At 43.0% G+C, this 52,366-nt stretch overlaps 1 long non-coding RNA gene across 1 annotated transcript; it reads right to left on the reverse strand.

Moving 5' to 3' along the window:
- Window positions 1-27,617: 27,617 nt before the first annotated feature.
- Window positions 27,618-42,543, reverse strand: LOC118947709 (uncharacterized). Its single transcript, XR_005041888.2, has 3 exons — window positions 42,398-42,543; window positions 35,840-36,076; window positions 27,618-30,208 (listed from the first exon to the last, which is right to left on the reverse strand). It is a non-coding gene; the product is annotated as an uncharacterized LOC118947709 (long non-coding RNA).
- Window positions 42,544-52,366: the final 9,823 nt, after the last annotated feature.

Below are 52,366 nucleotides of genomic sequence, written 5' to 3' on the forward strand. Positions count from 1 at the left end.
TGAATCTCCTTGATGCTGAAAACATCATTTCAGATGTTCATTCCAGTCTCACCACATCTGTCTGGCCATTTGCAACACAGAGAGCGTTCTGACTGACCCCCCCCCCCCCCCCATTCAGGACTTTTAAATGAAACCAATTCAGCTTTAATAAATCACTAGGGACAGGGCAGCGAACAGTTGACAGACCATACAGTGGTGTATACCACCAAGATCCTGGACTTTTATTCCTAAGGGCCACCCAGCATCAACCAGCTCTTCGTGGGTGATCTCTTTGGACTTTCTTTCTTTGTATCGTTCTCCCTCCATTTCTCTGTATTGCTCCTCGCTATCTCTGTGCCTCTCTATTTTCTTGTTCAATATGGTTTTATTTAGTCCAACCCGGTCAATCTATCTCTTTCTCTCCCAGTCTCTTATTCTGTCCATCTCACTCACTATCACTGTCTTCCTCCATCTTTCTCATTTTCTTTGTCCTTCTGCATATTTATCGCTCTCATGCTCACCCTCTCCTCCTCCCTCCCTCTACCCATCTTTCTCTCTTTCCCCCTCTCTCTGTCTTCCCTCTGGCCGTCCCTCTCTGCCACTTCCTCGGTGGGGCATTTGCAGCACCGTCTTTGAATCTCCGCTCCTGGCACCCAGTTCTAAGCAGCCGTCCCTGCATGTGAGGAGGAGACTGTGTGTGAGCAAACGGGTGCCCACTCCTGCCCCTTGCGCCACAATGGGGCCTTTATTCCCCCTCAATGGGCTCCATTAACGCTGGGCCCTTTGCCTCTGGAGGGGATGTCAGGCTTCCCGACATGGCACACAGAGACGGCCATTAGAGGCAGGAAGCCGGGGGCAGGGGCATGGGAGAGGTGCCAGGGCGAGGGGGCAAGCGGGGTAGAGGCAACGTTTGTGTAGAACACACACAGAAAAGGACACATTCACCCAGTCACACAAATACTTGCGCACACGCATGCACACACACAAACACACACACACACACATTCGCTCACAAAAATGTGGGAACACACACCAATCCGAAGAGGACTGGCAAGCCCAAGCCTTTGTGCCGCTCTCCTTTTTCCCATGCTTGCCACCAATGAACATTGCTGTGTCGATCCTCCATGGACAACCTCTCACTTTCTACTGTCTTTACGAAAGTTAAAACTCAAGACACCATAATCAAAAAAAGTTTAAGAGAAGTGTATATGTTATTTAACAAAGATATTCTAGAATGAACATCAGAGACCAAGATATGGATATGGGGTAGCAGTGGTACATTACTCTGAGGCAGATTACAACTGACACTGTTATGGTGGTGACGCCTGCCTGGGTGTGAAAGGAGTCAGGTCGGCTTCTCAAGACCTGAGAAGGCTCCACAGGACAGAAAGGGGAGGGTCTACACTACAGGGGTGTGTTGTGAGAGCAGGTGGGGTGGTGGTTTGTGAGGGTGTATGTGTTCGTATGTGTATGTAAGGGAGTGTGTGGAGGGGGTTCATGGGGATGGACAACATTCAGTGATCTAATGACGGCCCAACTTCTGAGCGTTGTCGAACAGAGCGGCTCCCTTTGCACAGGGCCAATTAACTCCCAGGGTGGGGACAGTTGATGGACAAGTCTATTATTAGCATCCGAGGAGCGCTGCCATGACTCAAAGAAATCAAAGAAGAAAAGTCCTGAAGGAAATGGCAAATGCAAAGTGAATGAGCGTGATATGGTTCATTGGCTCAATTGTGCCCACGTCGCTTTCTTCTCCTGTCCTCCTATGTGCAAAAATACACCACAACTCTGCAAATGATGTCATTTGTGGCTATGTGGAGCAGTAGCGTCCTCTGGCATATTCAATTATGTGTCTGTGGAAAAAAATGGTCTTCATTCAAATAAATAAATCAAAGCTGCTAGTCCTACCTATCTTTGTCTTCAAGACCAGATTGCTTACACATTGATTGGGCTCTACTTCAAACATATTTGCATATTTCAAAGAATCTAAAGCACATCATTATGGAAGCCAGGCATATGCTATCCAGTTGTGATGCTCCTGAATGCAACAATAAATTATCATTTTCATTTTTAGACAGTTGTGCATGTTTCAGGAAAGTCTCAAATTGGTTTATATATGTAAATGAAAACTGAGTTCAAATAACTTCAAGCATTTGAGAAGCTCTAGAGAAAGAAGCCTTTTAACAGGTGTACAATACAGACAGACATAAAGCAACGTTTCAAAAAGGATCAAACACTAACACAAAACTATCAAGACATGGTGGATTATGCAGTGACAGAGTAAATCTGACATGAACAATGGTCTTTACACCCAAGCCTATATCAGATGGTGTAATTCTGGAATCTAACGTTATGTTGTATTCATATTCACCAATAAATGGCTCAGCAACTTCTAAATAATAAATTCATTTCTTTGTTTTTAATCACAACTTATTCTTAATGTCAGCACAGTGGATGTCTGACATAAGGCATACATATGCATCGATTAAAATGTTTGACATGAAGTGTAAATTAGTAGCCTACTAACCAAATAGCCTACTGAATTATTCTGGTATTATATTTATACCATTACATTCAGTAAGATACTCCCAATAGTAAACATCAGAAACCTTCCAGACACAAATACTTCTTGAAACAATAGTCAATGTGTCAGTATTTTTTATAATAATGTTCCTATCATTGAAGTATTAATTATATGGAGTTATTTACCAAAATGCCCCGAAATACCCAATCCTAAAAAGTACAAACAGATCCTATAAGCATTGATATAGAACCCTGATATCTTTAGATTATGTATAATAGCCTAACCATTAACATGCACCTTCACCCCAATAATGACTAGGCCAACACTGCGGATACGTTGCGATTGACTAACGCTCATTAATGTGTTCAATCATTCCTTCACTTACTTATTCATACACAAAATGTCTTGTGCGCTTGAATCTTTGACTGCGAATGACTAAATTGATTTAAAACCCCAAGGTGATGTCTCCAATAAACTATTCTTTACATAACGAATAAAATCGAAAATAGTTTTGAAAAAGTAAATCGCCCGACCAACACTAGGGAAAATAAACACTGATTCAGGTTTTGAGTTCGAGTTAAACGAGGAATAGGCTAACGCATCCTACAAGCTAAATGGAAAGATTAGAGACCATCTTGGAAATATGACGGTAAGCCCTAACGTTACTTGCTAAGGAGAGAAGAGATGTATGGTTTTCCGTCATTTGCGGGAATGGAGGAGGCATAAAATAGGCTAATCTTTCAGCGTGTTGCAATTCAGGTCTCCAATCCACTTCCCCGCTCCTGAGCTGCCAGTTTGCTCTTACACTTATGCAGCTATTCATGAGAAAGGGATGTGAAACAACAAAATGCCAATGGCAGCTGTTTGTTTACGCTTTCCCACGACTCCATGCCAATTAGCCATCGTCATTCCGTCAGCCGCTTGTCTTCCCTCATTAGACACCCCTCAACAGACAAGTGAGGCCCTGGAAAGGCGGGCCCACGCAGGGATAGAAAGCATGCGGACGCCTTTACTCGTCCGTTTAACTCTCCTGAATCCACAGCCTCGATTTCTAGGTGCACTTGGTTCAAAGAACCAGACTGCATCGCCGATAATTCCAAATGTGCATGCGTAATGACGCAGGTTCGGTATTTCTGAATACCTTTCATGGTGAAGCACTTAGCCTATATCAGGTGTAGGCCTAGCTTATAAAGATCTTGAGATAAATAGGGTTTGAAATATTTTCTCCTTTTGTCACCCAAGGTGTTGGATTACAGGTTTCATAAATAACAGCAGAGCACCTCTAGGCCCACTAGTTAAATTCACAAGATGAATGAATACTACTGATTGGTGTTTGTCTGCCCCACTGGCATGCATTCACAACACTGTTCAGTGCCTGGGGGAAAAGGAAAGTTCCAAAAAGTTGATTATGATAAATGTTTTGCCCAATTAACTTTAGTCCTATGAACTCCCTGAAAGAAATGCATTATTCAAATGCATTTACATGATATTATTAGTATTATTATTGTTATTATTATTAGGACTATTCTGCGTTAGAGTTGCTGTTCAGAGGGAGTAGCCATCAATTACATTGGAAGTATACATCTGAGTGAATTTACATCTCAGTGACAAAGAGTAGCCTAATACAAGAACATATTGTAACAGCAATTACACAACAAAAATGTATAATTCATCCACATGGAGTTGGGATTCAAAATATGAAACTTGTGTTTGGAAATGATTTTGGTTTGGTTTAGAAGATTGTGTGGTGACTGTGGTCATAGCTTCTGCGGTTGGGTTTGCTCATTACTGAATGGACATGTTCCCTTTTACATGCATTGATTCCACTATAATCACGATGCCAGTCTAGGCCTGTGATAGGTGGGCATGAGCATGAGTTAGCCCGCCGGGCGCCACATGACAGTGTTCTTTTATGTGTCTCATTTTTAATTGAGTCCAAATGCGAAGAATTGAAAGGAGGGGACCCAGAATGCTCAGTCATAAAGAGACACTTCACTTTGTTGAGCAGAAATATGTGAGGGATGAATTACATCAATCAGCTCAGGACCTGGGGTGACGTCATGTATTTTTCAGTGTGCAGAAAATACCCAAGAAAGATGTGAATCAGAAGCCTGCGATAATGGGACCATAGTCAAGTGTCAGATAATAAAGTGTGGGAATCTGGATTCTGTTTGTTCTGTTTTTAAAAAAAAACTTGGATAGGCTACAGTACACATTTATTTATATATTTAAGTAGGCTACAACTTTTAAGTGGGAAACACATTTAAACAGATGTTTCCTTGAAGGGAACACTGAAAACCTATTATGCAAATGTTCTTCAGTCCAGTTCCAATTGGTATAATGCCTGTGTCAATAATTGACCGTGCATGATCCCTAAGGCATGACTGTCATTATGAGTTTTTGGTGAATTTATAATGGGGGCTAAAATAAGCCATACTTTAATGTGATTGTCGCAATGGTGTTGTAATAACACATTTATTACATGTATTAGATTAATAACATAAATGTATGTAATGTACAGTATAGGCCTATCTGGTACTGAGATTTTATGTTAGAGACTTTTATTCACATGCCTTGGGTGAGGGGGGATTCACATGATAGATGAGTGAGTGACAGTGAAAGAGATGGCGATGTAACCTGTTATGCTACTAAATGTTGTGCTGCTGCTACTTCGATTAGGATTCAACTATAGAAAGGAACTTTATTGTAACCTGACTCTTTATCATCAAATCCAGGCTTGATAGATAGATAGATACAAAATTAGAGATTAGGGATAACTATAAATTACAGATACATGAGTCTCCCTCCTCCTGAATAAGCAACACATAACGAACCATGCTGCCTGGCTGATGACTGAGAAAGGCTTATTGGTGCTTTCAAGACAACTCGGAAATGTGGAACCTCCGAGTAAAAATTAGTGTTGGGCTTCTATTGGTTGATTTTGATACTTTCCCAGTGGTAAACTCCGAGTTCATCTTTCCAAGGAGTTTCCAAGTCGTACATTTCTGAGTGTCCGAGTTCCGAGTTGTCTTAAACGCTGCGGATAAATTATTTTCGCTGTCTACTTTTGACATGTGCTAGCAACATAATGCACAAGCAAACAAAATCCTATACAGAAAAAAACTAAAGCTTTAAATGGTCACGCAAAATATTAGTAAGACTGATTTGTGATCAATTGTTGTAATAATTGCTCTCATGGGATGTCATTCATTGAGCACTAGCTGACAGTATCATTTAAATCAAGTGCTTTTGTGAAAATATAATTACAATTTCTCCATTGTTTACCTTTTGCTCTTGGCCTACTCTTGGATGGTATATATGGTCTTAGTTTTCGATGCATACATTTAAATTCAAATTCAATTCTCCAATGCAGTTTAGTCGCACCAAATTATCAAGACATCTAGGAAATTAAATGGAAATTGGTAATCACTTCAAAGAACAACCATGGTGCCATGAATTGTGACACACACACACACACACACACACACACACACACACACACACACACACACACACACACTTAACATACACTTAACATACACTCTCAGACCTCAGATTCCCTTAATGAGCATTCCAGTGGTGAGGCATTAGCTGTAACCTCCACACTGTCTGAAAAGGCCCTCCAGCCAGGCACATGCCCACAGAAGACATGCAGGCCTCAGTCAGGCCTCAGCCTGGCTAGACAATGCATCTCACCCAGCTCCTCATGTCTGTGTGTGGAGAGGACCTCTCACATGGGCCCCTTTTTGAGAGGGAGAATGTGGAGGTCCTGGAAGCTAACTCCCAGATGGGCCCCATGGCCTGCTCCCACACTCCCCTCCTGGGATGAGGCAGACACACTCACACACTGCACACAGGAGGGTGGTATGTGCGTGTGTGTGGGGGGGGGGGGGTAGAGCAAGAGAAAGAGAGAGCATGTGTGAGAGAGTGGTCGAGAAGGGGGGGGGGGGGCTGGGGGTTGGGTGACGTCTCTTTGAGATCCAGTCTAAGTTGGGGAGAAGGCAAGTTGGTTTTGGTAGGCAGCTCACACACACAGTCACAAAAGCAGCTGACTAGACTAGTAGAGATTTGCATGTGTCTGCTACTTGTTTGGTCTGACTCTAATCTACAGCAGCTAGCCAGGCCTGGGTCAGTAGGACCATTCTTAGAGAGTGTGGCTCCATTCAGGGTAGACTGGGGTTTGCATGAAGCTGAGTGTATGCAAAGGATAGAATTATGGGCTTGTCATGGATCAACTTATAGATGTGAGTTTTTAGCATCTTCCAGCTTTAGACTGAAAACCGATTTGTGTATCTTTCGTTACTGGAAGTTGCATTCAGAGGAAATCAGTGACTTGTTTCTCATTGCCAAAGGTGTTGGCGTTGAAACTGGCAGTGTGTCCACATGGCATCACCCACTGCACCAGCGACTTTCAGCAGGAGGTCCCTGATGGTGTCCTAACACACCAGGGACGAAGGGGGTTGTTGGTGATAGCATTAGCATAAGAAAGCAGCCCAAATTCAGTGCAGTTATTTGACCTTTGACCTCCCCTTTGTGAGTCCCAGACGGCAAATTGCTGCAGTGGTAATGGCTGCCGGTCCCATACAGGCCCCCCCTACCACTACCTCTCCATCCTGTCATGACTCTCCCACCCTCCTCTCGCCACGGGAGGGAGGGACTCTCAATCAAGTCGTTTAATACCAAAGTCAATTCCCATACACCCCCCTTGTATACACAGACGTCCACATACACACTCTCACATACATGCTCCCACACTCCTAACCAGACATGCTGGAGGACTCTCTCATCAGCTTTTTGTTCCTGTTCCCTCTGTCTACACCCCCTTTTCTTGTCTGTTTTATTCAAGTGGAGTCAGGGACCCCCTAAAAGTACTGTGGGTGGGGGACATCAGACTTGATGTGCATGTTTGTGCGTGTGCATGTCTGGGTTTTTAGGGTTAATCCTGTGGAATTGCCATGGGTTGGGAAACATATGCATCATATTATCAGTTACTAGTGTGCGTCTTATTCACCCAGCATCAACGGCATCTGTGTTTTACCACCAAAGTCTGGACATGACTGTGTTGGCTGTTGTTGCCATATGTTAATGAATGTGTCTGCTCCCAAGACTAAGGCACTAAAGACATTACTGATTGCAACAATGTTGTTTTCAGATTTGTAACGCTATAGATATGGCCTCTCAATGACTAATTTCAATGCAAGACCCTAATTACCATGCACGGAGGTTAGGCTTTTTCCTAGCTAAAGTAAGGTTGATTTCTGTGGCTTTTCAGGTTTAAACCAGAGATGACTCTGGTTCTTGCCTTTGTTGATGTTGAGGCTTTGAGTTCACAGCTTAGTACAATGAGTGTCATACTTAATCATGTAACATTTAATCCCATTTATAGTACATTTAGTGTATTTAGATTTTGTTGAAAATAATATACCCATGTCATAGTACGTGAAATTGTCCCGCTTTTACAAATATATCTCTCTGCCTATGCATTGACTGTTTAGATCTTCCAATTGACAAACAAATAGGTCTTTCATTTGAATTAATGCATGCATTTGACATATATATATATATATATATATATATATTTTAAATGTACACCATGACGTGTTGAAGACACTTTGTGCTTGGTGCCACTTATGACACTGTAAACCAATTGTACTGAGACGGTTATACCTCCTTTAATAAGTATTTTATTGTGAAAATGTTCTCTTCAACATGGAACAGAGACACAAGCCGATGGTACTTCGACTTCCCTGAAAGGCCTGTTTGTCTCCCTTCACGCACAAGTGTTGAGGATGTTCAGTTGAGTCCCAGAGATGCTGTGAGTGTCCTGTTAATGACCAACACTTCCTCTGATTACCCATTGTCCCTAGCAGGACTAGAGCTTGATGGAGGGGTCATTAAAACGGAGGTTAAAGGAGCTGCTGGTCTTTCCTCAGCTTCCCAGGGGACGAACACTCACACACGTAGAGGTCAAGTGACCTCTAGCCTCCACTCCCTATCTATCAGCAGGGTGTAACCCCCCCTCCCCATTAGCCACTCCATCTCAGACTGAGTGGCCATGTGGTGCTTGTTTTAGCCTTGACCTCTTGTGTCACCTCAGCAAAGTTTGGTGTGTTTAAGCAGTGGTTGGTTCCTCTCCTAGTCTTCACTCGTAACTCAGGTGGACTGTTTTCTTGTTGTTTTTTAGCAAAACAGTTCCCATGACTCTATTAAGAGACAAATACATTCCAGGAGTCTGAAGGTCTTGAAAGAATCCCGTCCTATTTTTTCTAAATAGTTAGAGTCTCTCATTGTATTTAGTGTAACCATGGTGCAGGAGTGATTTCACTGCTGCCATTTGATAGTGTGTTATGACAGTTAACCATTTTCAGAGTACTTATTTTATAAGCCTTCCTTTTGTTTTATAACAGTAGCTAGTGAAGAAATAGACAGGCTACCACGTTTGGTTAATTGGACTGTGAATATTCACACTAGAGGTGATGTCAATGCCTGAAGAGTGTCACATTGTGGCTGTCAATTCAAGACCTGAAGTGGCAAACATCTGCCATATAGCCAAATCCTCACGTACTTTCTCTGTCTTTTTTTCTCTTTCTGCCTCTCTTTTTGTCTCACTCTTTTTTACAAACACATACCCAACCTCTTGCTATTCATCGCCTTCTCTCCATCTTTGTCTTTGTCACTCACTGTCTGTCTGTCTCTCTTTCTCTCTCTCTCTGTCTTTCTGCGGTGGTTGGGTCTAGGCTGTGCTAGGAACAGGAGGCCTAGCAGGGACCTGAATGAGGGAGCGGGGCTATGTATATGTGTGTGGATTAAAGGGGATGACAAGTTACCTGAGGGGGATCAAATACACCCCTCCTCCCAGACTACTAGAGACACAAGGCCAAAGAATAACCACAGTGACTCCGTGAATTGTGGAACACACACACTAAATGTAGTGGGACACCAACAGTATTTGTAACACTAATGCTTCTAATTGTATTGTATCTCTACAAATCAATACAGTTCATAATATGTATGCATGGGCACACAGCCGTGGGAAGATGTTTAGGAGTGGGGGTGCTGCGATTTTTCTGCTGCGCTACATTTGCCCTCACTACAAATGGCTATATCGGTCTATCGGTCTGCTAATACAGGACTAGTAAAGGATAAAACAAAAAATGATATTATTGATATGATACTTTATTTGAATTTTTCAGGGGGTGCTGCGGCACCCTCAGCACCCCTACTTCTATGCATATGCACACGTTTTTGTGTGTAGCTGCATTTTACAGTGTTGCAACCTCTTTCCATGTCCTGCCTGACTCAGTGCCATCACACACACATGCACAGAGCCAGTTGCCAAGGCAACCAGGAGCTAGCATGAAAGCTGTAGGGAGCGGTGGAGCAAGGCACCATTCCAACAAGAAACTGCCACTGTGTGTGTGTGTGTGTGTGTGTGTGTGTGTGTGTGTGTGTGTGTGTGTGTGTGTGTGTGTGTGTGTGTGTGTGTGTGTGTGTGTGTGTGTGTGTGTGTGTGTGTGTGTGTTTTATTGTGCCTTTCTACTGTAGAGGAGAAGAAAATACTTGAAGTCACAGTTAATATAAATAACAAAGAATCCATGTCCATTAACACCACGCACCTTTCCATTAGAGCTTAGTGTGTTTATATTGAATAATTAAAGGCTGCTATATGCCATAGAAAATTATGCTCACCCTTTATGTACAGTGCCTTCATTTTATTGTGTTACTGCCTGAAGTTAACTTGGATTAAGTTGAGATTGTGTGTCACTGGCCTACACACAATACCACATAATGTCAAAGTGAAATTATGTTTTTAGAAATGTTTACAAATTAATACAAAATTAAAAGCTGAAATGTATGTCAGAGCTGAAATGTAGTCAATAAGTATTCAACACCTTTGTTATGACAAGCCTATTTATTTAATTGTACCTTTATTTAACTAGGCAAGTCAGTTAAGAACAAATTCTTATTTTCAATGACGGCCTAGGAACAGTGGGTTAACTGCCTGTTCAGGGGCAGAATGACAGATTAGTACCTTGTCAGCTCGGGGCTTTGAACTTGCAACCTTACTAGTCCACCGCTCTAACCACTAGGCTACCCTGCCGCCCAGGAGTAAAAATGTGCTTAACGAGTCACAAAGTAAGTTGCATGTACAATAATACTGTTTAACATGATTTTTGAATGACTCTGTACCCCACACATACATTTATCTGTAAGGTATCTCAGTCAAGCACTGAATTTCAAACACAGATATAACCACGAAGACCAGGGAGGTTCCAATGCCTCGCAAAGAAGGGCACCTACTGAATAACCATTTAAGCATGGTGAAGTTATTAATTACACTTTGGATGGTATATCAATACACCCAGTCACTACAAATATACAGGTGTCCTTCCTAACTCAGTTATTATCCCTGGATTTTACAAATGTTGCATCCTGAGAATAAATCACTTTTCTCCCGGATAACCCGGTATTTACCGCCAAACCTGGAAGTGTCATTCAAAAGTATTATAAAGCATATAAATATCGATTTGATTAGAGCTTTGATCAGCATGACAATTCAAACCTGATGCGACCTGAGCCTGATGAGTAATATATGAAATATATTTTATGAGCCCTACATTAATGACATTTAAAGAGCTCAAGCCCAAAAAAGCCCAAATTATTGTGTAGTTATCCAATACATATACAGTGGCTTGCAAAAGTATTCACCCCCCTTGGCATTTTTCCTATTTTATTGCCTTACAACCTAGAATTAAAATGGATTTTTGGGGTTTGTATCATGTAATTTACACAACATGCCTACCACTTTGAATATGCAAAATATATTTAATTGTGAAACAAACAAGAGAAAAGACAAAAAAACTGAAAACTTGAGTGTGCATAACTATTCACCCCCCGAAAGTCAATACTTTGAAGAGCCACCTTTTGCAGCAATTACAGCTACAAGTCTCTTGGAGTATGTATCTATAAGCTTGGCACATCTAGCCACTGGAATTTTTGCCCAATCTTGAAGGCAAAACTGCTCCAGCTCATTCAAGATGGATGGGTTCCGCAGGTGTACAGCAATCTTTAAGTCATACCAGAGATTCAAAATTGGATTGAGGTCTGGGCTTTGACTAGGAAATTCCATGACATTTAAATGTTTCTCCTTAAACCACTTGAGTGTTGCTTTAGCAGTATGCTTAGGGTCATTGTCCTGCTGGAAGGTGAACCTCTGTCCCAGTCTCAAATCTCTGGAAGACTGAAACAGGTTTCATTCAGGAATTTCCCTGTATTTAGCGCCATCCATCATTACTTATATTCTAACCAGTTTCCCAGTCCCTGCCGATGAAAAACATCCCCACAGCATGATGCTGCCACCACCATGCTTCACTGTGGATGGTGTTCTCGGGGTGATGAGAGGTGTTGGGTTTGTGCCAGACATAGTGTTTTCCTTGATGGCCAAATAGCTAATTTTTTGTCTCATTTGACCAGAATACCTTCTTCCATATGTTTGGGGAGTCTCCCACATGCCTTTTGGCGAACACCAAATGTGTTTGATTATTTTTTTCTTTAACCAAGGCCTTTTTTCTGGCCACTCTTCCTTAAAGCTCAGCTCTGTGGAGTGTACGGCTTAAAGTGGTCCTATGGACAGATACGCCAATCTCCGCTGTTGAGCTTTGCAGCTCCTTCAGCGTTGTCTTTGGTCTCTTTGTTGCCTCTCTGATTAATGCCCTCCTTGCCTGGTCCATGAGCTTTGGTGGGCAGCCCTCTCTTGGCAGGTGTGTTGTGGTACCATATTCTTTCCATTTTTTTAAATCATGGACTTAATGGTGCTCAGTGGAATGTTCAAAGTTTCAGATATTTTTCTATAACCCAACCCTGATCTGTACTTCTCCACAACTTTGTCCCTGACCTGTTTGGAGAGCTCCTTGGTCTTCATGGTATCGCTTGCTTGGTGGTGCCCCTTGCTTAGTGGTGTTGCAGACTCTGGGGCCTTTCAGAACAGGTGTATATATACTGAGATCATGTGACAGATCATGTGACACTTAGATTGCACACAGGTGGACTTTATTGAACTAATTATGTGACTTCTGAAGGTAATTGGTTGCACCAGATCTTATTTAGGGACTTCATAGCAAAGGGGGTGAATACATATACACGCACCACTTTTCATTTTTTTTTAAACAAGTTATTTTTTTCATTTCACTTCACCCATTTTCACTATTTTGTATATGTCCATTACATGAAATCCAAATCAAAATAAATGTAAATTACAGGTTGTAATGCATCAAAATAGGAAAAACGCCAAGGGGGGTGAATGCTTATGATATAGGCTACTGCACACTACACAAGACAGAAAGACATAAAATCCCATAGAGTAAGCTATGCTCTCTTGGGTAAATAAATGAAACTAGCTCTAATATTTTTGAGTGTGAATTGTATTACTGTACTGTATTATATGGACTGGAATTATGTAGGCCTACATCATTCAAACCAGATAAACCAGAACAGAACATGAGGTTGTGGCTTCCAATGTTGCAAGTATAGGCTAGCAAATTTGATTATAATTTTGAACTATAATAGGGCCTATTTGTATAATTAGTAGGCTGACACATACAGTGTCAAGAAAAAGTATGTGAACCCTTTGGAATTACCTGGATTTCTGCATAAAATGCCAATCTAAGTCACAACAATAGAAAAACACAGTGTGCTTAAACTAATAACATAACAAACAATTATAAGTTTTCATGTCTTTGTTGAACACACCATGTAAACATTCACAGTGCAGGGTGGGAAAAGTATGTGAACCCTTGGATTTAATAACTGGTTCCGGCGCCGACAGAGATGGCCGCCTCGCTTCGCGTTCCTAGGAAACTATGCAGTATTTTGTTTTTTTTTACGTGTTATTTCTTACATTGGTAATCTTAGGTTTCATTACATACCGTCAGGAACTACTGAATATAAGAGCTCACCATCATTACGACCAGGAATATGACTTTCCCGAAGTTGTGTTCTGCCTTCCACCCAGGACCATGCCATCCAAGCCGGCGACCCAAAACAACGACGTTGTAAAAGGGGCAAACGAAGCAGTCTTCTGGTCAGGCTCCGGAGACGGGCACATCGCACACCACTCCCTAGCATACTACTCCCTAGCATACTACCAGTCTCTTGACAACAAGGTTGATGAAATCCGACCAAGGGTAGCATTCCAGAGAGACATCAGAGACTGTAACTTTCTTTTTTTTATTTTCTTTTTTTTACCCCCCTTTTCATGGTACAATTGGATACCACAATTTCGTGGTATCCAATTGTCAGTAGCTACTATCTTGTCTCATCGCTACAACTCCTGTACGGGATTGGGAGAGACGAAGGTCGAAAGTCATGCGTCCTCCGATACACAACCCAACCAAGCCGTACTTCTTAACACAGCGCGCATCCAACCCGGAAGCCAGCCGCACGCATGTGTCGGAGGAAACACTCTGCACCAGGCAACCTTTTTTAGCACGCACTGCGCCCGGCCCGCCACGGGAGTCGCTGGTGCACGATGAGACAAGGAGCGCAGCGGTTAAGGGCGCTGTACTGCAGCGCCAGCTGTGCCACCAGAGACTCTGGGTTCGCACCTAGGCTCTGTCATAACCGGCCACGACCGTGGGGCGATGCACAATTGACCTAGCGTCGTCCGGGTTAGGGAGGGTTTGGCCGGAAGGATATCCCTTCCGGCCAAACCCTCCCTAACCCGGACGACGCTAGGTCAATTGTGCATCGCCCCACGGTCGTGGCCGGTTATGACAGAGCCTAGGTGCGAACCCAGAGTCTCTGGTGGCACAGCTGGCGCTGCAGTACAGCGCCCTTAACCGCTGCGCCACCCGGGAGGCCCCGACTGTAATGTTCTTTGCTTCACGGAAACATGGCTCACTCGAGAGACTCTCTCAGTAACAAGCATCTTTCTGGAAAGAAGAGGGGCGGGGGGGGGGGGGGTATCTCTTATGATTAACGAGACGTGGTGTGATCATAACAGCATACAGGAACTCAAGTCTTTCTGTTCACCTGACTTAGAATTCCTCACAATCAAATGTCGACCGCATTATCTACCAAGGGAATTATCTTTGATTATAATCACAGCCGTATATATTCCCCTCCCAACCAGACACATCGATGGCCATGAACAAGCTTTATTTGACTATGTAAACTGGAAAGCACATATCCTGAGGCTGCATTCATTGTAGCTGGGGATTTTAACAAGGCTAATCTGAAAAACAAGACTCTATCAGAAAATTATATCAGCATATCGATTGTGCAACCAGGGCTGGTAAAACCCTGGATCATTGTTATTCTAACATCCGCGACGCATATAAGGCCCTCCCCCGCCCTCCTTTTGGAAAAGCTGACCACGACTCCATTTGTTGCTTCCAGCCTACAGACAGAGACTAAAACAAGATGCTCCCGCGCTCAGGTCTGTTCAACTCTGATCCGACCAATCTGATTCCACTCTTCAAGACTGCTTCGATCACGTGGATTTGGATATGTTCCGCATTGCGTCCAACAACAACATTGACGAATACGCTGATTCGGTGAGCGAGTTCATTAGAAAGTGCATTGACGATGTTATACCCACAGCAACAATTAAAACATTCCCAAACCAGAAACCGTGGATTGATGGCAGCATTCGCGCGAAACTGAAAGCGCAAACCACTGCTTTTAACCAGGGCAAGGTGACCGGAAACATGACCAAATACAAACAGTGTAGCTATTCCCTCCGCAAGGCAATCAAACAAGCTAAGCGTCAGTATAGAGACAAAGTAGAGTCGCAATTCAACGGCTCAGACACAAGAGGTATGTGTAAGGGTCTACAGTCAATCACGGATTACAAAAAAAAAAACAGCCCCCTCGGGGACCAGGATGTCTTGCTCCCAGACAGACTAAATAACGTTTTTGCTTGCTTTGAGGACAATACAGTGCCACTGACACGGCCCGCTACCAAAACCTGCGCAAAACCTGAGCCCTGTGAAACTGGGTACTGGATTTCCTGACGGGCCGCCCCCAGGTGGTGAGGATAGGTAACAACATCTCCACCCAGCTGATCCTCAACACTGGGGCCCCACAAGGGTGCGTTCTGAGCCCTCTCCTGTACTCCCTGTTCACCCACGACTGCGTGATCATGCACGCCTCCAACTCAATCATCAAGTTTGAGGACGACACTACAGTAGTAGGCTTGATTACCAACAACGATGAGACGGCCTACAGGGAGGAGGTGAGGGCCCTCGGAGTGTGGTGTCAGGAAAAGAACCTCACACTCAACGTCAACAAAACAAAGGAGATGATTGTGGGTTTCAGGAAACAGCAGAGGGAGCACCTCCCTATCCACATCGACGGGACAGTAATGGAGAGGGTAGTAAGTTTTAAGTTCCTCGGTGTACACATCACGGACAAAGTGAATTGGTCCACCCACACAGACAGCGTTGTGAAGAAGGCACAGCAGCACATCTTCAACCTCAGGAGGCTGAAGAAATTCGGCTTGTCACCAAAAGCACTCACAAACTTCTACAGATGCACAATCGAGAGCATCCTATCGGGCTGTATCACCGCCTGGTACGGCAACTGCTCCGCCCACAACCGTAAGGCTCTCCAGGGCAAACTACCTGCCCTCCAGGACACCTACACCCCCCAATGTCACAGGAAGGCCATAAAGATCATCAAGGACAACAACCAATCGAGCCACTGCCTGTTCACCCCGCTATCATCCAGAAGACTAGGTCAGTATAGGTGCATCAAAGCAGGGACCGAGAGACTGAAAAACAGCTTCTATCTCAAGGCCATCAGACTGTTAAACAGCCACCACTAACATTGAGTGGCTGCTGCCAACATACTGACTCAACTCCAGCCACTTTAATAATGGAATTGATGTAAAAATCTATCACTAGCACTTTAAACAATGCCACTTAATATAATATAATGATTACATACCCTATATTACTCATCTCATATGTATATACTGTACTCTAAATCATCTACTGCATATTTATGTAATACATGTATCACTAGCCACTTTAAACTATGCCACTTTGTTTACATACCCTACATTGCTCATCTCAAATGTATATACTGTACTCGATACCATCCACTGCATCTTGCCTAGCCGTTCTGTACCATCACTCATTCATATATCTTTATATACATATTCTTTATCCCCGTACACTTGTGTGTATAAGGTAGTAGTTGTGGAATTGTTAGGTTAGATTACTCGTTGGTTATTACTGCATTGTCGGAACTAGAAGCACAAGCATTTCGCTACACTCACATTAACATCTGCTAACCATGTGTATGTGACAAATACAATTTGATTTGATTGACCCTCCTTTGGAAGCAATAACCTCAACCAAACATTTTCTGTAGTTACAGATCAGACCTACATAATGATCAGGAGGAATTTTGGACCATTTCTCTTCACAAAACTGTTTCAGTTCAGCAATATTCTTGTGAAGTCTGGTGTGAACCGCTCTCTTGAGGTCATGCCACTGCATCTCAATTGGGTTGAGGTCAGGACTCTGACTGGGCCACTCCAGAAGGCATATTTTCTTCTGTTGAAGCATTTCTGTTGTTGTTTTACTTCTGTGTTATGGGTCGTTGTCCTGTTGCATCACCCAACTTCTGTTGACATTCAATTGACAGACAGATAGCCTTACATTCTCCCGCAAAAAGTATTGATAAACTCTGGAATTCCTTTTTCCGTCGATGATAGCAAGCTGTCCAGGCCCTGAGGTAGCAATGCAGACCCAAACCATGATGCTCCCTCCACCATACTTTACAGTTGAGATTAGGTTTTCATGTTGGTGTGCTGTGCCTTTTTTTTCCACACATAGTGTTGTGTGTTCCTTCCAAACAACTCAACTTTAGTTGAATCTGTCCAGAGAATATTTTGCCAGTAGAGCTGTGGAACATCCAGGTGCTTCAGACGTGCAGCAATGGGTTTTTTTGGACAGCAGTGGCTTCTTCCGTGGTGTCCTTCCATGAACACATTCTTATTTAGTGTTTTACGTATCATAGACTAGTCAACAGAGATGTTAGCATGTTCCAGAGATTTCTGTAAGTCTTTAGCTGACACTCTAGGATTCTTCTTAACCTCATTGAGCATTCTGCGCTTTGCTCTTGCAGTCATCTTTGCAGGATGGCCAGCCCTAGGAAGAGTAGCCAGAGTGCTGAACTTTCTCAATTTGGCTTTTTTGAACATCAAGGCTTTTAGAGATAATTTTGTAACCCTTTCCAGCTTTATGGAAGTCAACAATTCTTAATCTTAGGTCTTCTGAGATCTCTTTTGTTCGAGGCATGGTTCACATCAGGCAATGCTTCTTGTGAATATGTCACGTTCTGACCTCTATTTCCTTTGTTTTGTATGTAGTTAGTATGGTCAGGGCGTGAGTTGGGTGGGCAGTCTATGTTTGTTTTTCTATGATTTGGGTATTTCTATGTTTCGGCCTAGTATGGTTCTCAATCAGAGGCAGGTGTCATTAGTTGTCTCTGATTGAGAATCATACTTAGGTAGCCTGGGTGTCACTGTGTGTTTGTGGGTGATTGTTCCTGTCACTGTGTTTGTTGTCACAGGATAGGCTGTATAGGTTTTCACGTTCCGTTTGTTGTTTTGTAGATTTGAGTTATTTCATGTATCGTTCAGTTTTCCATTAAAGAACATGAATAACCACCACGCTGCTTTTTGGTCCGCTTCTCCTCCTACAGACGAACGTCGTTACAGAATCACCCACCCCAACAGGACCAAGCGGCGTGGTAACGGGCAACGGCAAGAGGAGCAGCAGGAGAAGCAACAGAGGCAGCAGCAACAGGAGCAGCAGCAGTGGGAGAGGCTGCACTATTTGGAGAAATGGACATGGGAGGAAGATTTGGATGGTAAAGGACCCTGGGCTCAGCCAGGAGAATATCGCCGCCCCAAGGAAGAACGGGAGGCGGCGAAAGCGGAGAGGCGCCGGTATGAGGAGGCAGCGCGGCGTCGTGGATGGAAGCCTGAGAGTCAGCCCCAAAAATGTATTGGGGGGGGGCTAACAGGGAGTATGGCTACGCCAGGTAGGAGACCTGAGCCAACTTCCTGTGGTTACCGGGGGGCTAGAGAGACCGGGCAGCCACCGTGTTATGCTGTGGAGCGCACGGTGTCCCCAGTGCGGGTGCACAGCCCGGTGCGGTACATTCCAGCTCCGCGTATCGGCCGGGCTAGAGTGGGCATCGAGCCAAGTGCCATGAAGCCGGCTCTACGCATCTGGTCTCCAGGGCGTCTCCTTGGGCCGGCTTACCTGGCACCAGCCTTGCGCACGGTGTCCCCGGTTCGCCTGCATAGCCCAGTGCGGGCTATTCCACCTCGCCGCACTGGCAGGGCGACCGGGACCATTCAACCGGGTAAGGTTGGGCAGGCTTGGTGCTCAAGAGCTCCAGTGCGCCTGCACGGCCCGGTCTATCCGTCACCACCTCCACGCACCAGCCCTCCGGTGGCAGCCCCCCGTACCAGGCTGTCTCTCCGGCCCATCCTTACAGGGGCTCCCTCCTCTCCAGCGCTGCCGGAGTCTCCCGCCTCTCCGGCGCTACCAGAGCTTTCCTCTTGTCCAGCGCTGCCGGAGTCTCCCGCCTGTTCGGCGCTACAAGAGCTACTCAGTCCGGCGCTTCCAGAGCCTTCCTCCTCTCCAGCGCCGCCAGTGCCGCCCGTCTGCCCAGCGCCGCCAGTGCCGCCCGTCTGCCCAGCGCCGCCAGTGCCGCCCGTCTGCCAGGAGCCGCCAGTGCTGCCCGTCTGCCAGGAGCCGCCAGTGCCGCCCGTCTGCCAGGAGCCGCCAGTGCCGCCAGTCAGCCAGGGGCCGCCAGTGCCGCCAGTCAGCCAGGGGCCGCCAGTGCCGCCAGTCAGCCAGGGGCCGCCAGTAAGCCAGGGGCCGCCGGTCAGCCAGGGGCCGCCCGAGCAGCTGCCCCTCTGTCCCGAGCTGCTATCGCCCCTCTGTCCCGAGCTGCTGCCGCCCCTCTGTCCCGAGCAGCTGCCGCCCCTCTGTCCCGAGCAGCTGCCGCCCCTCTGTCCCGAGCAGCTGCCGCCCCTCTGTCCCGAGCAGCTGCCGCCCCTCTGTCCCGAGCAGCTGCCGCCCCTCTGTCCCGAGCTGCTATCGCCCCTCTGTCCCGAGCTGCTGCCGCCCCTCTGTCCCGAGCAGCTGCTCCTCTGTCCCAAGCAGCCCCTCTGTCCAGTGGGGTCATTGAGAAGGGTGGCCATGGTGAGAAGGCCACGGAGGCGGACAATAAGGCGGACTAAGACAATGGTGAAGTGGGGTCCGCGTCCCGCGCCAGAGCCGCCACCGCGGACAGACGCCCACCCAGACCCTCCCCTATAGGTCAAGGTTTTGCGGCCGGAGTCCGCACCTTTGGGGGGGGGGTACTGTCACGTTCTGACCTCTATTTCCTTTGTTTTGTATGTAGTTAGTATGGTCAGGGCGTGAGTTGGGTGGGCAGTCTATGTTTGTTTTTCTATGATTTGGGTATTTCTATGTTTCGGCCTAGTATGGTTCTCAATCAGAGGCAGGTGTCATTAGTTGTCTCTGATTGAGAATCATACTTAGGTAGCCTGGGTGTCACTGTGTGTTTGTGGGTGATTGTTCCTGTCACTGTGTTTGTTGTCACAGGATAGGCTGTATAGGTTTTCACGTTCCGTTTGTTGTTTTGTAGATTTGAGTTATTTCATGTATCGTTCAGTTTTCCATTAAAGAACATGAATAACCACCACGCTGCTTTTTGGTCCGCTTCTCCTCCTACAGACGAACGTCGTTACAGAATATTAAACTCAAGTTTTGTGTGTGTTTTGTATAGGGCATGGCAGCTCTAACCAACATCTCCAATCTCATCTCATTGATTGGACTCCAGGTTAGCTGACTCTTGACTCCAATTAGCTTTTGGAGAAGTCATTAGCCTAGGAGTTCACATACTTTTTCCAACCTACACTGTGAATTTTTTAATTATGTATTCAATATAGACAAGACAAATACAATACTTTGTGTATTATTAGTTTAAGCACACTGCGTGTGTCTATTGCTGTGACTTAGATGAAGGTCAGATCAAATTTTATGACCAATTTATGCAAAAATCCAGGTGACTCTGAAGGGTTCACATACTTTTACTTGCCACTATGTATATCTTTCATAATATTTCCCCTAATGTTATTAGCCTACCTCCTCTTTCTCTATTGTTGCTTCATTGCTTTCTTGCTTTCAACAGTTAAATGAAATAAGTTTCATTGTCCTTAATTGTATAATTCTAATGACATCCTTAAATAATATAGGACTAGAATGCGATGCAGAAGGCTTTCCCTTCTCTCCACGAGGATTGGATGGTTATGGGTCTGAATAAATAACTGCTATATCCTACCACCATCACACGTTCGCTCTTCTTTCAAACTACCCGTGAGTTTTATTGGCTGCTGTTTAACATTCAGAAAAAAAGAGCTAGCGTCCCTCTTCGAATAGTCCACCTATGTATAAGAAATGCAAAAAAAATCATGTCCAGCAAGCTATTCTAGTCTAGCTTTTCCTGCATGGGACTCCAAGAACTAAGGAGTGTTCTTTAAGGAGAGACCTTCGGAGCACAGGTGCTTGCGTAAAGCGCAAGAGACAGAGGCTATAAGTTAGAAGCTTATTATAACTAACCCATCACTGAGGATAGATCAAAACATTGTAGTTACTACACAATAAGCACATATAAGGCATTAAAGTAAAACTACAAAAATTGTGGCAAAGAAATTAACTTTATGTCCTGAATACAACGTGTTATGTTTCGGGAAAATCACTGAGTATGGCGATGGCTGATTCACGTTATGGGTTTGTCATCGGCAAGGACTAGGGAGTTTTTTAAAATAAAAATAAATGGAATAGAGCTAAGCACAGGCAAAATCCTAGAGGAAAACATTTCAGCAGGACAATAACCTTAAACACAATGCCAAATATACACTAAGGTGCTTACCAAGATGACATTGAATGTTCCTGAGTAGCATAGTTACAGTTTTGACTTAAATCTATGGCAAGACTCGAAAATGCTAACAGGAAAGGAAAATCAAGGGTGAGAGATCTCTTTTTTATCATCTTTACAGTATGTATCCTAGACAAAACGGAGTACTATTCAGTACCAAAGAGAGATTTTGAGTATTTTCTCAAATATCTCACATTTTGCTCCTGAGAAATAACCATGGATTGGTCTCACATTGATCAATGTATGAGTTCTCTACATTCTCTTAAATGTGTTTCCTTTCAACTCCCTCAATTCATACAGGAAAGAAAAGAAGAACACAATCTCAACAAAATCTCAGACTCCAAATCATTAGAATCCATCTCAAACATGCTTCACTTATCACAGACAAGTATCACCACATATAATCTAGGATCTATCTCAGTATGATCAAATATGAGTTCTCTCAATTGTCTTAAAGCAGGTAGCATAGTGGGTAGGAGCGTTGGGCCAATAACCGTAAGGTTGCTGGATTAAATCCCGAGCCGACAAGGTAAAAGTCTGTCATTCCTCCCCTGAGCAAGGCAGTTAACCCCCAACAACTGCTCCCCGGGTGCCGATGATGTCGGTTAATGTCGACCCCCGCAACTCTCTGACTCAGAGGGGTTGTGTTAAAAGCAAGAAACACATTTCAGTTGAATGCAGTTCAATTATTACTATGAACCTCAATTGTTTATCCTATTGCTCAGATTTAGCTCTTGAGTATATGATAATAATATGTCCTTTAATTCGCTGTACATCTCAATTGCATATCAAATTTACACTCTCAATCTATCATGTTTCAAATAATAGCTTCTCTTTTACATCTTTGTATTTCTCCTAAGGGGCCTTTAGGAGAAAGAAGTCAGACATGAAGGAGAACCACATGATTCAAAATTGAGAAGATCAAATTAATCTCAGGTGATCAGAAAAATGCCTTACTGGGCAGCACATTTTTCCTATGGGTGGCGGTTTAGAAATGATCAACAACCAACTTGACAGAGCTTGAAGAAATGTCAAATTAACAATGTGCAAATATTGTACAATCCAGGTGTGCAAAGCCCTTAGAGACTTACCCAGAAAGATTCACAGCTGTAAGCACTGCCAAAGGTGATTCTAGCATGTATTGGGGTGTGAATCATTTTCAATAAATTTGCAAAATGTTCCAAAATTATTTTCACGTTGTCATTGTGTGTAGATGTATTTTTATTTATTAAAAAAAAAAAAAAATTACATTTGAATTCAGGCTGTAACACAACTAAATGTGTAATGTGTAAGTTGAGGGGTATGAATACTTTTTGAATGCACTGTATTTATAATACTTGTTATATCCTTAGAAATAGTTCACATTTCTCTACAGCAAAACACTTCTCTCCTTGGGGACCATTCAGAGTTCTTAAACAGGGTTGGGTGGTGGGGTTACAGCCAGTCCTGTTTGGTTAATGTGTGGCCAGTGAGCCATGGGCATATGGGGTCAGCTTGTGGACACCTTGCGGTCGATTGGACGTTTGAGACAAACACAAAGACTAGGGTATGCAAAGTTCCGCTCAATTGACCTTCCATTGTAGCCCCAGGTTAAGAGGTGACAAGAGGCCAGTGATGATATTCTCTTTATGGGGTGGTGGTGGTCAGGGTGCCCCCTAACCCCAGTCTGGTCACAAGCAAACAAACATATGCTCTTTCTCAATGGAGGCAGCGCCATCTGAAAGCACACGTGTGATTCCAGTTCATTAATTGAACTTCTGCTCTGGTCAAGATTAGTCAGTATTGATGTAATGCCATAGTGGATTAACTGAGCCTAACGTAGAGTCCTAGAGAGACTATTGTCTGTCATTCAGTGTGGCAATGCCTCAATGGAAACATTGCGGAAACAGATGGTAAAATTGATGATTGTTTATGCAAATATCAACAATTTAAAAATGAAATAGGCTATGTCACTATCCTATGGCATTATCTGACTGTTTGATTTACTGCTTTGTATATCTAGATTCATTTTATTAAAAAAAAAATGTGTCTGCTTCAAAATGGCCACTATTTTGCTGTGTAGCTAGCTGTGGTAAAGATCTGCCTGTGTTGCACAGCTTTACGCAATTACTTAGCCTCTCAAAATGAACAACCAAATCAGAATAAGAACACGGGTTACCACAACAACCATCAGCTCTATGAAGACCCTTCCCTTATAGAGTGTAATGGTACAACCTCTGACTCGTATACACATATCATGCATAAGTCACTGAACATTTCCTTTTCTTGCCAGTAAAATACCACCCACCTAAGCGAAATGCACAATAAGCCCCTTCCCACTCTCCCACGGAAGCCACAGTTCAAAATCACACACATTACCATAAGAGTCACCAAGACTAATCCTGAAATGATGCATTGTTTTACTTACACCTTTATTTTGTCGATAGGGCAGCAGTGAGACAAAAGGGAATTTGTGTTTAGCCTCAGATTTAATGTTGGGAAGAGGAGAGAATGGGGTTACCAATGGGAGAAGAAGAACTGGGTGGGTGTGGTACGGCACTTAAAATGCAGACAGTGACAGTTGCCTTGAACTTGAACCCCCCTGAGTTCCCCTTGACCCCGGCTCTTTTCCCGTGCTCCTCTCTGCCCCGATGGCGGTGGATGCCTTTGTTGAACTGTCTGCATTAACTCTTCGCACCTCTATTCGCAACCCCCAGCCCCTCTTTTCTCTAGCCTCCTCCGCCTATTAATGGGGCCTTCCTCAGACCTTCCAGGGCTGCTTTCGGGACACCCTTCTGGTCCCATCCAATGCCACTGTGTGTGTATGCTAATTTGACCCAAGGGTTCTATTCCCACACACTGGATCTCAGATTTATTCTTTTGTTTTTAAGGGATTAGGGGAGAAGCTCCACTAGCTTTCTGCCTTCCCATGATAAGACACTAGACACACGTTTCAGAATCTGTCAAAAGTGTCAGATTTGATTCATTATCTAATGAGATTGATTGCTATTCAATCAGCAATCAAATCAAAACGGCACTGTTTAATATAATTCTCCATAATTAACTTACTTTTATGGTTTCAACATCTGACGCAAAAAAATATTCTACGTTAAAGAGAAGCTGCAATTGGAGTGGAGGCACAGTTGATGTAGGTCAAAACCAAAGACAAGATGATAGGATTTCTGGCAGTCAAGGAGAAATCAAGACCGTCAAGACCCTTTCAACAACAGCAATGTTGATTTGGGATAGTTGTTGAGTTAACCTAACCCCTCAGTGACGTTTAAACTTCCCCTCGACCACACCAAATGAGAGTAGAGTGCTTGAACTGAGCAAACATGGCAGAATGCGTTTAATTTTACGAGATTGTAAAACCAACCTTTTGAGTTGCATTTGGCCTTCCACCAATTCACTTTACAAATGCTATTGTCATAATTAAAGACAGAAGGAAACTAGATCCTGCTTGTTAAATAATTATAGCAGGCTATACTTAGTTAGCCTCAACAATCCAATGCGCCCCATTGAGAGTGTACATGTATAAGATTGCTCAAGAACAAATGATAGGTTATATTTTAACAGGATCCAAATATGGGTTGCGCCAAAATAACTTGATAGTGAGGATGAGTAAGTGGAGGTGGGGGATGGTGGGAGGTGGGTGATTTAGGTGTACACATTTTTCTCAGGTCATTTGGTTAGTGACAGGCAAGTGTAATGGTGCTTCAAGTAATGGAATCAACCACTCAAGTAACATGGGCATGCACACACTCACTCATTCACTCCCTCACTGAAAGCACGCCTCTTTTGCATATGAATGACATCACCATAAAGTTTGGAGGGACGTTTTGGCGGTTGAGGAGGATGCAGGGGGTTGGGAGGGCTGTGAAAGAGAAGACATTACTCACAGTTCTTACTGCCTCCATTCGCCAGCTCTGGCCAAGCTGTTTGACATTCCAGGACAGGATTCACTTAATGCATCCAAAAAACCAAAGACAGTGGCCACAATTGATCAGTGATCAATGCTTTTCTCTTGATCCAGTGGAATTTCAGCCCAGTACTTTGTTACTTTATTACATTTTCTTTTGATAACATTTTTATGTTGATTAAATATTCATCATATTTTTAGCATGCACCTCTGGCCACTGTCTTTTTGCTCACTGCATGTAACGGCCGTCAAACGAAAGATGGCAGTGCAGTGAAAAAAAGCAGCAAACTGTGGACCAACAACCGCTTAAAGAGGTCAAAATTATGCTTGGCACTGACCACAGTTGGATCTAAGGACACGCATCCTCGGTCCATAGTGATTGGTTGAGAACACGTTTCCCTCCAAAACCACACAGAATGGACTCCTAGGGGCGCATTCCTGCATGGTAATGATGATGCTGAGGAAACTATGAAAGGAGCAGCACCCAAGTTCCTGACCCTTGGGCAACTACCAATACATGCCATTTTCCCCTCTGTACTCCCTTGGCATTGGCCCTGGTGCCACTGTCCAACAAACAGCTATGGTCAGAAATGTGAATCTTCCATTTTACGTATCAGGTTAAAGATATGTTGACAGACCATTGCCGCCTTCTTGGAATGCCTAAGAGTCTGTATTTATACATCGCTCTCATGTTAGAAGTAGCTAACGCATGCTTCTCACGAAAGAAGGCTACACCCTCTAAATGTTAACTACAGAAACTCCTTATTTGCCCATGCTAATCCTTTGTTTGAAGCATTCACATTAGGCGATAAAATGTCAAGTGACCGCAGGTATTGTAAATCAACATTGTGCGTCGTCAAATGACGCTCACAGAGCCAATACGATTTGTAGCCCATATGATTATAGAACATTGAAATCTTCCTCTATTTTTCTTGGCTCCCTCTTGTTGACATGATGCCAATGGATGACGGGGCTACAAAAGAAGCCGAGCGTATCTTGACGAGTAGCAGGAGTGTTCCACAGACAAGCTGGGTGACTTTACCCTGGATCTGACCCTGACCAACCTGTGAGTTCAAGGAGCAGCTAGCTCAGACCATAATCCACCATCAGTCCGACAACAGTTCCGTTGTGTAGCTAGCATTGCTCAAATGTGCTTAACATCACGGCTCAGTTCATTAAAGCCTATAGCGCTCAGCTAATGCAACTTGTCTCTTGGCAGGTTGACAGAAACCAGTGAATTAGATTATGAGAACGATAACACTGCCAAGAAACATGGGGGGCGAGGGGAGATGTCACAAAAGACTGGATGTTAATGCCTGGAACATAATGTACTTGCAACCTGGCCCGGTTCATAAGGGCACTATAATATTTGCGTGGAGTGGATGTTTAATTGTACAGCCACTTGTTTTCTGCTGGCCATAGCTATACAAAACAGTAGTTTCTTTCAGAACTCTGACACTATCCAATGTGGATATCAAAATCCTGTATCGGCATGCTTGCAGCATTCAAATGTTTACATTAAATTGCAAAGATTCCTAAAATGAAAACAACTGCTTGATAAACCTATGCTGTTAGGGTTGCATTTCATTTGTTTTAAAGTATATATACAGACCTATACACTAGGGTCAGCAGACTCTTTTACATGACAATGGTAGTTACTTGTGAGGGCACATATGCCGGTTGTTGGCACATTTGCCAAATGTGGTGTCAAACATCTCAGTGACAGTACACTGTAACATGCAGTACACAGAGGACTACACACCTGAGTAGGGTTGTGTGTGTGTGTGTGTGTGTGTGTGTGTGTGTGTGTGTGTGTGTGTGTGTGTGTGTGTGTGTGTGTGTGTGTGTGTGTGTGTGTGTGTGTGTGTGTTGAGGGTTATTAAAATTCAGTAAACTTAAAATAAATGAAAGCAGTTATGGATTGCGTTTACAAAAAAATCCATCTCAACCATGAATTGAATTGGAATTGTTTGAAGATTTGGCATTTCATCACAACTATTATGATGATTATTGTGATCTCAAGTAGCTCAACACTAAACGTATAAGATCCTTAATCCTGTGGAATTTGGCAATAGAATTTTCCAGTCCTGGCTCTGAGTTATCAGTAAATCTGCTAACCGCTTCAAATTAGGGCAAGTATGTCTTGTGATATACTGTCAGTGATTTTTTGGTGAGTCTTCCACCTTCTCTTTCTTATATGCCAACAGATTCATGAAGATGGACAGAAATAGAACAAAACTGTTGTTTTCTGTTTGTTTTCAATGTAAACTTTTATTACTAATCCATGACAGGACACAGTTTGTTTTTCATACAAAGGCACGTGGTTCATTCAGTGCAATCTAGCATTACATAATACACACTAGATTGCATAACACAAACAACATCGGTTGCTTAAAAATATCTGAATAGACATTTCATCTCGGTGCAAAACAAAACAAGAAACAAATAATTATTTAATCATTTCAGCGACCACAATTTGTTGATTATATGCGGATAGACTGGTTTTAGCCTTCCCTGAAGTGACTTTTAGTTACGGATTAAAAATGTTTTTCAATTTCAAGCTTATCCAGGCAGATGTAATAATATAGCATTGTGATGCTCAAGATGATCAAAATAATACATTTACAAAATCAGACCAAGATAGTCTCCTTCAACTCAATTGCACAAGCGCTGAATAGATTGTTAAAATGAATATTTAAAAGATTTGCATACATTATCAATTGGAATAAAAATGTGCCACTTCCTGAAAATTTCTATAAAACAAACTAGTCTATGATAGTGCTTGCATTATTGCATTTGCTTGCATGTGAATTGTGTGTGTGTGTGTATCTGTGCGATAATGTCAAGGACAGGAAATGAAGGAAGTCTTTGAATTCTCTGTATTTATCATGTCTTACTCTAAAGTACCTTGTATTACGCTGATGTGGTTTGCTAGGGAAAGCCAGGCTACTGCATTCAAAGCCTACTTGGAAAGCTTAAGTGGTTTAGAATGTTCTGTCCGTGCAGCCTAGCTTACTCCCTATAAACCGCACTGCTGATCAAACAGAGCTCTGCCATCAAGAATATTAGATGTGTAATTCCTACACTGATTTGCGTTGGCAGAGGCTTAGGGCCAGCATATTCAACTCTGTTATTGAAAAATTCAAACTAAAATGTCTCTCCACAATTTGTTTTATAAATCAAATGTGTTATGTTCATCTGTAATGTCTAACTTTCTCTCTAACGTTCACTCTTTCCCTCTTTCACACACACGCACACACGCACACACACACACGCACACACACGCACACACGCACACGCACGCACGCACGCACACACACACACACACACACACACACGCGCGCACGCACACACACACACACACAACAACAACAACCTACATGGTAAGAGAAAACTGAACAAACAGTGTAATATTTCATGAGATTGTTCGCCCAAAAATAATTCAGTTGAAGGCTTGCCCAATATATTTGGTAGCAGGCCAAAAACAGTTGCATAGAGTATAAAGACAACAGCTCTCCCATTCGCCTCTGTGTCATATGACACACGGAGCCGTCCAATCGCAGTGCAGTATTCTTCACTGCTGCCGTGGGTCTCACATTCATGTGTCTGTCAGTCATAGCAACTAGTAAACAATAAAATATAAACACAAAAATTGGCAAAAATTCTAACCCATTTGATCTAGGTAGGTCTATGTTATTTATATAGCTTGTTATACAACATTCCCATGAAACACCATGGACTCTATTCATACATTGTTATTTACTTTAAATTAAAGTAGTAGTAGTAGTAGTAGTAGTAAAGTGCTCTATTCTATTATAGAAATGTTTGCACCTAAGAATCTGTATTGCAAGGAACATTTCCTCACATGTAACACACACTGAGTGTACAAAACATTTAAGGACACCTTCCTACTATTGAGTTGCAGCCTCAATTCGTCGGGGCATGGACTCTACAAGGTGTTGAAAAGCGTTCAACAGGGATGCTGACCCATGTTGACTCCAATACTTCCCACCGTTGTGTCAAGTTGGCTGGATGTCCTTTGGCTGGTGGACCGTTCTTGATACACACGGGGAACTGTTGAGCGTGAAAAACCCCGCAGTGTTGCAGTTCTTGACACAAACCAGTGTGCCTGGCACCTACTACCATACCCCGTTCAAAGGCACTTACATTTTTGTGTCTTGCCCATTCACCCTCTGAATGGCACACACACAATCCATGTCTCAATTGTCTCAAGGCTTAAAAATCCTTCTTTAACCTGTCTCCTCCCCTTCATCTACACTGATTGAAGTGGATTTAACAAGTGACATCATTAAGGGATCATAGCTTTCACCTGGATTCACCTGGTCAGTCTATGTCATGGAAAGAGCAGATGTTCTTAAAGTTTTGGACACTCAGTGTAGATGTTATTGAGGCTGCAAGCAAATACTGTAGGTACACAGCACATGTCATGTTTCTCATTCATAGCACAGTGTATCCAAGAATCAGTGCTTCTCTGTTCATCTTGGATCCTGAGATATTTGCTCTTGTTTTCCATGCCACCACCCCACTTTCTTGTTGGCTTAATGAAAGGAAAGAAAACCAATCCTGATTGGCCCTTGTTGGATAACTAAACTCAGGCCAGAGGTCCAACCACATGTCAGAGGCAGCTAAAGTGCTCTGATGCTCAAATGTTGTGGCACAAGTCGGAGTGTAGTGGACAAACATTGTTGTAATGGGCCTGTTCCATTGCAAATACTAGGGATGGGTTGGTAGTTTGTGGGCAACTTCTCTTCTCCCAATGGATTACTGCTCGCTGTCATTTCTGCCCTCTTCCAGTGTTCTGGACCATTATTTGCCTGGAGGAAAAAAAGATAGTATGTTAGAAGCAGGGGTTGGGATCCAAATTATTTTCCAATCATTCCGAACTGAACCCCTATATTTCTTGTTCTTGCTATGGAACGTGCAGGCTACATGTTTAATTGGTCAGAGATGATGCAACTGAATTTTCACAGGTGGGGAGAGAGCGAGAGAAATGGGTGAACATGGAGGAGCATCGTTTGAAGCGCTGAGCATCATGACATAAATGGGGATTGTGTAAAGGCTATTACTAGCATCAGAACTTCACTGAATTGCAGAATTATATACTAGACATTAGGGATATTTTTGGAACAAAAAATAACATTATTAACCAGTTTTCAAGATTTGAAAATAGCGGTTCTGTTCCGTTCCTTGACATGTTCCTTGACAAGAGCTGCAAAACCTGGACCCGTACAAATCAGCTGGGCTGGACAATCTGGACCCTCTATTCCTGAAACTATCCGCCGCCATTGTCGCAACCCCTATTACCAGCCTGTTCAACCTCTCTTTCATATCGTCTGAGATCCCCAAGGATTGGAAAGCTGCCGCAGTCATCCCCCTCTTCAAAGGGGGCGACACCCTGGACCCAAACTGTTACAGACCTATATCCATCCTGCCCTGCCTATCTAAGGTCTTCGAAAGCCAAGTCAACAAACAGGTCACTGACCATCTTGAATCCCACCGTACCTTCTCCGCTGTGCAATCTGGTTTCCGAGCCGGTCACGGGTGTACCTCAGCCACGCTGAAGGTACTAAACGATATCATAACCGCCATCGATAAAAGACAGTACTGTGCAGCCGTCTTCATAGACCTTGCCAAGGCTTTCGACTCTGTCAATCACCGTATTCTTATCGGCAGACTCAGTAGCCTCGGTTTTTCGGATGACTGCCTTGCCTGGTTCACCAATTACTTTGCAGACAGAGTTCAGTGTGTCAAATCGGAGGGCATGCTGTCCGGTCCTCTGGCAGTCTCTATGGGGGTGCCACAGGGTTCAATTCTCGGGCCGACTCTTTTCTCTGTATATATCAATGATGTTTCTCATGCTGCGGGCGATTCCCTGATCCACCTCTACGCAGACGACACCATTCTATATACTTCCGGCCCGTCCTTGGACACTGTGCTATCTAACCTCCAAACGAGCTTCAATGCCATACAGCACTCCTTCCGTGGCCTCCAACTGCTCTTAAACGCTAGTAAAACCAAATGCATGCTTTTCAACCGTTCGCTGCCTGCACCCGCACGCCTGACCAGCATCACCACCCTGGATGGTTCCGACCTTGAATATGTGGACATCTATAAGTACCTAGGTGTCTGGCTAGACTCTAAACTCTCCTTCCAGACCCATATCAAACATCTCCAATCGAAAATCAAATCAAGAGTCGGCTTTCTATTCCGCAACAAAGCCTCCTTCACTCACGCCGCCAAACTTACCCTAGTAAAACTGACTATCCTACCGATCCTCGACTTCGGCGACGTCATCTACAAAATTGCTTCCAACACTCTACTCAGCAAACTGGATGCAGCTTATCACAGTGCCATCCGTTTTGTCACCAAAGCACCTTATACCACCCACCACTGCGACTTGTATGCTCTAGTCGGCTGGCCCTCGCTACATATTCGTCGCCAGACCCACTGGCTCCAGGTCATCTACAAGTCCATGCTAGGTAAAGCTCCGCCTTATCTCAGTTCACTGGTTACGATGGCAACACCCATCCGTAGCACGCGCTCCAGCAGGTGTATCTCACTGATCATCCCTAAAGCCAACACCTCATTTGGCCGCCTTTCGTTCCAGTTCTCTGCTGCCTGTGACTGGAACGAATTGCAAAAATCGCTGAAGTTGGAGACTTTTATCTCCCTCACCAACTTCAAACATCTGCTATCCGAGCAGCTAACCGATCGCTGCAGCTGTACATAGTCTATTGGTAAATAGCCCACCCATTTTCACCTACCTCATCCCCATACTGTTTTTATTTATTTATTTTTATTTTTCTGCTCTTTTGCACACCAATCTCTACCTGTACATAACCATCTGATCATTTATCACTCCAGTGTTAATCTGCATAATTGTAATTATTTGCCTACCTTCTCATGCCTTTTGCACACAATGTATATATAGACTCCCCTTTTTTCTACTGTGTTATTGACTTGTTAATTGTTTACTCCATGTGTAACTCTGTGTTGTCTGTTCACACTGCTATGCCTTATCTTGGCCAGGTCGCAGTTGCAAATGAGAACTTGTTCTCAACTAGCCTACCTGGTTAAATAAAGGTGAAATAAAAAAAAAAATAAAAAAAAATGTTTTGTTATTTTCTGGTTTTCGGTTCTGTTCCCTGAACCGGTTCCAACCACTGGTTAAAACATCAAGATAAATAAAACAAACTCACAATAAAGCCAATACATTATGTGTTAAAATCTTTTCTAGTGAACGGAAAGTCTCTTTCATATAGCAAAAACCATCAGGGAGTTTCTGACAAGTGGCCTTAGGTGCGCCTGGTCTGGTTTTAGCTGAGGTAAGCCTGGGCTCTGTGTGCCGGGCGCAGACTGCCAGCTTGCCAAGGGGATTGAGGGTGAAGTTGAAAGCCACTGTTGGGAGCCTGGTACACTACTGGGCCATAATGCAAAGAGGAAGCATGTGACACACCCTAAGCTGTAGGAGCTGAGACTGAGGGACTTCTGAGAGCTGGGGGCCCTTTTATTTTAGAGCCACTCAGACAAGCAACTTAAAATCTTATCCAAGGGTCATAGAGTATATAGAGAACCAGCCATGATGTTTGCAGTTTTCTGGGTTAGGTAGAGCCAGCATGCTAACTAGCTAGCATCATGTTAGCCATATTAGCTATTAGCTAGAATTATGTTAGCCATATTAGCTTTTAGCCAGAATCATGTTAGCCATACCAGCTAGCATCTTGATAGCAGTTTAAACTGTACTGTATGTCAATGGGCTAACTACAAGTCAAGGAAGGACATTTCTAATTAAACGTAAAATGAGACAGAAGTGGAGTCACAAAAGGGGTTTAGGGTATTGGTGTCGGTTTGAGTTATTGGGAATCATGGTCTTGTTTTTGTTGAGTGGCCTACGGTGAATGAGCTAGTTAATGGTAAATTTACAACCTCAGCATGTGGGCCAATAAAACCAGGGGGACAGGGGGACATAGAGGACGATGAGAATGATTGTGAGAGGAGGAGAGAAAGAGAAAGAGGGGGAGAGAGTAGAGTGGAGGACTCTGGTAATTAAGAGTCTAAGGGAGTGTGAGAGGGGGCACACACTGCTCAGAGCAAACTTTGTGCACGGAATCCTCACTCTTATTTATGCACCCTGTCTATTCTCCCTCCCTTCTACCCTTTATCTTCTGCCTGGCCTTTCCTCTCTCTCCATTCACTTGTCTCTCCCTCTGAATGAATAGTCACAGCGCTATGGTGTCCCCCCCACCAACACCCCCACCCTACACCCCTTATACTCCCCCTCTAGCTCAGTCTTGAATAGGGAGTCGAATTGAGCAAACAGTCAGCCTGTCAGCTCAATAGGAGGTCTGGCCGTGAACTTCAAGTCCTTCCCAGGCCCCCAGCGTCACATTGGGGAGAGAGGCAGGGAGTGGGGAGGGAGGTTTGGGGTTGGGAGGCTGTGGGGAGACAGGAGGGAGGGGGTGAGTGGGAGCCACAGACACAGCCAGACTTTAGGGGGCCCCTACGTGCCAATATTGGGGGGACCTCTGCCTTCCACAAAAGTTCCCAAGACTGGAGCTTTTGCTGGAGGTATGGGGGAGGGTGCTCCAGGTCCCAGCTGCCTCCCCCCACCCTCTAGTCTAGGCAGGAGGGGTGTGTGCAGACGGGACAGTGTCTGCCCCCTGCCCAAACTCCAGCCCTCCAGACCCGCACACTCAGACGCAAGCTGCTGACTGTGCCCACCCACCCCCTCGACTCGCCTCGCTCCCAGCCCGCACAGGCCACACATCATCTCATTACCCAACGCCAGCCACTCCACTGTCTACTGTTTGTATTGTTTTGGGCTCTGCATAATTTACACAGTAAATTGAGAATGGCCCTGGCCCCTGCTCAATCTACCACCTGTTTACAGAGACTGCCCGTGATTAGTGGGTTTGCATTAGATTAGACACTGTTACTATTAAGGTTCTCATGCAATGTTTTGTTAAACTGGCTCCCCAACATAGAAACTTAGACAAAAACAACTTTAATTAAAAACTGCTACCAGCTAATGGTCCGATGAAGCTCCAATGTGAATGTTGTGGTTTTGTCATGATTTTCTTCTCTCTCCACATTTGGCTTAATCAGACGCTATAATTTATTTTAATAACCTTAATAAATTCATTATGTCTAGTCCTAACAGCAATGTGTCTGTAGACCTCATGCAGCGGAATACCTTGGTGGGATTGGCGACGAGACAGACTTAATAACACTCTAGTGTTTCACAGTCCATATGCATGGGTAGTAACTCAGTAGCCTATCCATTAGCAATTCTCTGGCACTGTACAGTATCTTAGCCATAGCACTGTCTCGACCTCCAGTACGCAGACACACACAAAGGGAGTTCTCTCCGTGAGGCACGGACAATGGCACACATTGTTTACCGGCTGCCTTATTTAATAGGGCCCAGCCGACTCTAATTGGTGTTTTGGTTATTAAGCGGTTTTTAAACTTGCAGCTCTCTCTGCTCGGAATAAAGGAGTCGCTACAACAAGCTTGCTTAGGAGAACAATACACGACTTGTCTCAGCACCAGCTCCCCCAACACCTCACCCACCAACACAAAGACAGCTTTCCGCTACTGAGACCCCGCTATCATACTCTCATTCGGCCTCTGCCTCTCTCACTCCCTCTCTCTGTCCCTCAGCCACACTCACTCTCTCCTGGTCCCTTTCGCTATGTGTTGGTGTTGTACTGCAGTGTCTGTCTGAGTAGCATATTCACTGACTCGTGGACGTCACAGTTCTGTCCTTTAAAGAGATGCTCTGAGCTGCTTTTAGAATGTTTAACTAAACAGTCATTAGCGTAAATCTATACATGTCAGGAAATCAGGATAATTAATTACAAAAAAGGAATGATAAGACTTGGTAAAAATAAATATTGCAAAAAGCGTACTCTGTCTTTGATTACTATTGATAATAAGAATAGTGATGATATAATATAGCCCTAGCTAATATTCGTTAATAGTCTCTGGGTGTAACTATCTTATATAATATGCTAAATGTGGAACATTCATGTCTCAGTTATTCTGACCAGGGAATACGGCCCGCGTATTTCAAACAAAATGGCAGGCGCCGCCATGTCGGGCGTGTGTGAAGAGGATGGCACAACAATTCCCAAACGGGAAGAAAACTGGGCTGTTCAGAGCACAGATGCCCACTGAATGCCTGAGAGAGAGCAAGAGCGAGGAGGGATTTAATGCAAGCACACACACACAAAAACCCCAGCCTTCCTCCCCCCTCCATCAACGCGTCTCGTGATTTCTGCAATTAGCAAACACATCTGAGGTGCTTAAAGGCAAGGCCAGCCTGGCAGAGGGAGGGAGCGAGAGAGAAGGGAGGGTCCGGAGGAGGAGGAAAGGATGGGGTGATGGTGGTGGTGTTATGGAGGCGTGATGCAGCATGGCGGGCGCAGAGCTGTTGTTGTTACCTGCTCTCTCTGGTCCTCACTTCCATTTCATGCCAGCGAGCGTCGTCCTAAGATGGTGGCGTGGGCTGCGTCTCACGGTACAGGAGAATGGGGAAGGCAGCTGAGGATGAAGCGAGGGAGGGGAGAAGGGGAGAGAAGATATGGAGGAGAGGGAGTCAGAGTCAACAGCAACCTCTCCTCCTCTCCCTGTTTTTCAGCCTCATTTTGCCAGCATTCTGTCATGGTGGTGTTGGTAGTCTGCACAAAAAATAAGAATAGGGAAAAATATGAGGCAAAAAGAGAAAATGTGAGTATGCAGTTTAACCAGCCGAGATACACATACATGCATGTGTACGTATACACACGCACCCACACACACACCTTTTCATGTCTTTTCTCATGGTACAGTCTGCCCCTGAGCATGCAAATGACTTTCATTATGCAAATGCGTGCAAATCAGATCCAACCATCTGAGAATCAAGACTGGGAAGAAAAAAAATTGACACAGAGATTGAATGAAAGAATGAAAGAGAAAAAGAACAGGGGGAAAATCCTTTTGAGTGGCAGGAGGCGGTAAGTTAGGTAAATGGTATGTGGAGGAACAACAGTGGCCCCAATTGGACAAACAAGATTACCTTTTGTATTATAAAGATGTCTTGTCTTTTTTCTGACTGCACTGTATTTTAACATCATACTTGATATCACACAAGTTTCATATGAAGTTAAGTTCAGACTCACATCATCTGCAATAGTAAGAAAAGAGATTGCTCCAGCTAACGCAGGCTTTTCAGCCATTCCACAATAAATGTCTTTACTTTCATTCAAGGACGCAACAAGAACTTGAGCTCTGTTATGGAATAAACACATGAATTTCACATGTGATCACGTGATCTTTTGGTGAAGTTAATGTGATAATGTGAAGCTACACATGTGAAAACATTTGAGCACGCGCGAAAACATGATCTCGTGAAAGAAATGTGACATGGGGATGCAAAATTTGTACATTTTTTAAATGTTTTCACAATGTGAAACTGCTTATTTCACATGTTGCTTTTACTGCAAATCACATGAGGTGAAAACTTTATTCTCCACACATGTGAAAAAGTGGTGTTAACATGTGAACTCTAAATGTAATACATGTGAACATATTGTTTCACGTGAACAACTAATCTCACGTGTCTCTTTTCATGTTTTTTTTGTAAGGGAATTAATGAAATAATATTGGAGTTTTAAGGTAAGTGGTACGCTGTTCACATAAAATAGTGTAATACTGTATATTTAATCGATATGATTACATTTGATCACTTAGGGACGCACCTTGGATTTAAAATCACACTCTCTATATTTGGAGTACGCTGATCTTTCTGCTGTGTCACAAAGTCTGTAGTATTCTCAGAAGTCCTCCACAGATTAATTACCTACAATGCATCTCTGCAATTAGCTCAAGAGTGCCATCTGCGCTGCTATTTTAGTTCTAAATTAATCTGACTATTATCTCATCATTGATTTCCTTTACTTATTTCATCAATTTGGGGGTTTTCTATATAGTTGACAATATGTTGGTGGGGCATATTATTTACTTACTCCTGAATCACAATGATAAACATAATAGTTATTATTGAGTGTTTTTTTTTTTAACAAAGCTGAGATTTACTTTAAAGTCCAAAGTATAGGAATAGAGGTAAAAATCAGTTATTGGCACAGACATGGTGGCGTAGCAGGAAGATCGTATGTAATTCCTTGAACCAAGAGGTTGTGAGTTCATATCCCAGGGGAGGACATAAATAAATAAACAATGTAATCATGTGTGTAAAATATGTCAATTGAAAACACTGTGACTGTGGGACATTTTGTTTGCAGGGCATGGCCTATGTAATCAAGTGAAATATCCCAAAATGTACTGTAAATCCTACCAAAACCACATGAAAGGTTATGTGATCATGTGAAAATATAATCTAATACAGTGGTAGAAAGGCTGTGACCTAGAAGGAGATTGTCGTCTAAAATATGCAATTGGAATCACAGATGGTTGGCTGTATGGGATCAAATGTTGTGAAACTTCATCATAACAAAGACAACAATGCTACAGTATCAACATGCTAGGTTGATGAAGAGGTTGCTGGAGCTACAGTATCAACATGCTAGGTTGATGAAGAGGTTGCTGGAGCTACAGTATCAACATGCTAGGTTGATTAAGAGGTTGCTGCAGCTAGAGGTTGCTGGAGCTATTGTATCAACATGCTAAGTTGATGAAAAGGTTGCTGGAGCTATTGTATCAACATGCTAGGTTGATTAAGAGGTTGCTGGAGCTATTGTATCAACATGCTAGGTTGATTAAGAGGTTGCTGGAGCTATTGTATCAACATGCTAGGTTGATTAAGAGGTTGCTGGAGCTATTGTATCAACATGCTAGGTTGATTAAGAGGTTGCTGGAGCTATTGTATCAACATTCTAGGTTGATGAATAGGTTGCTGGAGCTATTATGTTAGCCTTTGCATTGTTTTAGCACTAAATAGTCAAGCATATTGTAGTGGTGCTTTTCCATGTCATTCTCCAGCCAAGCTACACATGCAAGTAGCCCAAGAGCTACAAACTAACTCCACCAATCTGGGTTGGAATCTACTAACTAGCTACCAGCCTAGCCTATACATGACATTTGGTGAACCAACGAAGAGCACAGACTAATCGGGGAGGAGAGAGCTGCTATCTGTTTTCACTCTCAGGCTAGAGGAAGGAGGCAGCTTTTGTTTCAGGGTGCCAGTAGGGAGGCACTATTTTGTAGGCTGTAATGGGGGAGTAGGGATAGGGGTGAAGGGAAGAGCCTTGGAGTATGAGAGAGTAGGTTAGGAGGAAGGGAAGGGCAGTAGTAGAGGGGGTGGGGTACCACTGAATGGTGGCAAACCTCTCCTAATTGGCACTTGACATTTTTCTGCCATTGGCACTAAAGTGGGCCAGCTTTCAAGCCCGCTCCGAGTCCTTGTTGGAAAAGTGCCATATGCAAATATGGCGAATGGGTTCCATTATGAAGCCTCTGATATTAACAGCTCAGGGAACAATGAAATTGTGTGCTTACTCTGGACTCGTAGGTGTGTGAGCGAGAACAAGACAATGGCTGCCATAGCAGCTTCGGTCTGAACAGCCCCTTCACATGACGTTCTGACAAGTCATTTCACCAGAATGGCCTTCTGTGGACTGAGGCTCTGTCAGGCTCTGTCCAAAAGCTTTGTTCAATACTGAAATAGTTTGTTACAGTTTGTGCAATATTTGCCAAACTTCTGAAAATGTAATATTTATCTTTTTGTTGAGAGGCTCTTTTTCCTAACTGTTAAAATATACAGAAAATTATTAGCTTTTTTCAAAAAATGCATCCTATGTTAAAACATTACCAGTTGAGCACATTGTTCTAAATGCTAGAATGTACAGTGTTCTGAAATCCTTCTGATATTTCCCTATTTTGGATTGTTTACCCTTCACTAGCTCCCTGGGGCAACAGTGGAAGGAGATCTAAACATAACTCCTGTCTTCCTTTGGAGACTTCTTGGCAAATCAATGAGGAATTGTAGCAAAACTGAGAAGCATTTTCAAAGACTGAGAAATGATAAGAGACTGATCTTGGACAGCTAGGCCAAACAAACTCCCAGCACTAACTTCCAAGAGGAAACATATAAAGCAGATTGTCAAAGGCCGTAAAGCAGTTTCATCTTTATCTCCACACAAGTCGAAACTGTCAGGGAGGAAACAGAACAACGGGTCCAACAATAGCACCCAACTCCGGTGTGGTCCGAACCAAGTCAAAGTACACCTGTTACTGCTAAGTTACCAAACTTGATCTCCTTTGTCTGGGTGGGCCCATTGACTTCTGTAAACGCCTGAAATACATGCATTTCTCTGTGAGCGACAGGGAGGCGGGGGCCACTTTAGAAATGGCAACGTCTGCCCCTCTGTACCAGCCCAACAGTGAAGCCATTTTCCAAACTCTGTTGGTGTGTTCTGTTGAGAGAAAAGGAGGCAGAGGAAAGGGGTAAGAATCACTGGGCCTTTTTCAGAAACCCGTCTGGCTGTTAGGACCCGGAGGTGCTGAAATGGTGGTAAAGGAGCCCATTGTCTCCCTGTGACAAGTGGACTAGCTCTATTGACTGTAAAGTCTAATGGTGTGGGGCCGTCAGGGCCCGGCCACAATGCCTGCTTTTCTACTTGACACTTGGAGTCTAAATCTGCTTGCCTAGTGCCTGAAAGCTAAGACAAATCCACCAAACCCTCTCTCTGCCTCCCTTCCTTTCTCCTCTCCCTCCCTCCATCCTTTCTCTTTATCCCCCTCTCTCTTTCCCTGCCTCCACTCCAGACAGGGCTACAGTAGAGTCCTGGAGATTTTGTGGAACTCCTGTTTTTGTGCCATTTTCAGGCAGGCAGTGCTAAGGCCGTCTTTCCTCTGGGGTAGGGTTGCAAAATTCCAGGAACTTTCAATTAATTCCCTGGTGTTCCAGAACTCCTGGTTTTGCAACTGTACTCTAGGGTCCCTAGTGTGGACTGTTATTGATATGACTGTGCCACACACAGTTATCCTCCTTATCGCCAGAAACAAAACAGCTGCACCAGTGCACACATCTTCATGGGCATCTGTTACTGACATCATATCATCGTTTCTTCAAATAGTATTCATGCTTATCGTACAAACCGTAGCTAATTGGAGAGAAGAAAAAAATGTACTGCCTGAAAAAGAAATACAAACTGATGTCAGAAAGCTAATCTAACTTTGCTGAAATCTCTACCTAGAAATGTTGTCATTCAATCAAATTTGACTTGCATAACACTTTGTAAAAAGCCAATTTGTCACATGAACAGCCACAATGGCATGTATATAAAACCACAGATAACAGCCAAGAACAGTCATTGGGGCCTTGTTCCAGTTCCCCTGGATTATTTCGTTGGTAATGACAGTAGCCAGGGAAAACAGACAAAGAGCCAGGTACCACTGTGCCACCGGAGGTGGTGACATCACCACCTGTCACTTCCTGTCAAGGCCCTCGTCTCTCTCGCTCCCTCGCTGAGCCCTGAGCTCAAATGTCACACTCAGCACCTGCAATGCAGCAGGCAGGGACCGCTGCACAACCCGCTAAGATTGACATTGTGAGTGTTGTTGCTATACAAACGCTCCAACAGGAGTTTCAGTCTAGTCCAACGTGCCATATTGGAGTCAACATTGTGTTTGTTATCAAAGCAGAATTCAAATGTATAAATTTAGCTGAGTACATGTGATTGAAACCCTGTTTAGGCCATTGATCACCAGATGAATAACATGTTTTTCAAACATACTGGTGCTATAGTATACAATTTACTCTCCAATTTCTCTGTAATGTCTTGAAGCTATGGAAGGCTGATTTGGCCGAAAGACAGAAAAATCATACTAGAAGCCTCACTCGACATGATTCTTTTTCTAGTTGAAAAGAAATCAACATCATTGCCTTGATGGCTGATTCAAGGTGTGAAGATCTGATTGACCAATTACTCCCCACTATGGGCTGAGGCCCGGATTGTTCCCTCTCTCATGGCTCTGTCACTGGGGGCAGTTTCTGGTTGATTGCCCTCGGACCACTCCTCCACAGAGCCCCACACAGTGGCATTCAACAAGATCCATCAGGCCTTTCCACATGGTAACACCTCATGCAATGGAGGCTTCGCCATTGGCACATTCACAACCAAGCCAACTGTCACCTCAAATCAAACACCCAAACAAAAGCAAAACCTTCCCACATGAAAGAAAGAGGGGGAGAAATCAAATAAACAACCGTCTAGTTTAACAAAACTGGCCTCAAACAAATCTGTCCATTCGACTATGTGCTGGCAGGGGACATGATCATGGGATTAACTTAAAAAGTCCATTGTAAACTTCCACAATCCAAATAACGTATGACATTAGAGGCTATAATCAGCAACCATACTTTCTATTCATTTCACCTGTTTTCCAACAGCCTTAACTAAAAACCCATCAGCCGAGTACAGAATTGCTACAGTGATAGGATGGTTACTTGCAGCTACTGACTGGCCAATTTGTTAAGCATTTCGGCAAAGTCCGCAGTCAGCACCATTCAGGTTGGTGTTGGTTCTTTGGGACCCGCCCACCACTGCTGGCCATGTGATCGTAAGGATAAGCTGCTGCATGCAGCCCCACACAGAGGGATCGGGGGATTATTAGATTACAAGTGATCCTGTTGGACCAACCGGGCTGCGAGGGACCAATGCCATCGGCCATGTGCAAATATGAGGAAATATGTGTATGGCATTGTGTATAACTCATTATTTTTAGAGATCAATCTCAAAGCGATCAGGATTTCCCAACTCTACGGCTCAGGGGAAAATCTCAATGCCTCAAAAATGTGGATACTCAAAGACGTACATTTATAAGAAACTCAACAAATACTCAAACTCTCAAATCTACTGCTAAAATTCCCAAAGGCAATTGTGATATATTTGACGCAATAACAGAGACAGATAGTTGTAATTGTCAAGCTGAGCTAAAAAGACACACATGTACACATACACACATAAACCTGTGTAATTGGATGACATCACACGACTTACTTGACTTTTTCTTCTGCTTCCGTGTCCTATGATGTCGGCCATTTTCGTTGCTTGTTTTGCTGTGATTGGTAGAATGGGGTGGTGCAGCATTTGGGATATGTGTTGGGGATCTTGGTGCCTTTCAGGAGCGTAATGGGATTCTTGTTACTTTCGGTTATCTAGCTTTATGAAGAATGTACACCACTCATACAGCTAGATAACCAAAGATAACAACCAACCCCTAAGGCTGCCCATCCTCTTGTGCCACAGGTGATATGCATTGGCCAGATTCTGACCTATAATCAGGAAAAAGACCGTATAAACAATCAGAAAAATTAAGACTTGAATTTCCCTTTTCAAATTTAAGAGCACCCTAAGTAAACTTTAGCAGTTCTATAGAGAGGTCTGGCCACATTCATGCAGAACCTAAAATGTAAGAAATGCTGATTATTTTAAATTAATCAACTTTAATCAAATGTGTACTTAACAGTTCACAAAATACCAGAACCTCCTGACCCTCTGCTTAAAGTACTCATCAGCAATTGGCCTGCCAACATTTCCCTGCCAATCCACCCTCACTGTTCTGCTGTTACAAAGTCTTTGATTGGATGGCCAGCCCATAACATGGCAGCCAAAGCCTTGACTCCTCAAAGCCCAATAATCAGCGTGAGGCTTGATCAAAACACCAGTCCAAACTGGTTATGGCGCCAGTCTTCCCAGACCACCCCTCTCCGCCCCTGCGCCCACCCCTATGGTGAGGCAGTCTCTCACAAGGACTGGCTCCATAGGAGGGTGATGGCTTCAAACGCCACCCCCCGCCATGTCCAAAATGTATTTTTTAAATTAAAACCGTTTTACTGTAAGATGCAGAGAGAAGGGTTTGTCTCTTGCGTTTGCATATCTATCAGAGATTCCACACTAAATTGGGGAGGGCATGTTCAAGGTTGGTGTCAGAATACGGCACAAAAGCACAAACACACACAAGTGCAAACCTACACACACAGATACACACACACACACACACACACACACACACACAGAGTACACACATTTATGGCACATCGCACAAAGTGTTTCTGTGTGCCCAGCCCCACATCGAGGCTCCTCCCATCTATACGTGTTCTAATGACTGACAGGAGAGATGGGGGGAGAGCGAGAACGACAGAGAACATTCTCCCCTTTAGTGTACACATCTTTACCTGTAGTCTCATACTGTTGTCAGACAACACATCCTCTCCTTACTGTCAGCTAGAACAAGGATTCAAGCTTGAAAATGTCTTCTATCTTATTTTGGTTCATAATCTACCAGTCACCATAAGGATTTCTAACCACCTTTATCATTTCTTACTACATTATGATACACAAGGACAAAGCAAGGTTCTTTGAAAGCCTCCGCACTCGCAAACATGCATATTCCATACAGTGCATGCACATACACCCATGCACGCAAGCACACACACGTGCAAACCAAACAAAAGCATGCACACATGCTGGAAATAAGAATGCCACTATCTTTCCTGAAAAAGTGACTATTCACTCAGGAAGGTATTTCTTCCTGCCAAGGACAAAATGACATCAAAACAAAATACTGATGCAGTTACAGAAATGTCCTGATCTGTACGTGTTTTTTTTTTGTCAAAGAGAATTTACATGTTACAACATAATTTGAAATGATATCTGACATGGATATTAGATAAACTTATGTATAATAATAAGACTTGATTATATAAGCATAAAGGGTTGTCAGTACATCTATCGCAGTGATTAATTTGATTGTACTTATAAAGCATGAAATGATTTTGAATTATACTATCCCAGGATTAATATTTGAAATTCAACAAAATAATAATAATAATTGGCTGTTTTTTTTAATACTGTACACAGTATGTGTTTTTAAATTGCTCAGTTATTAGATCAAATAAATAGTCGTAATACTACCACCTGATAAGTAACATTATATTCTCAACATTATATTGAAAACAATCAAAAACATGTATTTTATGTTATTTTCAAGAAATTACATTTGACATGTATTTCATCGTTTGCAGTGGAGAGTTGGAATTGGAAAGTTGTTGTTTTTATCAGCCTATTTTATTAACCTATATTATTATCATTATTACTGTTATTATTATACTGTGCAAATTCCAAATAGTTTGATACGCAGTTGTGACGATTCCTTCTGATAACGTCAATGCATTTGACCAACTTTATTTCAAGTAATAATAATAAACATTATTTAAGGAAATAAAGTAAGAAAGAATATGTTTCATATTAGGCCTACATTGCACCAGATGCGATTACAAAGAACTCACACTGCGCATCTGTAACGAAGCTCATGTCAGATTCAGCACCACAATAGTGGACAGCTGCCTTGTCTCTTAGTAGCCTTCAGTGCCAGGATTTCAACACCAAAATCCCAGATAAGCATATTAACTATCATACAATCCGTTTGTTAAAAATAACTACATTTGTTTTCTTGTTCTAACAGTTGAACATAGGCCTACCCCTTGGTAAATTCAGATAGGCTTCTATGGCGCAGTAACATGCCAAGGAGAGATCCGGTTCGACTGTCTATTACTGCATCTTGCCAACCACATAATTGTCAAGGGGTATATCTCTTTCAGCCATTCATTCAGTCATTCAGTCATTCATTCAAACAAACCTAATCACTCCTCGCCATTGTATAAGACGTTGGTGACGTCCTTCAAATGTATGCTTAGGAATGATTGAAAATGTTTGATGAAGCAATACACAATGCACATATTTTCTGTAGATTTATTTTAGGTACAAAGAAAGTAGTTATAGCTTTATAATAAAGTGATCAATGTATGCCTTTGAGATATGACGTGATTCGATGTAATTAAATCCAACCTTATCTGTAATGTATTGGCACATTGCTGTTTTCTCAGGTCTCAATGCTTATGCACGAGGCACGAACTGAGGTCATTTCTAAATGTTCATCATATGTAATTGGCGCGGTCGATGCAATCTGTTGGCAGAGGGCCTAAGCTACTGTAGCCTACCGCTGCACACTGGAACCTTGTGGCGTCATTATACCAACAGCGTCCACTGCTACTGAAAAATTACGAGCTTGACAAGTATGAACGCAAAGGTGTAGATAAGCAGTAAAATAACATTTCATTTCTGTATTCTCTTGTGAAATGATGATTGATACAGTATTAATATCCATAGGCTTAGTCAATTTGTAATATTTTAATTATTGAATCGAATGGACTAAGTTTTCAATGGGTACTTGCACTGCACTCTTATGCACAAATAATATCATATAGGCTAATCGAATTACAAAAGGTTGGTGTTATCGAGTATACTTGGGACCCTAAACCCTAACCCTAACCTTAACCTTAACCTTACCTCAACAATATCCATATCCATAACCATAACCATAGCCATACCCCATTACCTAACCCTAACCTTAACCCTTACCTTAACCATTTTACAAGTCGACTTCAACGGGGTATGGACGTTCCAAGGATCCCGGAGAGCACGAACCAACTACAAAAAGTTACGATTTTAGCTAAACACGTCCCACAATGTCTCTTCCATTTGGAATTTGTGCAAGTGATTTAACTGAGTTAAAGTGATCAATGACTAAGCCATACCTGGCCAGTTATTAAGACTGTAAGAGTGTGTGGTGTATTTATATTACCTATTCCACCTGCTCTGTTGCGCCTATATGTCTCTCCATTGAAACCTGAAAAAAACAAAAACAAGAGACGCTTATTGTCCAACCCATCTGCAGTCGTATGGTAACTGTCCGGCTAAAGTCAACAATTACAACAACACAGTTTCGTTTGAACTGAGTATATTACTTTTGTTATTGTCCCTACAGACAAGTACGAGGCCTCAAGTCTGCATCTGCCCTTCTAGATATGACGTTGAGGCAACATAAAACCACTACATGGTCCAAGATAGTAGGCTAAAATTCACGAGAGCGTTGTTATGTAATCTACCTGTATAAAGGCATCTGAGCTAGATAGGTACCCGAGTCTAGAGATAGGACACGCCTCAGACGACATCTCCAAAAGCTCTTTAAAAGACATTTGGCAATAGGCAGATCGATTTTTAGACAAGGCCTTCAACAGTACTCGTCAAAAACCGAGTACAACCCACAATCCAGCTAGGTGCTTGGAAGAGATGTGCACATTAAATTATTTGCAATTTAATAAAGAAAACACGCACGTTTATGGATAGAACGTCACCAGATGTAGCACCAACTATAAAACCAAACCAAACAACAACCTGGCTGTGCAAAAACCAATTCGCTTTTTCCTCTTAGGCAGCTAAATGCAAGCGTTACATTTCATGTAATTCTGCAGTCTCTTTATTTACACATCATACCATGGCCTATGACAACTAATGTGTACGCAATGTGCTATTGCGGATTATTAACGTATATATTAGTGTCCTGTACAGGCATACCAATATATATAAATATAGTACTACTTCACAAACCATAATGGAAATGCATATCCATGGTCTATGCTCCAGTAACGCGCACACGTGTGCTCAGAAGGCCGCGTATTCGACGTGCACGTGCGGATTTGATGGCCTTGTGATTCTCCATCCACCCGCTATAGGTGTGAGCAGTAGTACTTTATACTATTGCTATTAAGCGTTTTCATAATCTGGACTCGAATCTCAAATGATCAATTGATCAAGGCCTTGCCTACATTTTGAATAGGCGAATTGTCCTTAAAACTATAGAAGTTGAATAATAGGCTACATTATTGTGGACTACATTATGTGGCAAATTACACGGCGGATGACATGTAGACAATTTTCTTGTGATGTTTTATAAGTACATCTGGCTACATGAATTATTTATGTAGAAATTGTATGGTATGTAAAATGACATATGCGTTATATTACCTCTGTGAGTCTGCGTCTGTCTGTGTTGATGCATGTGGAACCTTGCAGTGTGAGGGGCATGGTTAGTCTACTCCATGATGCGTAATGGAGGTCGTTATCAAGCCCCCTAGCCTAAGATTGACCATATCCCATCTTTCTTTCTTTGTGCAAAACTATTAAACTGTAATAGGTGAAGTGTTGGGTGTAATGAAGGAGAGAGCTGTGTCGTATCTAATACATTGTGAGCCTGCCCTTCCAGTCATTAAATTCAAGAGAGCCCAAATCCAAAATAATGTATATGTCGAAATGGTTGTTTCCATATGCTACAAATATAATTTCAGCCTACAAAATTAAGCCATACTGTAATGGATAGGCTATTTTTTTTTTTTTTTTGTCTTGTAGGCTATCTAATGTCCGGACACCGTGCAATATAAATTATCATACACAATCTTCAAATGAGCATAACCATTTGAAATGATAGCCTATTCGAATGATACAGGAAAACCGGTGCCAAAGACGCATTTATTGCGGCCGATATTGCGCGAATAGCATACCGTGAGTGCCAAACCCACCAGGATAAAACGATGCGCTAGCGTGTTCTTTTATTTGTTCTGTTTTATGCTATACATGCATGCAAAATTACGACTGCGTTGTCCGCATCCGCTCCAATAGCACGCAACAGAACATACATTTTCTAATCATATATGCCATACTCACCCCGGTGTCTGCCAGCCACGGTTACAAACGCTCTCCACAACAATCAACCAAGCGAGTCAAGAGATGTAGAACAACTGAGCGCTTGTAGGTTGGCTCGCGCCTGGTCTTGAGCTTCATGGCTGCAGCTCGCTGTGACGTCGCGCTGGCCCCATCCATTCATCTTTTCGCGGCTGGGTCCCCCTTGTTTATAATCGAGATTATTTCCCATAGAGATGGTGTTCGCCTCCCCCCGCGGAGAGCGAAGTGAACCGTTCGCTGTGCCTCGCGCTCGCCATTCCTCTTGTACAATGCATATGAACTTAAACATGCCTGCCAAAAAACATATAGCATTGACAAGACCCTCCCCTTATGACACGACAGTAGGGGCCTCTCTGACACGATGCAGCTCTATTGTGTCCCCTCCCCTCTGAAATTAAGAAAGCTGGCTGCGATATGAATATATTCAACATCTCTCCCAACCATGGTTTTGTATAACGGTAAATGTTATCGCCCTCAAGAGTGCACGTGTCCAAGATATTCGTCTCATATAGGCTAAACTACTACAATCCTTTATGTCTGTTCATGGCGTCCATTTTCTTGTGATTTCATGCCAATGGTACGAGGTTGAGGTTATATGAATCAGTGATATGGGCTTCAATAATCCACTTGGGATATATTTCTAATATTGAGTGAAATAACTCTATAACTCCAAAGTCTAAAAAGTTTGTCATGGCTGGTTGGAGTGAGTTTTAGACCCTGGCTCCTGTGGGATTATATGAATTCCATGTAATCTTGTCTAGTTACCAATATTCGTTTGACATGAAGGCCCCTGCGACTATGGACTAACTCCTGCGCCTGAATCAAGTGCGCGCATTCCCCATTCCCTTTGTCTGTCTCTTTGATACAGAAGACTCGTGGAATGTGACCACTGGATCGCCAGGGTGAGACCGTGCAAATCAGCTTTTACCGTCAGCACCGAGTCCAGACCAGCAGACAAGAGCCAAGAAAGGGGTCTAGGTCGGTTGATTATCATAATAATCAGATCGTGGGGAGGAAAATCTCCTTTGAATAAATTACTTATTCAATAGGAGGTTCGACTGCCAAAGAGACAACTTTGTCAGCCACAGTTGTTGTTGGTTTCTCTCTATCAGTGTTCAGGGGTCCCCATTTCTTTCTCTCCAAATGTTGGACGCTTTCCTAGAGATCAAACTATAAATACGGCTACTGTTTCTTTCCCGGGCTTAGTTTGGTAAGCTTGTTTTCTTCTCTCCAGCACACAACGATGCACAGGTTACCAAGGGCAAGCCTAAAACCGTCCTTTGGTAGCGGCTAATGGGCTATGGGTTGGGACAATGGCTTCGTTTCCCCACAGCGACCGCGTGATGGGAACCCGGGGACCGTGGTGGACAAGATATTGTTCAGAAATGTATGATGGCAATTTGCACGTCTCAAGTTCATTATCACTCGTCAGGCAACTCTAGCATGTCTCCCAACCCCCTCCTGGCAGTACAGCCTCACTGTTTGCACAGTTTAGCCTAAAACCACACAAAAAATGTACACTCTTCTTATAGGTGCCTATTAGTCGTAGCATATTTTAAGCTAACATTTGACATAAATTCACCGTACGTAAATACTTATTATCTTTAATTACGCATACATCGAATATGTCTTGTAGTGGTCATTATGTGATGTGTCTACTGACGGGTTTAATCTCTTGAACAGCTTCCTGTGAACAACTAGCGCATCGGTTTAGGAAACACTAATTTTTTGGGGCTGGTAAATGCTGTGGTAAATACATAATGTAATCATTCGTGGACTTTACGCATTGGTTAACAAAATGGAATATGATTGCCAAGGGAGGATTTTGATAATGAACTTATTTTGTGTGACACCCCACCTGACTTAAACATTGTGTAAAGGACAACACTCTTGTTATATCATCCAGATTCCGTGCATCCATAACTATGATATCCTTCTTAATTTGCTTCTGGTAATAGATTGAGATTAAGATTCAGAACATCTTTATTGTCCAATTAGGCATATTGCATCAAAAACCCAAACATACAAGGAAAACACACATAGGCCTACATAAAAATACAAACCATGAAAACGTGAACTCTCTTGCCGAACATGTGTGTGTATGGATGTGTGCGTAATGACAACCCGCCTGAGATCCATCTTTGCTCTTGCTTCTAGTGAAGCAATAGCCTCATACTCACCGATGTCTGAGCATGGAAACTTGTTGATTCAGACTCCCAATGCGATTATTGGCACTTTGGACATGATGAAAACCTGATCCATTCTTCTCTGTGCATATTTTAGACTCATCTCAAGCCAATGTGAGAGCGTCTGATAAAATACTAAGACAATGTTTGATTTTGTAGTGGTTTGAACGTAAATTACAGAGCCAGAGTCTTATTCACTCTTTTCCACGAATAGCTCCGTACCTATACAGGGGGGCGTCATGGAGCCACATTGCAAAGGTAAGACGTGGCACAACGTTTATAAGAGCACCGTAAATTATATCTGCACAGCCATAAATTAAAAAGGAGATGAAGCAACCAAATTGAACAAACACCGACCAGTTGCCTTATGGTTTTGTGGTTTTGTGGCCTTATTCCTCCAAATAATATATTTTTGTTATTCACACATCAAGGCACATTAAAGTATAGCCTTTAGGCTACGAGCCCAAATCAGCAGAGGTGTGTATCCGGCAATAACAAGGTTTGCCAGTGCAATAGCTTTGGGTCAAAGGCACAGGTCACTCCCAATCCCTTTAGGGCGTGTACGCTATTTTTTAATTGAAATATGTGGCAATTATAGACTACTAATGCAATGCAACTTTGATAATATTTATGCATGTGTGTGTGTGTTTGTGTGTCCGCGCTTGTGAGAGACAGAGAGCGCGAGAGAGCGAAAGAGAGAGAGAGATACAGACATGGGGTGTTGAAATTGAAAAACCACAATACCTCAATTGTTTTTAAACTTTGCCCATAATACGCCCACTCGTATTTATCAATTATTTTTAATCATATCACATTTCCCCGATAAACAATCATATTTGTGTGTCAGGGCTTAAAATGATGCGCTTTTGCAATATATTTCCCAAGTCCAACCTAGCTCTTTCTAGTTTTCTCACCACTGCTAATAAATTGCCACCCTTGTCTTGGCAAGCTAGAATCTGAGACGTGCTTAGCAACTCAAAGCTCAACGATCTTTTGTCCCCCTAAATCTGGACATATTGTCAAGACTCCATGGGAGTCCATTGCGCGCACACACCCTCCTCGCGCCACATGAGACAATCCCTTCCCCCTATATCATTCATCAACCGAGAGGAAGTTTTTACGTCAGGTATTTTATATACCGAGAAACAAGGCGATATATTATCGATATATTATCGCCTACACATTTCTGTAACACGGATATCAAATATGTCTATTATATGTCAAATATGTCTATTGCAAATAGGCTACAATGATACCTACATATATTCTTACCTTTACATTTGCCATAGGGCTGCACCTGTCCGCTTGCACTTTTTGATATATAATGTTCAAAATAATCAACATGGAATCTGTTCTGGAATTGTGTGAATAGCATTACGTTGAGAGAATTGCAACAGAGCGTTTCAGTAGTAGCGTACATGCCTCATGCAGATACAAATACAAACTTGCAGGTCTACTTACAATTACATGCAGATAAAAATACAAACTTGCAGGTCTACTTACAAATACATTTAGTAGGTCTACATTATTTGGTATTAAGTGTAGGAATGTCTTATGAATAACAAAGTAATCCAGGTCTGTTAATTGAAAAAATGTTTCCTGTAAACTATGCAGGAACAAAAATGGCGTGTTGAAAAATCTCACACGCAAGAGTCATTACGCCTGCAATTAAAAATTCATTTGCATATGCTAATCAGTACAAAATTAATCTTGACGCTCAATTGGAGAATAGAAGGAGGCCCTTCGTCTGGATCAAAAGCAAAAACATATTCTTTTTTTGGTGCAATCGGTAAAAATAAGGTTCAGAAAGCCTTAAGAATGAAAAATGCCAATACATTTTACAGTAAGCTTTTCACTTCACTGCAGGTCTACTCTTCATTGCACTTCAATGCACATTTGCACGCAAGAAAAAATGCAGTCCAGGCCTATATTTCCAATGTCAGTGTGTGTTTAGTGTCTGTGTGTGTTCAAATTGTGAAAATGATTTCCTTGTCTTAGATAGAACAATCTAATGCATGCTTATGGTCACATTGCAATGGTGCATAAGTTTAGTTCATGATTCATATCTTAATTAAACAATGTTTATGGGCCATATACGTTATAGCCTATTAACAATCACAATGCATGTATTGTGGTTTTATAGGAGTGAGAGCGCTTTATTTCACTTCAAGTGTGCAGGAAACAACCTCTCCCAGATGCA

The sequence above is a fragment of the Oncorhynchus mykiss genome, chromosome 3 (genome assembly GCF_057628025.1).
Source record: "Oncorhynchus mykiss isolate SJ-2025 chromosome 3, ASM5762802v1, whole genome shotgun sequence".
Taxonomy (NCBI): Eukaryota; Metazoa; Chordata; class Actinopteri; order Salmoniformes; family Salmonidae; genus Oncorhynchus; species Oncorhynchus mykiss.